A 72089-nucleotide genomic window follows, 5' to 3' on the forward strand; every position below is an offset into this window, starting at 1 on the left:
CCTGGAGGCAGAATTTAGGCTTAGGTAGGCTCTAGGCTCTTCAATGAATGCCAATTGGTCTGAAGATTTTAAATCAGTGCGGCTTCATCACCCAGAAATCGCTGGTCCACGTTGGAAAACTGCACCTGTTGGAGCTCCACTGGGTTCCACTCGTGTGGTAGAAGAGCCAATTGTTAGTCCACTCTGTCACCTGCAGACTGCATATTTCCTGGTCTCAGATTCAGTTTCCAAACTCAATCTCTCCTGCCCTGCCCTTTTGAATTCTTGGCCAAGTGCATGCATCTCTCCCATCCAGCAAGCAGCTGGATTGGAGGGGGAAAAGGAGAGCTGCGTAGGTTTCTATGACCAGTTGTCTCCTGTGTAAACCTCTCTCCATGTTTTATTTTCTCCTTGTCTCTTAGGCACACTCTATGTCATGCAGTGTGGGTTTGCCAGGCCTATATTTCAGGCCAATCTCAGGTTTGCCAGAAATTGGTTCCCTCAGCTGCCAGCCCCTGTGCGCAGCAGCATAATGGTTCCTTCCTCTGTCTTCTACATGACACCAGGAGAGGTATGGTTTCTTTCCCATACAAGGATATTGTGCAATGTGCCTTTCAGTTTAGTTGGGCAGCGTCTTTGATCTCTAAAGTCTGTGCCCAGACATGGCGTTAGTCCTCCTAAAACTATGGGTTCCTTTAATTCCCTCATCCCTCCACTTTGCTCATGGAGGGACCACTGTGGTCGGTGCCTCTGTCTGTGGCAGTAGCTGTGGTGCTGGGGATTTCTTCTTTATTATTTCCAATCTTCTAAGTCCCTTGCTTTGAGTGCCCAGGATTAAATTCTAGTAAAGCCCCCCACCATTTTTTTGTTTACCCACCTTGCTGAGAAGCCACCTGTCTGCTCTCTTGATTTCACACCATGGAGCAGCCAGGAAAGCGACCTTCTCTACTCCACTATCTTGAAACTCTCTGACAATACTTTTTTATTTTGATGAAGTTCAATTCACCTATTTCTTCTTTTCTTTCTTGTACTTTCAGTGTTACATTTAATAACCCATGATCAAGTCCAGTCATTAAGATAAACCTGTATGTTTTTTTTTTTTTTCTCCTAAGTTTATCTCACTCACTGTTTGTGGAAGAAAGTGTCCTGAGGTCATAATATAGACAGCATCTTATGCAGTGGACTGTGGAATGTTCTACTAGTAAATACGGTATCACGTTCAACATAGCCAGGGAGCTATCCCCACGACACTGGTCATTGATCAGAACATCCAGAAGTAGCAGGGCTGACTGCTGTTGGAATGGCCTGCTGAAAGCACAGTGGAAGCATCAGCACAGAGGCAAAATTCTGAGATCAAGGTGCTATGTTTCTGAGTGCCACATACACACTGAATCTGAGACATCTCTAGGGTCTTGTATCTTCAAAAGGAAGAATTTATGGGGCTGGAAAAAGGAGTGGAAATAGGAGTGGTCCCAGGTATCATCACTTCCAGTGACTCACTGCACACTTGCTGTTTCCTCTCCTTGCAACTTTGAGCTCATTCTTAGAGGGGAGCAGAGCATCATGCTACTGAGGGTTTTTGAACCTTTAGGGACCATTCAGCAAGAAGGAGTCACTCTCTCTGCAGGGGTAATTGGTCATGATCAGGAAAGGGGAGGGCTGTGTTCACACCACGGAGGCAAGGAGGAATATGTATGGAAGTCAAGCGGTCCACTTGGACACTTCTTTAGCACTTCCTTGCCCAACTGAGGCTGTGAGTGGACAAGTGCAGTGACCCCCCACATGAAAAGGGCATATTTGTGGATTCAGACCACTCAGGAATGAGGTCTTAGGTCACACACCAGGGGTCCTAAAACCAACTGTTGAGATGTGGCTATTGGTTTGACCATTAACTTACATTTTCTAGGTCATCCCTTCATGAAGAGAGGAGAACTAAGGAGTGGCTATCAAGACAGTATGGAGAAGTGAATTTATTTGGCAAAAAGCAGCAGTTGCAAAGTGTGCTGTTCAGATTTCCAAGAGTCATCCCCAGGAAATGCACTGACAACCTCTAGTTGTAGGTGCCTTCAGGATCTTCTTTTACTTTTAAGCCAGTGAACTGAGGCCACGCTGTTCCTGGGCAATCCAATCCACAGAGAACAGTTAGGCATGGAGTCAATACAGGGTTCATGAATTCTGGCTAATGTGGGACTCTGTGGGCAGGTTGTGCCTAAGCTCATTGCTCACTGGATGAGACTTTCAGAAGTATAGCACAGTCTGAGGCTCTTCCTACCTAATTACTCTTCTTCCTTTCACAAGAGCCCAATCTGCATCAGGAATAGAAAGTTTCCTTTTGTACTCATGTTCCCCATCCTTTCTATCCCCACAGTTATAACCTCCCAAACCCACATTCCACTTCTAACTTCATCTTGGCTTAGTCTTCCCAACAGGCCCACTCTTCCAGATTTGTGTGCACCACTGATAGATGAAATGACGATATAAGCTGGGATAAATCAAGGGACTTGCTTCAAGTCACGCAGCTGTTAAGAGAAATACTTTTTCCTGCTTTAATCTTATTTAAGTACATAATATATTCATGAAACCATGTGCTTTCTCTGCCAGTACTTTTCTAATTCACATTGAAAGTATAACTGTTAAAAAACAAACACAAATAATATGAAATTGGGCAATTTATTTATGTCAGATTGGGAAAGAACAAAATGTACTTATTTGTTGAGAATTTGTTGTAAACTAGTGTATTTGTCAAAGTGTTAATTTGGGAAACTGAGGCAACTTTATCACTCTAAAGAAATGGAATATCTGTCATCTTCCTGGGAAACCATAAATAGAATATTGGTAGAAGTCAACACTTATAGCTGCCAGACCTGTTAAGACACTTTCTTTTATTATCTCATTTGACACTTCCATCAAATCAGCAAAATAAATACATTTTTCTGACCCCCAAATCAATGCTTCATTTTCATGGCCTTCAAAATGGGAGTGTGTGCATTTTAAGAAATGTGTAAGATAATTTATTACAAGATGACAGAAGTTATTTTAGCTATATTTGTGATCTATAAATTAAAATGCTTTACTAGTAGTTAAAATAAGTTGACACTAGTTCATATGTTTCACATAAATAGAAAATGCATGCTCAAAAATTGAGACAATAGACCAACTATCTAAAATTATTTTTAGACACTATGTATATAAATAGGATTACTCATATTCAAAAAGATTTTGACATAAAAGTTTGGGTATATTTAGTAACGTGGTATATGTAGATGTCAACATACAAAATTTCATGAAAATGTTATCTCGGTGATGTGTCATTGCTTCAGTGAAACTACGTACTGGCTCAGGCCACCACATGCACTTAGAACACATCAAAACTGCAGATGGGAGTTCTATAATAACATGCCTGAGCGGGATGATCTTACACTTATCCAAGGGTACAGCTCAGAGTTGGGAGGCTGAAAACACTAAAATGTAATGTTACACATGCAGATATCTCCCCACTCCAGGTACCGAAGAATGCTTCTTATCATTTCCAATCTGAACCATTAGACAGAGTCCACTCCCATTACAATTATAGGAAAGGATACCTTTATCCATCAGTTCTTAGTTCTGATGATGATTTCTTGAGTCAGTTTAGGCTACAGCGACTTCTTTGGTCATTATACAAATGAGAATAAAGATCTAATAAGTTTATACAGGATGCTAAATTTTTATTTGGCTTCCTCACTCTCCCTGGGTTGCTGAATTTTTATACGCACAAGTCCTCTGATAACAGAAAATGGATTATATGGCATATTTATAATTCATATGTATTTAATTACTAGGACCCTGGAAGAATTCACCCTAAATATATTGTGGACCTAGGTTAAAAATGCCTAGCCATTATATACTAGACATTTTCAAATGCTAACAAGATCAATTTTTACAGAATATATTGGTTGAAACTCAGGAGTAAGGCATGGTGAGTCAGCATTCATTCATTCACTAAATCAATAGTATTTTCTCAGCGCATGCTAATTTCTCTGTTCTATTCCAAGCATAGGGGCTATAGCCATCAATGAAACAGGTGATTCTTCTCTACAAGCCTTACATTCTGGTGGGGAACGGGACAATCTAAATATATAAATTAAAAAAGAACAAAAATAAATATATAAATTATGCTATATACATCTCTATTTATGAGGATTAAAGTTAATATGTTTTAAAACTGTTTATGTGTCGTAAGTGCTTTGGAGGAAGATGCAGGAAAGGATAATGAACGGTGACTCAGGGAGAGTGAGGAAATCAATTTTCCAGAAGGGTCCTCCAGACACAAGAACTAGTGTTGACCTTTGGCTAGGGCACAACCTAATAAAAGTCTAAGCAACTTAGGCTGCTTTTGCAAAGATAAATTTTCAAAACATTAAAAAAATCACATGTACTAAAGATGCGCTCTTCTCTGAACATATGATGTTGTCACCTAAGACGCTGGCTTACTGAGAAACAAACTAGAAGCATGTCATTTTAAAGACAGAACTTTCATAATGACCTAGAAATCCATATTCTAGACTGTGCAGAGGTGGAAATTCATTGCCCATGTGTTAAGTCCATGTGCACCTGACTTGACACTCCTTCTGAAGTCAGTTCCAGGGATGTTTAGGAAGCCAGAGTAATGAAGCCACTGAAGACTGTGGTCCATGCAGGTGGTAAGATGACAGGAACAGGCAGCCATGCACTTAGGGGCCTTTGTAGAATAGAGCTGCCTGACATTTTCTCTGTGGTGTAGGTCTGGCTCAAGTTCTGGTAGCTGAAATCATGAGCCTTGGTCATGACAAGGATGTTCTGAAAGATGACACCTACTACAATTTTGTTAAACACCCTGCTAAAAATTTCTTTTGGGAAAAAGGGTGTCATGTTTGAATGTAAACTCTGGGAGAACTGAGGTACAAATGAAAATTATGAGCTTAGACTTTGAAGTCAGACTGCTGGGGTTTAAATCTCAGCTTTCTAAATTGGTAGGTATGTAGGTCCTGGGTCTTTCTCACAGTGTGTGTTTTAATCCCCTAATCTTTTAAACAAGATAATAGTATCTATCCCTCCTAGTTGTTATATTATGATTAAAGCTAATATTTAAACTGCTTAGAAATTGCATGGTACATATGAAGCACTGTATAAATATTCCTGAAATAAAATGAAGAATTCTCATTTGAACTTCTTTTCTACTATTACTTTCAAAGACTTGCCTCATCACCTTCACCAAAGAAAAAAGATTTACTACTTTTCTTGAGACTGATTTACAAATGTTTAAAACAGAACTCTTACATGAGTCTAGAAGTTCTATCAAGTTTATATCAAACCTTTAACTGAATTTCAAAGTGAATAGTAAAAGAAATAAATGACCAAAGAGATTATCAAATGAATACTTTATTAGAGTCATAACACTTACAAAATAAATTTCTTTTCATAGTGGAGTTACCAGATTTTAAGACCAACACTTTCTTGTTTTTATAGCTATGTAAAGAAATTCTTAAATTCCATAATTTTTGTTCAAGTGCTTTATCACTCAACTCACAAATCTAGAATGCAATTAATCTATAAATCTAAGTATTCACAGGTGTTTTAAGTTTGGTTCTTAATGATCTAGAAGCAGTCCATTTACAAAAGTGCCACCAATACATTTTAATGAAATCATTTAATTTAATGCCACTAAGCATGGCCTGTTATACCTTCAGAAAAAAATAAAAAAATCTCACAACTAAGTTCTAGCAGACTACCTTTAAACGATTCCAAGTGGAATGTACAATGTATCTTTATGGCACATGTATGACTTTGTAATATATAATTCCATAATACAGGTTTAGGTGTGTGGTATGGAGCTAGAAAAATCAAGGTCGTTAGATATTATAGAAAAGATATGATCATAAAATCATAAGACTGATTTTCTCAAGCTGTATATTGAAACATGTCTTTTATCTTCATAATTTCATCACAAACCAATCTCGAACAAGGTTCGTCTTCCTAAAGGCATATCAAATAAACAGTATTTGATCACTGGGCATTGATCACGATACGCATCGTTGTTCTGCGTTCCTTGAAATCCAGTGGCCCAATGTGTACATGGTACTCCTAGTGGGCAATTCAGCCAGAAAACAGAGAGCTGAAACAATAAAGCAATCCCACAGCCCTCTGTTCCTAAAGGTAACCTTCTTAGGGCAACAAATAATCTGCATGGAGAGCATGGTTGGGAGCCATGGTCTAAGCCCAAGTCCGATTCAAGCCATTCTGGTACCTTTCCATGACCAGGGTCTCTAAAGGTCAAATTTTTTTTCATACTACTTAAAGACAGTTTTTGTGCTATTATTTTAAAAACTGATTTTGTCTGTCATCAATGCAAAAACAACATAGATGTCTGTGCTATTAGCAAAACATGAAATCTATAGCTTTATATTTAATATTCTATTCAGATTTACCTCAGAAAGTAATGCAAAATAATTAGAAGTAAAAAGTTCAGTCTTCAGAAAGCTCTATTTGAAAAAGCTTCACATATATAAATATTTATGTATTCATGCACCTGGCAAACAACTGTATTCTGAAGCATAAATAAACTAAAGTAAGACATAAGTAGGTGAACACCAGTTCCAGCACTCACTACTGGTCTCTGGAGATCCTGTTCAAACAACACTCAGGACAGAATCTTGCTAAGCTATGAGATCATTAGTTATATTAAGCAACTAGGGTTCACTTCATAAATTACTTTTGCCTATACCCAAGACTCTGCTGGAATTAGTTTGAGAAGCTATATGCCCTTCCAAGGGTAAGAATTTGACCATTAACAAAAGGCAGTGTGATTATTGCATAATGAGACTAAATATTATGTGGCTTGTCTAACTAGGTTCACAATCAGTTCAGTAAATTATAGAACACATGACTAAGGTTTTTCACCAGAGGTTGCCTGTGTGCCAAATCTAGCCTATCCACTGTTTTTGTCAATAAAGCTTTATTAGGACACAGTCACACTCATTCACTTACACCCTGACAATGTTGCTATCATATTTCAAGGGCAGAACTAAATAGTCATGAGAGAGACAGACTGTATGATCCATGAAACCTAAATATGGACCATCTGGTTCTTTGTAGAAAAACTGTACCAATTCCTGTTTTACTTTATTTTTTTTTTTTTTTTTTTTTTTTTTTTTTTTTTTTTTTTTTTTACATTAAAATACGTATTTTATTATGAATTAAGCCGGGCGCGGTAGTGCCTGTCTCTTAGCCTACCTACTCGGGAGATTCAGGCAGGAGGATCCCAAACTCGAGCCTTGGCTGGGCAATTTTGCACAGACCTACTCTTTTTTTTTTTTTTTTTTTTTTTTTTTTCTTTTTATTGTAAACAAATGGGATACATGTTGTTTCTCTATTTGTACATGGCGTAAAGGCATACCATTTGTGTAATCATAAATTTACATAGGGTAATGTTGTTTGATTCATTCTGCCATTTTTTCCCTTCCCCCCCTCCCCTCCCACCCTTCCCCTCCATCTATACAGTCCTTCCTTCCTCCATTCCTGCCCCCCTCCCTAAACCCAACTCCAACCCCAACACTAACCCTTCCCACCCCCATTATGTGTCATCATCCACTTATTAGCGATATCATTCTTCCTTTGGTTTTTTGAGATTGGCTTATCTCACTTAGCATGATATTCTCCAGTTTCATCCATTTGCCTGCAAATGCCATAATTTTATCATTCTTTATGGCTGAGTAATATTCCATTGTATATATATACCACATTTTCTTTATCCATTCATCAATTGAAGGACATCTAGGTTGGTTCCACAATCTGGCTATTGTGAACTGAGCAGCTATGAACATTGATGTGGCTGTATCTCTGTAATATGCTGATTTTAAGTCCTTTGGGTATAGGCCAAGGAGTGGGATAGCTGGGTCAAATGGTGTTTCCATTCCAAGTTTTCTAAGGAATCTCCACACTGCTTTCCAGAGTGGCTGCACTAATTTGCAGCCCCACCAGCAATGTAAGAGTGTACCTTTCTCCCCACATCCTCGCCAACACCTGTTGTTGGTTGTATTCTTGATAATTGCCATTCTAATTGGGGTGAGATGGAATCTTAGGGTGGTTTTGATTTGCATTTCTCTTATTACTAGAGATGTTGAACATTTTTCCATATGTTTGTTGATTGCTTGTACATCTTCTTCTGTGAAGTGTCTATTCATTTCCTTAGCCCATTTGTCAATTGGATTATTTGCATTCTTGGTGTAGAGTTTTTTGAGTTCTTTATAGATTCTGGAGATTAGCGCTCTATCTGAAGTATGATTGGCAAAGATTTTCTCCCACTCTGTAGGCTCTTTCTTTGCATTGCTGATAGTTTCCTTTGCTGAGAGAAAGCTTTTTAGTTTGAATCTATCCCAGTTATTAATTCTTGCTTTTATCCTGTTTTACTTTAAAAGGTAGAATTCAGTGGGGAAGACTGTTTGAAATATGTATATTTTAGGGAGTTTTATAAATCTATTAATATTAAGGTTCAGGTGACTAAGTAACCAAACAAAAGGGATACTACTTTTTCATGAATGATATCTGTGTATTTTATGGACATTATGGAAAAATTTCTTTAAAAAAATAAAAAAGAGATAGGTATAAAATGAAAGGCTATTTCTCCACTTAACATCATAATAAAATTAAAATTCCATCCATGAACTAAACCAAAACTTGCACTTAGGATTTTCTCTATTTACTAAACAGATTATTTTTGCATTGTTGTTACATCTGGACAAAATGGCATACAAATTGATCAGACATATTACAAAATAGACAAATGAAACTAACACATGACTATTAGTTTCCAAGGAGTGCTACGGTCGCCATCTTCGTAAAGCCAGACACAAACTGCAACCATAACAAACTGTAGTCATAAAGGCAAAAACCTAAGAAGAAAGAAATGAAAACTGATATCAGATTCAAAACTGACTTTAAGAAAATGCATTCCTAAAGGGGCAAGGACATGAATGCTAATTACCTGAAGATGCTTCAGCTTTTATGCAATGGTTTACACTGATCTCTTTGGTGAATTGCCATTGTTTTAACACTTGCACCCTTATACCTTCTTTTAAACATTCTAGCCCCTAATTCTTTTCTCATGGGTAGACAGCCTTATAGTAAACATCTGGTCACTACTGGGTTCATTTTTATTCTGATTTTGTGGATTTTGTTAGCACTAACCATGCGCACCTCACTGCATTCAGGGCACACAGACACACAGAAGATTTTGTCCTCAGCTTTCAGGGCTTATGACCCCTAGAAAACTGTAAGGCAAAGCAGTTCAGTATGATAATATATTATGATTTTGTGCAGGGATTCTTAACCAGGAAACTACAGCTCTGGGAAAGAATATCAGATTCACTGAGAGAACATTTTCACAGTTCAATTACCATTCCACTGCTCTCCCACCCTCCTGCTGGTTATTTTTCTCATACATTTCTAATCTCCATATTATCCTCTGAATGAGGATAATGCTTTCAATATCTATTACTAATGAAAAAGAAGCTATCGTCTTTCTTAGATATGTATACAGACAGAAAAAGAAAAGCACCCAATATAATGCCACAGTGAATGGCTGATCCTGTTAGTGCTATAAAAACTCAGGAACTAGAGATTTACTTAGGAGCCTGAGGATGAAGTAGGACTTCATGTAGAACTTGCAGCATGCATTGGTTTACTCAGGTGGAGAGGAAGGGAAGGAAAACAGAAGCAAAGTAACAGAAAAGGCCCCACCAGAGCAGAAGGACACGGTGGCCAGCTCTGAAAACTCGGCCCGTAGGGCAAGGGTCCGCCTTCGAGAAGCACTAATGACATCAGCTCCTCGTCCCAGACTTCAGCTCCTACTATTCTCGTCAAAGTAGGAGCTTAGGGCTGCTCCCAACCAACCAAACTGGGGCTGCCTCAATGATCCCAGAGAGGTACTGAGATCCAGCGGACTCCACGGAAAAAGGTGGGATTGGAAGTTAAGACACACTTAAGGAAAATCCAGTGGGACTGATGACTAACAGAGAGGAAAAAAGTCAACACCAGGTCCCCGAATTTCGCTTTGTGAAACTGTTAAAAATGAATGTTTTCCCAACCATGAGTTTTGGATGATAGGGATGCCAAAGATTTCATCCGATCCTCAGGGATGATGAAGTGGATAGAGATGACTTCAGGAAACAGAGGAGTTGTTACAGGCCCACTTCCCCCACCTTCAAAGTTTTAAGACTTCGTTAACTAAAAATGGTTTTATTTTTATAAAAGAAAATATTTAAATTACCCATCCAATTTGTCAGCCTTTTAAATCTAGAACCATGACTTCTTCCTGTTATAATCCCACTTTCAGTCTAATTCATTGTAGGCACTCAATGAATTTTTGAAAATCCTAGTAGATTTGAAAATGTTAACAGGTTTTGAAATCATCTGTCCTCTACCCATCAAAACTGACTCTAGACCTCTGCTATTCAACGTGACAGTCACTAGCCATAGGTGGCTGTTTAAATTTGAATTTACTAAAATTAAGTAACATTAAAAATTCAGTTAGTCCTTCTAGTTAATTTAATGGTTCTACAACCACAAGTGGTTAGTGGCCACCATATTGAATAGCACATATATAAAAAGTTACTATGACTCTAGAAAGTTCTATTGTAAAATGCTATTCCAAGCAGATTTTGATGACTACATGGTGTGTATGGGGTTATTTATAGGCTACCTGGGTGAAACAGTAAAATACTAGGGTCATTAATTTGCTATCTAGTTGATTCAATATCAAGGCATTTCAGGAAATAATTTCCACATGTGACAGTCTAAAAATTTCTACAGAAACAAAAACATATCATTTCTTCAGAGTACCTCTATCAATACAAAATGACAAACTCACTCTAGGAATTAAAGAGGATAAAACAATTTAAAAGAGTTCCCTACAGAACGCATTTCACCTGGCTATCATCTGTTATAATTCGATACCTGCCTCCCCCGATCACCTACACTCTCTTCAACAGTAGGAACTGCAACTTGTTCATCCTGACCCCAACCATCTAGCAAATTACCTGCTTCATGACAGGTCCACAGTAAGTTGTTTTCAATTAAAAACAGTATAGAATACTAAAGAGCAAAACCAGGAACAAATTTCCCTTATCATGTCTGAAAATTAAAACAAGTGAACACCACTATTAATCCTTCTTAGAAGCAGACATTACTGTGCAAGGTCAAGCAGTATTACGGACTCACTATGAACGTCAGTCTCTTTGTGCTTCAGTTCAAACACCTACAACCCTGGGGTGATAGCAGTATTTTGTCTGTAGGGTTCCTGTTCAGCTAAGTAGCTATCGTAAGTTTAATGCTGATGGTTATTATTAGAGAGACTTTTGTTGCCTGAGGAGTTTCTTGGAGACCTGGGCAGTGGGGGGGCGGGCGTGGATGGTACTCATGAATGCTTACTGTGGCCGCTACGTTGATGTTATACTGGTTATCACTCAGGAGCGGCTGCACGGTCAAGGTTTGGTTGCAATGTAGATCATGAAGGGAGGTGGCTGCTGCCTCCAGCAGGAAGGCTCCGAAGTAGAAGACAAACACTGTAAAATGGTAGGCGAAATCCTGAAAGAGGAGCGGAAAGATAAGAAGGTCTTTCCTATTCCTTCTTTCAAGTGATGAAGTTTAGAGTTCAGAAAGATCAGAATACATAACCGCATAATCTTAACTATGTTTACTGTTTATTTTGGATGCTTTTGGCAATGTCAGACTATTGGACTCCAAATGAAAACTGATGGACCCATTTTATTTGACATAGTGGCAAACCTTCTGATAGAGAAGATTTTATAATAACATATATTGTTTTAATTTGGATTAAGATCTATAAAGATCAATATTAATTAACGTAAAGGAGTAACATGCTGTTCTTCAAATTCAAGTAAAATATCAGTAAATTACTTTATTATAGCTCTATATTTTCATAATTATTTCAGCAATCTTATTTTTATCATTAGGTCATAATTCCATATACTGAAAGATAGAGAAGACTTATTAAAATATAGAAATTCATATAATACATGACATGTTTTAATATATTCTAGTAAAAACAATGTATCACATACTTCAACAAAACTATAGAAACACTAGGTCGCTTTGTTGCTATAATTAATGTGTAGTGTAATTCTTAAAATTTACATTTTCTTACCTGAATACACTGTCAACAACCACTCTTTAATCGTAAGAGCACACATTTTTCATATGCATTATTACTCATCCTTATAACTATCATTTATTTATATACATTTTAGAAAAGAATTTCATCATTTTTTTTTCACCAAATGACTGTCTCAAAACTGTACAAAACTTTTGGAGGGACTGTTCAATCCCACATCTATCTGGTTCCAAAGGTTTACTTTTTTCTTTTCTTTTGTAATATAATTATTTAGTTGAAAAATAGAAGTTATATGTTTATTGTGTACAACATGCTTTAAAACATGCATACATTATGTGGGATAGCTATTTCATATCTGCATTACCTCACATGCATACCATTCTTTTTTTTGGTGAAAATATTTAAAATTGATTTAGCGTTTTCAAGAAAACACTGTCATTAACCACAGTCACCATGTTTTACGACAGACCTCTTAACACTTATCCCTCCTAATTAAACTTTTGTGTTCTATAACCAATACCTCCCAACCTCTCCTCCCCTACTGCCTCTGGTGAACCACAATTTTACTTTCTTCCTCTATAAGTTCAACAATTTTAGAGCCTACATATTAGTGAGATGGTGTGATATTTGCCTCTTGGGGTATGGCTTCTTTCACTGAACATGTTCTCCATGTTCAGCCATGTTGTTGCAAATGACAGAATTTCCTTCTTTTTAAAGGCTGAATAGTTTTCCATTGTGTACGTACACATTTTCTTTATGATTCATCCACTGACGAAGACTTAAGTTGACCCATATCTTGGCCATTATACATAATGCTGCAATGAGTGTGGGAGTGTAAATATCTCTTTAACAAGCTGATATCATTTCCTTTGGATATACATCCAGTGGTGGGAATGCTGGATCACATGGGAGTTCTATTTTTAAGTTTTTGAGCAACCTATTTACTGTTTTTTATAATGATTATACTAATAATAGCCATATTCTGAGGGTTCAAAGTTCATTTTTTTTCCTATCAAACTGTCTCTATTACTGATAATGCAATATCACAAAAGGGATTATGGCTCTGGTTCTTTAAAACATGTCCATGCAGCAAATGACATTGTTCATTGGAGTGTTCTTATATGTTGAGGACAATCAGCTTGGACAAACTAACCAGGGGTGAGAATTACAAAGATACAATGTTCAAACTACTTTCCATTAAACAACTCCCACTTATAAATTAACTCAGCAATATCTTCAAAAGATGTAAGAAAAAATGTTGAATGCTGGTCCCACATCTAATCTAAAGGAGAGATGTTCAAATTCATGTGGTTACTCAACAAACGTTCATTGATGGTCAAAATTCAAACTTAAATGTTACTACTTTAAGAGATTCAATGTAATTGAGCTAGATATTCATTAGTAATAAAAACTGGGAAAGTATGTTTGGATCGGTAGGCACTTATTTAACATAGGATCCTCATTTCTGGATCACAGAAATGGTCTGTTCCATCTTAAAAGGGAAAGATAAAATGTGGTGAGATGGCAAATTTGTGTGATCTAGTCTGTGCCTGTTTCACTGCCTCCCATCTCTTTGAACACTGGCCACCTTGGCCTGATTTGGCTCCTAGGAAACACTCCATTCCTCAAACTTCAGTGGATCTGGGATGCACCACAGGGCTTGAGCCAAGGTCACATTCTTCTTCCTGGGCAGCTCCCAGCTGATCACAGCACACTGGGGACACTGGTGCCTGGTCACTGGTACCCAGCACAAGATCTTACAGGGTGGGCTGTGCTCTGTAGCTTCTCATGTACTTGGCCAATACTAAATTTTTCAATCATAAACTGAAACTCTTGTCTGTCTGTCTGTTCCTTTCTTCCTTCTTCTGCACTATATTTTATAGGTGTTACCTCCTCCTCTCTCCCTCAAAAACAAAAATGAACAAATGAACAAAAAAAATCTCTCATGCGCTTCTAAATCCATCTGAGTCTGTGCTTCAGAGGACCTGAGATGACACGCATGCTTTTCCTTCTTAGCCCTTACATAATTTAAACTAACGTATGAATTATGTAGTCATTCCTTTACTGCCATTGTCTGATTCAGCAAACTTTTCGAGACTGCTACACCCCAGGCCTGCTACACCATTGAATTTCTAGGCCAGGTATCAGAAAATACTCCTGACCAGTGGAGGGCTGCACACACACTGATCACTGGCTATCCTGGGTCACCTTATTCCAATCCCTGTCATGTGAGGGATGTGTGCAAGAAGGTCTTCGCAAGGTTCACATACTGTTTTGGACAATCCAGGTCATGGATGCTAATCCTGAGGTTCTCAAATATCAGCAAGCATCAGAATCACCTGGAGAGCTTGTTCACACAGATGAGTAGACTCCACCCCCCAGAGTTTCTGACCCGGCAGATCTGAGTAGAACCTGAGGATGTGACTTCAGGCAAGTTGCCAGCTGAGGCTGATGCTCTAGGACCACTGTTTGTATGTCCTCGTTCGTAGATGGTCCCCATGCCTCTGGGTCTCCTTCACATGGCCTCCTCTGTAGCAATCTTCTCGGTGCTCACACACCCTAAACACAGCCCTCTTATCATCACCTTTGTCTTAGACAAGCTGAGCCTCAAACACAGCTCGGATGTTTTCAGCAACAAGTGACTCTCTGCCACATTCCTACCTTGAGCCCATGCTTTGTGTTCAGGGTCAAACCTTCACTAACTAGTTGATAAAAGAAAACCAGCAGCATTGGATGTTGGGGAATCCTGGTTACAGAAGCATGAAAACGAACAGTAGCCACCATGAACTTAAGTTTCTCATCTGTGTCTTCTCACAAATGAAGACAATATAAATATGAATTCTCTTCTTTAAAGTGAGGCAAAAATGGTATTAATTCCTCTCCACCAAACAAAAACAAAAACACAACAACCTGTTTCAAAACAAAATCTTCTTTTCCCTGGATTAGAATCGAGCAATTATTTAGCCTTTAATATATGTTATTACATATTATACTTTCATGCCACCAATTATGCGAAGGCTAGAAAGCTTGAGAAAAATACTGAACATATCTAGTACCATGAATACAAAATTTTATTGTATGATCAATAAGAAGGAATATGGTAGACAGTGTCATATAATAGGATATGATAGGAAGTAAATTATTTACCAAAATGCAAGCTACACAGGCAGAATTAAAATATTATCACGGGAGAAAATAATTATTTTTTGGGCAATTAATCTTTAACATTTCCAGAATGTAGCAATTAAAAATCGTTACCATCTGGTGATGACTGTATGATAAGCATGGCTCAAAAATTTTCCTGGCTGAGTGTGTACAAGATGTAATACAAAACCTTCCAAAAGCCAGCAGTGTGATACAAAATGAATGAGAATGAAGAAAATTGCCTAAGAAGACAAAAAAAAAAAAAAAAAAAAAAAACAAGGAGCCCTTCATTTAATTTTTGCAGTACTGGGGATGGAACTAGGGCATCACCATGTGAGGCAACTGTTCTGTATGGAGCTATGTCAACCCCTGGTTTGAATTTTATTTTGAGACAGGGTCTCACAAAGTTGTCCAGGCTGGCCTGGAACTTGTCATCCTCCTCAGTCTCCTGGGTAGCTCAGATTATAGGTGTGGTCCACTACACCTTGCCAAAGGAACCCTGACCAAATAGGGAAAGCATTTAATAAACTTCCAGAGGGCAGGAGTTAGTTCCTTGAAAAGCGTGTCCAGCATGTGATAAACCCTAAACCATGACCACCAATGCACCATGTGGTGTGTGTGGCTGTTGTAAGTTGAACATCCCTGATTTGAAAACCTGACATCTGAAATACTCCAAAATCTGAAATATTCTGAGCAGTAAATATTTCAATATACAAACACTCCAAAATTCAAAGAACTCCAAAATCTGAAACAATTTGGCCCCAAGTGTTTTTGGAGAAAAGATGCTCAGTCTGTTCTATTTTTGCTTCAGTAAGAGTGAACTATTCCAACTAAAAAAAAACAGGATAAACTTTGCAGGCATCCTATGGCACAAACTGATAGATCTTTTCAATTTCAATAGTCACTTTCATATAGTGGTATACTTAATACAAGAAAAACTCTTACATTTTATTTCCTGAAGATCAGCTATAATGCTACATACAAATGGGTGGAAAATACAAATTTAGGAAAAATAAGAAGTTACCAAAGATATTCCTGATTGTACTCAATACCAAAGATAAGACTTGATATAAGCAAAAGGAAGAAAAGACAGTATAGATAGAGATCTAATAAGACCAAGAATAATACCTAGAAAACACTTAATCATTACTAAATCACATGCATCAACCAAGTAGAAAGACAATTAAAGTGCTGGCTATTGTGGGTTCCTACAGACACTGTGTCTCTAGGTATTAACCTTTTGGTTTCTGTGTTAATAGGAGATCCAGAAAGGTCCAGAATAAGTGTCAGAGTGGTGGGTGGCACATTCTGGAAGAGGCAATAGATTGGGACAATGACTATTAATAGTACCAATAGGTAGAACAAACTGGCCTTATATCTTTGAGTCTGATCCTTAAATAACCTGGTGGCCTTTACCAAAATTGGAGATTAATTCATTCTTATACTTATTATGGAATAACCAGAAATTTACAAAGAGAAGAATAAGCATCTATCTGCAACCTAGTTGGGGACTTTTGATCTTCATTTCATCTACTAATAGAAATACTTTCTCATTAGAAATGAGAAATTAGAGCGAAAAAATGTAGAAATACACTACATTAGCAATTTAATGGAAATGGAGGGACTTCCAAAGTTCCAAACTACAAGTCTCAGTGTGTTTAAGGAATTAGAATTACTGACAACTTGCTGTAACCCAGACACACAGTGAAACACTATGTAATTCATTATTTCCATTATGCTTTAATAGCCTCTAGTCAGACAGGTATTATTATTACCACTTTACAGAAAAAGAAATTAAAATTTAGAGAGGTTAACTGTCGTGCCCACGGTTACACAACTATTAAGCAAACCAGACCTAAGCTCAAAAGCTGTGAAGGACTACAACCCTCGCACCCCACCTCCTCCTGAGCTTCGAACTAAGCCGGGCCACTTGCCCCTGGGGCTGGTTGAACAGCCAGTCACATTCACCAGGCCCCACTGTAGAAAACACACAGGGTACAACTTCTATAAATTAAACAGGAGATATTTTCCTACAACATCTGTCCTAGAGCTGCTGGGTAAAATGCTATTTTACTTGGAAGGAACATCTATAAAGCCTGACTGAAGGTCTGATTTAAGTTCTAAAACAACAAAGTGTGATCTGAACTTTCTGGGGCTCTACATGAACTTCATGAAAGCTCTGTCCACCATGAACTGGAATAAAGCTCCACTGGGTCTTCCTAAAGTAAGTCCCAGAGAATGAGTGACATAGTCATGAAAACATCTCTTATACAGAAAAGCAAAGTAAGTTGTGATTGTAAAGTTTTTTTATGCCTTACTAAGTTTTGTTAATTTAGGACAGGAACTGATTTAAGTATGGAACATTCTCTTTTTTAAGTATTTGGAGAACAGACTGTATAGTAATTGTTTTCTGAAAAGAATACACAGTCTGCTCTCTATATCTGGATTCAACCAAGTTTGCACTGAAAAAAATCAAGTAAAAACCAAAGAAGTCTTTACTAAACAGGTACAGATTTTTTTCTTGTGTTTATTTCCTTAATGATGCATTTCATCCATTTCTATAGCATTTACATTGTTTTAAGTATTATGAGTTATCGACAGATGGCAAAATACAAAAGAAAATGTGCATAGACTATATGCAACTATTGTGCCATTTTATATAAGGGACTTGAACATCCATAGATTTCAGGGTGGGCCTGGAACCAATCTCTCCAGGATTCTGAGGGACCACTGTACATACTGAAATACATGAAACAGAAATCAAAGGAAAATTTCAAGAAACATAACATTTGGTTCTCAAAGGCATCTGTTCAATTGTTCAATAGTTGTAATGAAACTCATTTGTTGTATGAAATGAAACAATGCTTCACTTATGAGTCATAAAAGAGTAATAGAATGATTTCTCAGCTCCATTACCACAGGAATTTCAAACTGGGACCCTGATGTCAAGGCAACCATCAGGCACCTTAGCAGCCCCATGGCCTGAAACCATTCTCTCCTATAGATGTCATCAAACAGAAGATGAACTCAGATGAACAGAATGAGGTGTTGATGAGTCTCTTACATTTTCTTGCAATAGATTTAAAAATAAAAATCCCTTACCAGGAAGTTCCAGTTGGCATCAATTTGAGTCACCATGCCAGAAAGGAACAGGCCCAGGAAGAGAAGAGAAAAGAAAAAAGCTGTCACGGACACAAACATGACCCATCCTTGCAGCAGAGGTAGAGGAACATTGGAGGAGGCCACCAAAATCCAGACGAGACCCCCAAGCAGCTGAAAGTAAAAAAACGAAAGAGGGTAAGAGAGTTGCTTAAAAAAATACCTTTTGCACAACAAAACTAAATCTGCTTTTATCAACATCATTATTCTTCTTCTCCAGAACCATGTATACTTTCCTACCACTCGGCTCATCATTTCTCTATGATGAAAGGTGAAAGGTGAAAGGTGAAAGGTGCCTCCTTCTCCTGGTGTGCGACTAGCCCTTCTACCTGGAGATCGGATCCAACTCCACACCTGTATCTCTATGCTGGGCTTTCTCCTTCAGCCCAGGAACATGCAAAGCATTCTCTCTATAAACATCTTCCTCAGATCCTGCTCTCTCTCTAACTAATGCCCCGTGGACAGATTTTCCTGTCCAGAAAACATTTTACAAATTGCTTGGTCTCCACTTCTTCTCCTTGCAGTTACTCTTCAAACCATGATAAACTGGCTTCTGCTTTCACCAATTCTTAGAGAGTTTATGAGAAAAGAATGATAACTTTCTAATTTGTCACATCCAATGTCACATCCAGGTCTTTCTCATGACCTGTGTCTTTGATATTATTGCCTATATAGAGAATAATAGTTGCAGCTGTTGTACATGATAATAAACAATAAAAAACAACCATTATTTATTATCTACAATGTGCTGGACATGGGAATAAGTACTTTAGATTGATCAAAGTGTCAATAAATACCTGTGGCATGTCACACACTATGCTAGAGGCCAGGAATAAAATGGCAAAGAAACCACACTTGGTTTCTGTCATCACAGAACTCTCAGTCTATTCTAGGAAAGGGATAACTGGGTAAATGATTAAAATGCTATTTAGTAAATGTCACCACTGGGCAAATACTGGGTACTATAGGCTCATATAACAAGGGCTCTAGATTCAGATTTGGAAACCAGAAAGCAATTTCTAGAAGCACCAATCCCAAGGACAGGGCTGAGGGTGAAGCAGAAAGAATGCAGGGTATTCTGGCAGGTCTTGAGATGCTGGGGCGGGAACCGCCAGAGTGGGCACAGGTGAAGAACAGAGCTCAGCATGGCGGCAACACCCTCTGCCACACTCTGTGTGGGATCATGAGAGCCCTAGGTGAAGACTGAGCGAAGAGGCCTGAAGGTCAGGCCAAGGAGCTGAACTTACCCAAGGGAAGGCCAAAAGCAAGCAGGAAAGAGTATGTTTGAGATTTTGATTTAGAATTTTCTCTGGCTGGAGCATGAGAACAGGTTGGAGAGGAAAGGATGCAGAGCTGGAGGACCAGGCAGGAGACTGCTGTGACGAGTGTGCAAACCAGAATCAGGGCATCATGACCAAGAGAGGTGAGTGGACTGGAGAGAGAGGCAGAAGTGGCATGATGATAGTGGCACATCGATTCTGGGGCATGACAGGAAAAAAACAGATAAGGAAAATACCTAGATTTCTGGCTTGTCCAAGTGGGACTGAGTGAGAGAACACAGGAGGAGAAACAGTGGGAGCGATGAACTTTAAGACCATCAGGCTCCACACCACCACTAAAACAAGAAAGGGCACTTCATGTCCTGTGTACAGCATCCCAGGCTTTTGTGACCTGGCTTCTTCATCCTTGTCTAATGCCACCAAGCCCTTCACATTTTGTATTACAGGAAAAAGAAAAAAATCCATTGCTCAAAGACAAAGTTTTTTCACATCCAAGTAGCCTGCCCTCTGATGGTGCAGAATGCCATTTCCTCCAGTGTGTGTCTGAGAAACTGCCAGGCACAGCTCACCTTGAGCCCACCATCTGAAGTCTCTCCTGAGTCCAGCTCTTGCTTGGTTGCCCCTCTCTCCCTCTGGGCGATTTGTTACATCACTGAGATGCTGTAACTGAGTTCCCCTGGCTCACACTCCACCTGCACTAACAGACCTTATTGGCAGCATACTGCTTTACATCTCTCCTCTCCCCAAGCCAGTTATTAATCTACATAACAGGCCTTCCCTATTAGTCATGTACCATCCTATATTTGGCAACACAAAAACTTAAGCCATACAACTGACCTGAGGTTGCCTCGGGCAGGTGGGAATCTCTCCTTCCTCTGCCATACAGGATGCTCTCAAATATTTACTTAGTGAACAAACATACTAATGTCTATATGAGAACAGTGTGAGCTCCAAATATTAAAAAACAATAACCATCTGTATCTTAAGCATACAGATAATATCCAAACTGCACAAGTATTGAAATTTAAAAACATAAATTTTAATTTAAGTTTTAAAAAAGGTCCATTCAGTAATTTGTTATTGCTTGAAGAAACATTTTTGGAAACTATTAAAAATAAATTATAAATAAAGCATCAGCTTAATACATTTATACTTAAAGTAATAGTATACCTCAAGTCCTACTTTCAATTGAAAAATTATCAACCCAGAAAATTTTATAAAATAAATCTAAATAATAGACAACAGTGCATATTAAAATTTTAGCTATCATTTTCTCATTGATTATGAAAGGAATAAACTTGTTCCTGGTGAAAGATTGCTTACTCTTTTATACAATTTAATACATATTTAAAGGCAATAAGAAAGTCTTTAATGGGTCAATATTTCCTTTTCTTCCAGACTTTCTTTTCTGGTAGCCTTTTCTTATGCTCCCACTACAAATAACCTACATTATTTTAAACAGAATTTGAGAAATGCACATAATTATTAAATATCTATTAGTTCAAGAATCATTTTCTAAGAACCTATGTGCTAGTCTGATGGGTAATAAAGAACAACTGGTTACTGCAGACTAACTACATACGCACAGTCACGTGACTCAGGGATTGTGATAAATTCACACCTATAAAAAGTCCATTGCAATTAAGCACAGCATTTAATAAATGTGAACGAGACCTCAAATAGGCTAATCCCAAATCTACTGATAGGCACTGCAGAACAACATTCAAGGGGGAAAAAAAATAGGCAAAGCTCTTGCTCCAGAAGCCCTAAATAAGGGAGAAATAGACATCATTTAATCTGATGCAGAAGCAGATTGTGGCGAGTGCTATAAAAAGAGCTCAGTACAGTGTGGTCTGAAAGACAGGGAGGAGGCTGGGAGGAAATGCAACGGGAGGAATTGGGAAAGAGAGGCGGGACAGCAGGAGTCAGCCTTCAAGACAGACCTGGGCTTGGACAGGGAGGCCATGATGTACAACAGTCTGGATTAACTGTCCTGTTGTACTCAAAATCACAGCCCTTCCAACACCTCAAAGGCTTGGAAAGGAAACTGCTTACATGGAAAGTGACCCAATCTGCTCCTCATCTGTGGTGGGTGTGCTGCATGGCAAGTGGAGGGGAGAAGGGAAGCATGAACTCCCCCCTCTCTCTCATGCACTTACATGCACCACCCCTAAGCCAGGGAGTCTACGAAATCCAGGTGCAAGTTCTGCTCACAGGTTAGCATCAAACAACAGAGGACAGGCAAAGAACATAGTTAAGTGCACCATGGAGAGCCACCTTCTTCATTTTAGGAGCCTCGAGCTGCTTGTATGGGTCACTATGGCTTTGACACACTTATTTCTTCCCTATTTCATAATTTCCTTTTGACGAAAGTGACCTTTCCTCCCAAGCTTCCGAACCTGGCCCCAACGCTGCAAAGTGAGCTTTCAATAATACTGCTGATTCTCAGTACATTCACCAGACAGAGGGTACTCATCAGTGTCCCCACTGAGGAGAGATGATTTTGAAGGGAGGAGCCTTGTTTCTAAAGGTAAAATGCAGAGCACCAAATGGTTAAAATCTGAAGGAGAAGAGTTGATAAAGTATCATAGCAACTGCAGAGTGTGCACAGCATGAAGAAAGGTATTTGGAATGCCATGATTCACCCATGTTGTTCTCATCTTGGATCCGAAACCACATTCTCACCTTTTGTCTACACTGCCTTCCACTGCTCTATAGTGTCCTAAAAAGCAAAGACAGTCATGCACAAAGCTGCCAAATGCTTTAAGGAACTGAATCAGCCTCATGACTCTGGACCTCAGGTATTGGTCTTCCCCTGTTACCTGGTTACTCTTATTTTCTTAGTTCAACTTTTGGTGCGGTGCACCTGGTTCACACAAGTACTCAAATATAGTCTGAGTTGCAATCACTACACTGCTACCCATTCCTAAAGCAACAGATCCTCTTTGTAGTTTAACATATATTTGTCACGTTAGTTTGGCCTCGGCAGACCAGAAGGGTGTGACTTGGCTTAATCCCTCCCATAAGAAAACCACTGAAGCCTTCATCTACTAACACACTATGCTGAACCCTCTGAGTTGGAGCTAGAAACTGTGAACTGTTAAAAATGCACAGTCCCCGGGAACACATGGTACTGGGCAGGAAGCAACTCTTACGATCCTGGCTGCCTGGATTACTGACTTCTCAACTTGTCTCCTACTTGGAAGGCCTGCTTATGCTCCCAAAGGATTCCTTTTTCTTTTCAAATGTCACTTATTTCTTAATAACCTGCTTTTAAACACACATGCTGACATCTTAGCTAATAATTTTCAAACTAATTTGTAACCTCTTAGTATACCCTTTATTATTATACTAAATAAACAGGCTAATTTCTACTCTGACCTATTTTCAGTTAATGTTTGGAATGACAATAGAGAAAGGTAAGTGAATCTGAAGGTATAAAAGACTAGTTAGAACACCTCTAAAGAAAAATGCTTCATTGTTTAGAATTTTCTGTATATAACATAACCCCCTCTAATTCTCTTATTAGCTACACATTAGACATTTTATCATTCTATTGTAGGGAGAATGAACAGTCAGAAAACTTAGAGGAAGAAAAGAAAAAGAAGCCCCCAGACTGCCTCCCAGACGGGCTTATGGAGTTAGTCTGTGCACGAGGGTGAAGCTAATGATAACAGAAATATTAGCTAACATTTACTGAGCTCTTACATTCCAAGCACCATTCTCAGGTTTTTATTTGTACCAATGTAATTCTCACAAACCCTGAGATACCATATTATTATTCCCACTTTACAGATAAGGTAATTGAGGTTCAGAGCTATTAATAACTTCCCCTAAATTATACAACTCATAATGTCAGACCTGGGATTTGAATCTGGTAACTGGCTTTTAGAGCTTCAGCTTTGGACATTACGAATTTGGCCTCTCCCTTGGCTCAGCAGGGTTTCTATTCATTCTCCCAATGACTCTGTGACCATATAAAACTAAGTAGGGAAGTGCATTTGCATTTTTTCCTAAGAACACAGTCCACAACTTCCATCAGAATCACAAAGGGGGTCAGGTGGCCCCCTAAAACCTCAGAACACTTCACCTACCTGTTCAACCCTTCTGTTTTAGTGGATGCTCACTTACTGGGTACCTACTCATGAAACATGGTTATAACAGAAGTTTTTAATATAGTCAGAAACTTATCATCTAGAAAAAAGGTTGCCTACAATTAGCTCCATTTTACTCACAATTTGTAGTGTGAATTTTTTTTTTTTTTTTTTTTTTTTTTAAAGCTGGAAACACACTTCAGCCAACAGATAAAAAATAATAATTGGTAGACACGTTCACAAGGCAGGCCACAAAAGTGTAAACTTATTCACAATGTAGCTGCAGTCCAGGGAACTAGACAGGAGAATAATTCTGCCTCGCTCTCCACACTCGCCTTCTCCCCAGCAATGCTCCTTTCCCTGCCACCTTTACTTGGCACTTCAGCCTCTGCCCTTCATCCCACTCTCTGTACACAGAACTGGTCTTGCTTGGCCAAGCTTCTGCCTAGCCTGTATCCACCAAGAGTTTTGCTGTATAACTAAACTGCACCACCATGTCATCCAGAAAGACTTCCCTGGCTGGACGCCATCCTTTGGTGCTTCTGTGGCTACTGATGCATGTCTCCTCCTCAGCCCTCACAACAACTAGATAGAAATCATGGCCCCACATGCCTTTTGTCCACTGGGTTGTGAGATTAGGGTTGGTGATGTTGCCTTAAACAGCCCTGAAAGCTCAGAACCCAGGACAGTGCTTTCTACCTATGGTGTTCAGTTGCATCCTCCTTGAAATGAACAGAAACCATTCAGTGTGTTTAAGAAATAGGGCCACAGGAAAATGCTCCAGAAGTGCAGCCTGGAATGCCGGGAACTCACAGCTGCCTGGAGCCCAGCCCACGCCTTGGTATACAGGGGTTCAAAAACAGGTAGGAAGACTAGTAAAGCAGGTACATGCACATCTCAACTTTCAAGGGTTATTGGCAACTACCACCACCTACTATAAGATCTTAGGAGGCCGTGGTGAAAAGTTCCCAGAAAGGCAACACCTCTTGCAAGTCTACTTTGTGATACTCATTTTCAATCTTCCTTGAGCCCCCAAATCTTCCTAGTTAACCCACTGTTATTGCAATTGCCATGCAGTAATAATAGGGAATTTTGATGCAGATAGGTCTCACGTTCTGCCCCTGCCCGCCCGAGGCCCTCCTCTAACCATGCTGACTTTATTCAGACTGGTTTCGGATTAACCTTAGGACAGGTCCAAATTAGAGGCAGCAGTCAGAAAGGTTTGCTTTGTTTTGTTTTAATTAAGAAAAGGAAAGATGAATTCTGGGAAGCAATTAACAACAACAAAAAGAACAGGCCTATGAACAAAATATACTAATTGAAAACTAACTTTTGCTTTTTAGGCTTACATTTGAAATGTGTTTGAAAGTGCTATTGTTTTACCTTCTTCTTCCCCATCTGACCCAAACTTCCATTTCAGTTATTTAAACGGTACTGCTAACCCTAAAATTAACTCATATTACAGAGGAGAAATATGTTCTGCTCCCTTTATATTCTTGTTTATAAATTTCCTTTGATTTTAAAAATCCTCTTTTTGTATTTGTAACTAGTTATTATGTAGGTTAACAGCGTTGCTGCGTCCAATGCCTTGATGTTGGCAAGAACTGGACAAATAACTGCCTCTCTTTTTTTTTTAAACTTCTTCCTGCTGCAAATTATTATAACAAAGTTACAAGTGTCATACAGGGTGACTATGAAAGGCCTTCTCCCTCTTATATACAACAGAACATGTAAGAAATTCAGGTCAAACTGTAGTTACCTGAGGAGAACTACTACATTTTGAGTTGGGTAAGTCTTAAGGAGCATAACCAGGCTGCAGCTGCATTTCTGAACTCTGGCCAGTTCTTCCAGAATCCTCTCATACATGATTCCCTGTGTACCACAGAATAATCACATAGCATTTATTACTGCACATAAATGACACTGTGCACACCAACCTGTTCCTGTCCTGTGTCATTATATGGTCCTTTCTATTCAGCTATATTAATGTAGACATATCAAGTCCACGGCTGTTGTATCAGGTACATTACTACTGGGCTATACAAATCTCCTTTCCTTGACCTTATCCTACGTAGCTCAAGGTCAATCATTTCAGGAACTTGGTTTAAAGTTTTCCAAATTTCAACTCTTCAGATTTTCGATGGGGCTATGAGTCAGGGTGAACAATTGCTGTGACAAGCTGTGGATGGAGCACTTGCTTATTTTCTCTTATGAAGATGTAAAGGCTGTCTTCATGTAGATGGAGATTTTTAACATGTAAGCAAAGGAAGAATTTTACTTATAGGATTAAAACCCATCTAAAAGGGCAGACATGAACACAAGACAGTCCCTCTTGCCCACAGTAAACATGCGACATCCCTTTCCAATTAAACTGTATTATCTGGCCAAGAAAAGGAAACTCTATACATCAAAATATTTATGTGTTAGGCGAGAGTCAAAGATTTTGGCTGAAAATAATCAAAATAGATTTATCTGAATGATGGAACCTGCCTCTTACACAGTCCCTCCTTTCCACCATCATCCTTTAGGATTCACTTGTTTTATGGCATTATTCCTCTCAGGGACATCTTATATTTAAATCTGATCTAGCATCATTTAGGAGCATGTCAAACATTACATACTTGGTTGGCTTCCTACACCTCAGATCTCTCTCTTCTTCTCCATCCTTCTTTCTTTGGACCTTTCTCAGGTTCACAGCATCACTTATCCAAACTATAATAATAAGCCCCCTAATGATTTTCCTGCCTTCAATCTCTGTATTTTACAACCAAACTTCACTAAAGATGGCTATGACACAAGTCTGATTAAGTTCATCCTGGTCCTTCAGCAGCTCCTCATCACAAAATAAGTTCAAGGCCTTGGCCTCCTACCACTCAGCAAAAACTGCCTGCAGCTTTTCCTCACGCTTCTGCCACCTTCAGAACAGTCACGTTAAACTAACAACTGCTAGAACCCCATGCCGTTGTCTTTCTTGTGTCTAAGGTTTGCATGTGCCCTTCTTGTGTCCTGCTGTTCTCTTTCCCACTTTCTCTATTAAGGTTCTGATCATCATTTAAGGCTAAACTCCAATTCACCATCCCATTGAAGTTGTCTGTCCCTGTCTCTCCAGTAGCCACATGTTCTCTACCCTGCTTTTCTGTAATATTTTCATAAGCTTATTGTTGTTATTATTTTATTTTTGCTATTGGGGATTGACCTTAGGGGTCCTTAACCACTGACACACATCCTCAGTCCTTTTTTTATATTTTATTTAGACACAGGTTCTCACTGAGTTGCTCAGGGTCTTACTAAGTTGCTGAGGCTGGTTTTGAACTCTCGACCCTCCTGCCTCAGCCTCCTGAGCTGTAGGGATTACAGGTGTGTGCCACCATGTCCAGCTTCATAACCTATTTTAACACTTCATACATACCAATATAAATCTTTCTTGTCTTTATATTTAACCACATAACAATCTTTCTTTCTTTCTTTCTTTTTTTTTTTTTTTTTTGTACCAGGGATTGAACTCAGGGAAGCTTAACCACTGAGACACATCCCCAATCCCCGCCTTTTTTTTTTTTTTTTTTTTTAATTTTGAGACAGGGTCTTGCTAAATTGCTTAGGGCTTCACTAAGTTGCTGAGGCTGGCTTTGCAATTGCAATCCTTCTGACTCAGTCTCTTGAGCCACTGGGATTACAGGTGTGGGCCACCGTGCCAGGCTGATAACAATTTTTTTTTTTTTTTTTTTGGGTATCGGGGACTGAACTCAGGGGTACTCAAGCAGTAAGCCACATGCCCAGACCTATGTTGTATTTTATTTAGAGATGGTGTCTCACTGAGTTTCTTAGTGCCTCACTTTTGCTGAGGCTGGCTTTGATCCTCTTGCCTCAGCCTCCTGAGCCGCTGGGATTACATTCCTGTGCCATGGCACCTGGCAGACAACAATCTTTTTATGGGCAAGAATTATGTATTCTATCCCCAGGGCATAAAGGAAGGCCTGAAGGTCTGTTCTTAATTATGTTATTATGTTAAATAAATAAAAGTCACTGGTACCAAACACTACTGTTAAGCATGTGAAAAAGAATCCTATAATATATCTCTCCAAGAGAGATGTGAATGAATAACTTGGGGAATGTAGATAGTTTCCTAAACAATGAAACTACAAAACACACTGAATAGTGACTTCTATTCTTTTTCATGATTAATACTCTTATGTTCAATCTTTCTAGTGCATTTTTGCAAGATAATCTCATTGAGAACAGGAGTTCTAAATATTTTATTCAGTGTAATAGTAAAGCTGCTCCAATGTAATTTTCTAACAGACCTGTCTGGGAATGCTTTAGGGTAGTTCACATCCAACATGGAACTCTTTCTTCCCCAAGTGGAAGCTATTTTCATGCATATCCTTTCAACTAGGTTACCAGGGCTTGCAGATCCTAACATTTTTATTCCCAGAAGAATGTCTTACATACAGTAGGCATTCAGTAAGCACTTGATGAATGATTTAGAAAACATTCCTTCAAGAAACACTGAGACTTTGAAAATGATAACTTTTGAAGGTTATGTTTTCCATCCTAAGCTAAAAGGCTTCTCTTTGCAATACTAACTTGGTATTAAACTCTGTGACAAGTATACATTGGTTAAGTATAGCTGAAGCCAAAAATCAAATGGTGATTTACTTATCCAGAAGTGGAACATACCTGTTTCAAAAAACCATACTATGTATATGAGAGTAAAATATTCTTCACCTATAAAGCCAGCATTACAAATTGCTTTACCTGGTTCTGGCACTTTTTATCTTTTGTATTATCTTTCCAACGAATGGCTTATACCTGAAAGATCTGAATGAAGTGTAATAAAAGGGATTGGGATTGAACACTTTGAGTAAAGTTAACTGATGAGTTTGAAAATCGAACTCCAAGATCATGGTATCATTACTGATAGTCCAGTTCATCTTTGCAGGATACAGTTTTCACATGTTAAGGCTCACAGGGCAAACAGACATAAACGAAGAAAAATGGACCTGAGTGGAAGGTCAAAACTAATAAGGAGTTTGGATATATCTAGAAACACTGGCAGATATAAAAATAATTGGTCCCCCAATGGAGATCACCTAATATTAGTAGAATACCTGAGGAATTCAGATTTTTAATTTCCAGTGAGAGGAATGTTTAAAGAGGAGCCAAGGGAGACTGACTAGGGAGTCAGAAAGGAATTAGGAAAGCAGAAAGAACTGAGAAAGTTGGGAATAAAGGTGCTTCGAAATTAGCTACTTAGTTCCCATCTGTACATCCCCAAAGGTGGGCATGCTACACAGAGGGGTTCAATGTAGCCTTGACCTCTGTGTCCTTGAAGCATATAATCCAACAATTTAAGCACTCCAGAAGGATGAGAGCCAAGAAGGAGCAACAAGTTTGGCTCCAACATGGTCTCCCGTTTCTCTAATGTCACGAGTTTATTGGAACATTTTGATCCTTTTTTATTGGGGGAGGGTTGAAGGAGGTAAAATGCAAGTAAAACAGGTACTAGGGACCCAAGATTTAAACTTATAAAGATGTTTGGCCATGAAATGTGAAAAGCAAATTAAAACTGCTTTTGGAAGTGATGCTGTTCTATCTAGGTAAGAATCCAAAACATGTTTCAAAAGAAAGGAGCCAGAGGAAATGGATAAGGGCAATAGACCAGATACTGGGATCCTTCTTAGGAGGTGGGGTGGGCAGTGGAAGTTCAAGCAAATGAAGAATTTGCATTTGCAAGAAAAGAGTTGTCTTCTCTATAGAGCCTAGATGAAGAACTCCATCAGTGGTTCCCAGTCATGACTGGGTATTAGAATCTCCAGGGAAACTTAAAAAAAACCAACAAAACAAAAAAAACAAAAAACAAAACAAAACAAAACAAAAAAACGAACTGATTCTGGGTGCTCCCCCAGAGATTCTGATTTAATTAGTCTGGGCTGGTAACAGTATTCTTAAAAGTTGCCAAGTTATTAAGTACAGTAAGAGTTGAAAACTAACCACTGGGCTAGATAAAAAGGGAGATATAGGGTAGGAGGAAGGGAAAATTGAGTAAGTCACCTTCCCTTCCACCCCCCCCTCAGAATTAGACAGTGTCACATGAACACAGGTGGGTTTTAGGATGATATTTGCTTTGGTATCACATGGATAAGCCTTTTTCCCCTCTATACACACATTTACATATACACATATACCTCTCTATGTACATATGCAACTGTATAAATCTATTAAATATCAAAAACATATAACCAGAATATCAAATTTGAGATTCCATTCATAGTATTGCTTAGGATGAGGTTAACTTCTAACCAAAATTTAGAAAGTGAGCATATTTACATGAACATTCTGTAAATTCCAGAACCGGGCAGAATGTGGATATGGCTGAAACTTCTAAAAGAGGTAGATAAACACCTGGAGTTTGAGGAACATGGAACTTAAGTAGCCTAGAGTCTATGAAATCTTTCTTTCCAGATCTTGCTGTTCTAAAGTGTCTCCCTCCCACAGCTGTGCAGCTGATCCAATGCCAAACTTTTCCTGTTCTTCTCACATGGATGCCTGTACCTCATCCCAAGCATTTGGATGCTCCTGAACTCCATACAAACTCAAATTCACACTAGCCTCTTCTAGCGTAACAGTCACTATCTGCTTATCGATGGCATTACCTGTAACCTACTGGTGTCCCTTCTTTCAGATTCACATCTGAGCTAAATTTAACTTAGAGTGGCTTGGCCATCTTAGCATAATAGGGCAGAAAACCAATGCTCACAAGGTGTTCCAGCCCCACAGGCACAAAAGTGAAACCGAAGTGACCCAAATCCAGGTTATGCAAACTCAAAGGAGAGGATAGGGAGAGATATTAAAACCCCAAACCGAGCAAACAAAACCAGCGTTCAGGAAAGGCACTGCCTTGCTAACATTTCACTATTTATTTGCCATTCTCAGGGCATGATGCAACCTCAGTTGCCCAATTCATATTTGCACACTTCCCCCTTGTCCACAACGAGCTTTAAAAGCTTCCAACTCCATAAAATTCCTTTTAAGAAGTTCAAGTGTTGGACTCAAGAAGGTTGATGGCACTAGGCCAGATGATCCCGCCTTTACTTGGGCCCAATGAAGTGTGCTGACAAGGTTTGGACGTTTGTAGGTAGTCGAGGAAGAGAGAAGGTGCAAAGGCAGGCAGAGAAGTACATGCCAGCCACACTTCCACCATTCCTCCTCCATTCTCACGCCCACTTGATTAGCAACTGCCAACGGCACTGTACACACCTCACCTTTCTCCCTGCCCTGCCTCCTGCGCCCTGTTCCTTTCCCCAATCCAAAGGGCACTAACAATGGCAAGGGTGAGAGGGGTAAAAACATGCCCAGTTCCGCAGCCTTCCTCTTCCTGGTGCCTCCCGCCCCCGCTTTCCACATCCTGGCAGCCTCCAGGTCACCCAGTCTTCGGTACACCTTTGCACCACCCAACAAAATGGCAGGTTAGCAACAGGCGAGGCCGAGTGCGCGCCCCCTGGCCAAACCCTGGGTCTCTGAAGGCGCCTCCAAGCCCAAACATCTCTCTCCCCTCAAACTCCCTAATCCTCTGCCCCGCCAGGCAGCCTGCTCACTCTCTAGGCCATTTCCGTCGCCGGCGGGCGAGCAGGTGCCAGTGTAACAGGTGCCAGGCAGGAGGGCTCAGGCTGCTCCGCCCAGTATCCAGAGGTCCCCAAGAGGGGCGCAGGGAAAGGCCACATCCAAGGGAAGGAGGCCGAGGGCGGGCGCAGAGGGAGACAAGGCGGGTGGGGGACAAGGATGCAGCTCGTGGTCCTAGCTCTGCGGGCACCACCTTCGCCGAGGCTGCCCCACTTACAATCTCCAGGCAGACGAAGGCGCCCGAGTAGGTCCGCAGGATGTCGGGGCCGGCTGGCAGGGTGACCCGGGGCGCTGGGAAAGACACGGCAGGGTTCGGGGGCGGCGGGACTGGCGCTCCCCCGGCCGACATGCTGCCGCTGCCGCCGCCGCTGCTACGTCTCCGCGCGCCGCCGCCGCCGCCTCCCTCCTCCGCCTGCCGGGCTCCCGCCGCCGCCGCCGCCGCAGCTCAGGTCGGCGGGGTCCGGGCGTGCAGCGCGGGAGGGGCGTGGCTGCGTGGCCCTCGGGTCGGCGAGACCCCGCCCCGTCACGTGGGCTCAGGTGAGCGCGCCCCCGCCCTGGTGCCCAAGCGGGTCACATGCACAGGTGCGGCCGCCGCCGCCTGGCGCGCCTCGCTGCCCAGCTCTCCTGTCCCCTCCCTCTAGGACCAGCGCCTAGTGCTCCCTGGAGCCTCTCAAGGGCGGGCCCTACAGCCCTGTCCTGCTCTTTATTTTACCTGCTATCCTTCCTCTTAGTTTCCACCTGTTTTCTCCACCTGTCACCCCACCTCCCCGCCGGTCCTTTCCCACTCTCCACTTTTTTCAGTTTGTCATATAAAGACAGGTTTCGTGGCTGTGATTCAGAAGGTAAATTCTAGGTCTCCAGTCACACCTAAAAGGTGGGGTGTATTTTAAATGGGACTGTAGATGGATCTAGAAAACGCCACTAGGGCAACATCGCGTTGGAGTCAAATGACTCAGCTCTAACATCTACTGGCTGGCAGTGGATTCCCAGCAGGGGCTGCTTGGAGCCCCGCGAGGTGCTCTTTTGTGAAATGGGGATGAGGGTATTTACCTCGTATCGTGCGGATTAGATGATAGAGCAAGAAAAGAGTAGCGCATAATCGCTCTTTAAGTGGTAGCTGATATCACCACAGCCATTTTTCTGATTTTTAGACACACATCACTACTGTATAGACACGATGTTGCATAAGTTATATTTTGCACACAGAATTTTAATTATTGATTTCACCTGTCAGAAACTTTATGCCTTTGCGTTTTCCAAACATCAAAGGTTTCCTTTTTTTAAGGATTATGTTTGAATCCTCTGCTTCCGATTATCTCGGTGCATCCCCATTTTATCCTTGGTTTCAATGTCGACATTTTTGTAGGTAAAACGGGAAGAAAGAGATTAACTTGCTCAAAGATCAACTGAAGATAAGCAGAACTACACACACCAACACACACGTGTAGACGAAACTGGAAAAAATATTAGCTAATATCAGAAATTGTCCAAATTGCATCAGATATTGTCTATCAAGTTTAGCCTTTGAGGGACTGTGCTGAGCTCTTTGCGTTGGTCAGCAGGTTTTAGTTTACCTCTATTATTTAAATAAATGAAACTCATAGGTGTGGTGATGGTAAAAGCTCAGGGTGTGGGTGAAACCTTTTGTGCATACTTTCTGTCTTCTCCACCTGTTAGTCATCACTTTCTGATATATAATGTGTACTGTCTACTTAATTTTGAGTTTTCTGTATTAATTTGTTCAGTGAGCCCTTTTGTGTTCAGACCTTGATTGGCAGGGAATTATCTTTCTTTTTATTTTCTACCCAAGAATTCTCAATAAGTACTTAAAGAATGTGAAAGAGGAGACCGCTTCAGATAATTTCATTGTGGAGATGCTCAGTAATTACGATGTGTCCAAAATATTCTCATGGATGAATTTGAAATGATGCTGAGGTTTCCAGAAGTGCTAATGGCTCAGAAGAACCTCAAATGAGCTTATTTTAAAATCGTCACCAAAGGAGAAAATTTTCCATTGTGTTTTGTCCAGCATCCTCATTGCTATTAGCTATTAGCCTTGACCATGCTGCTTTGTCCTCCTGTGTCCATCATGAGCTGCAGAATGAAAAAGATTATCATTGAGTACTCTTCTGTTGTGTCATATCTGCTTGAAAATGAACCTTTTTCTAGAATGCTTTCCCCTCTTATGATCACTAAAAACAACTATTTTTTTCTCTTGATAATACCAGTTTCCTTCGAATAAAGGCAATAGGTCTGGATGAAAAGAAGAATAGCACTCATCCTGAACCTCCTTCCGTCTCTGTTTCTTCCCCCACAATTGACTATGTGCTCCTAACAATTTCACCTTCCTGCTCTTTCTCATTTATTCCTCTAGCATGACTTTCCTTGTTCATAAACCTCCTTTGGTTCCCCATTTATTGGAATGACAATTTCATGCTTGTGGCACCTGCAGCAATCTTGCTTCACAACCACTTGCTACATCCAATGAAGTGAGGTCATATTCACATCCACTTTATTGCTGGGAATTTTGCTACTGCCTTTCTCTGCGGGGACTACTTCATATTCATATTTCTCTTTCATTGTTTATTCCCTTCTTAATCTCTCACTGAGCCAATCCTGACTTCCCGGGCCAGTCTGTGCTTATACGAAGGCACTTTAATGATGCTGGTATGAGTCCCACATATTGGTTTCCATCTTACACATTACTGTTAACTTCCCTTTGCTGCTTCGTATTCTTCATCTATATCTTCCCTTGGATTGTATTGTTATACTGTCCAGAGTTGCTAAGAGAACATCAGAACCAAGATTCTTGGTTCCACTACTAATCATGTTATCTCACCTTGGTTGGACCTCAGGGTTACCATTTGTCATTTTCCTCTGCCTCCTACCATTTCTCTTAGTTAACATTCCACAGCTTCTTTCACTTTCCCCCCGCTTTATTGCCTGGCGCAAGTAGACAATATGTTGAATAGATGTACCAACCTACTCTACTGCCTCTTATTTTACAAAACATTTTAGGACACCTAACCATTAATACTTATTTCATTGAAAACACTGCCACCAACTCAGTTATCCTAGACAAACACCTGGGTGTTTTCCTTGGTACTTTCTTCTTGTACCACCTATTAAATTAGTTTCCACATTCTGAGAGTTCTATCATTTTGTACTCTGGGGTATATCCCAGAGTACTTAATGAAGTACTGGATAGAATATTCAGAAAGGTTTTGCCTCAGTGCTAGGGCAAAGTCAGTAGGGCTGTTCTAGCCCTACCTTATGAAGTTTTATTGAAAGTGTTGGGAGGCTCAAACAATTCAAATACTCAGAAATATTATAGGAATAAAAAAATATCTGGCAGTCAACAAGATAAACTTCACAATGTCTGGCATCCAATTAAAAATTACCTGCATAAAAAGAAGCAGGAACTATGAAACATAATGAGGCTATAGTTAATCACTATAAACAGACTCAGAAATCACCCAGATGGTTTATCAGTAGGTAGAAATTAAGATAGTTATTAAATTATGTATTTCATATGTTAAATAAAACTTAAAACATGTCATAATGGAAACAGGAACATATGGGAAGGTATGCAGTGTTGCATGCCTATAATCCCAGTGACTTAAGAGACCAACACAGGAGGATCACAAATTTGTCTCAAAAAATAAATAAATAAATAAAATAAAAATAGAAAAGGCCTGAATATCCCCAGTACCAAAGGAAAGAAAAAAAGACCCATATTGAACTTCTGGATGTGGAGACAGCATAGTATGAGAAGAAAAATACTCTGTAGCAATGAATGGCAGATTAGATACTGCAGAACACAAGATTAGTTAAATAGAAATAGAAACTGATATGAAATACACAGAGGGAGAAGGACTAAGGAAAAATGAACCAAGTATTAGTGAAAAGTGGGGTAACATCAAACATTTTGACAGATTTGAAATTAGAACCTCAGAAGATGAAAGAGAAGAAGAGATGAATAAGTGTTTAAAGAAATAAATAATTTGAAAGATATCCAAATATTTTGTAAAATATAACCACAGATCCAACAAACTCAAGGAACCCTAGGAATTAGAAATGTGAGGATTCCTAAGTCAAGACACATCATAATCAAACTGTTTAAAAACAATGCTAAGGAGAAAATCTTTTTTTTTAAAAAGATATAAACCATCAACCTAAGATTCTACATGCAGCAAAAATACTTATTAACAATGAAGGTGAAATATAGACTATTTCAGATATGGAAAGAGCTGGAAATTTTTGATTGCTTCAGGACATGGTGAAGAGAAGCTTTGGGGCAGAAAAAGAAAATACCAGTTTTGAATTCACATCAACACAAAGAAATAAAATGGCAGAAAGGAAAAAATTTGTGGTAAATACCAAATATTTGACATTTTAAAAAGAATAATTTAAATTTTAACTGTTTAAAGCAAAAATTGTAGCAGTATATTATTAAGATTTATAATATATGTAAAAATAAAATGTATGACTACAATATCACATAGGTTTTATGATGAAAAAGCCACATATATGTTCTAAAGTCCTTGTAATTTGCTTGGAGTGGTATCATAGTACATGAAATTAGATCGTGAAAAATAAAAGGTGTATACGATAAGCTCTAAAGAAATCATGAAGATAGAGTTACAGCTAATAAGCCACAAGGGAGATATATAGAAATCATAGATATATGCAATTAATCCAAAACAAGAAAAAGGTAACAAAGAACACATGAAGCAAAAGATGATAGACTGAAAGCCAATAATCACATTAAATGTAAATTCCCTAAAATCCTCAGTTGATTTAAAAAAGCAGGACCCAGATATACGCTAGCTTCAAAAACTTACTTTAGCTGCAAAGACACAGATATATTAAAAGTGAAAAGATTTAACTAGCTATATTACAACAAGAATAATCAAAATAAAAATCAAAAAAATAATCAAAGGAAAGCCCGAGGGACTGTATTAATATTAGATCATGTAGATTTCAACGCCAAGAAAGTTATCAAGAATAAAGACAATCATTGCCTAATGATTAAAGGGTCAATTTAGAGGGTTTCAAACTCCCACCTTATAACAGTTTTAAACATAAAGGATGCAAAACCAACAGGATGCAAAAAGAAATACAGAAAGCTACTATGGTAATCAGAGATCTCATGACTCCTCTTTCAATAAATGACAAAAATAAATAGAAAGAAGGTCAGTGAGAATATAGAAGACTTGGTCAGCAGCACTGAACAACACCCTGTTTTCAGTTCGCTTCCCCAGAGGCAGACCCTGAGATACAGATTCATGTGCAAATGATTCATAAAGAGCCTGGAAAAGGACTGAGTAAAGGAAAACTGGGAAGTAGAGGGAGCCAGTCAAGGAAGGGTGACATCTCAGGCAATGTCTGTCTGATCCTGAAGAAAAACTGAATTGCACGTTTTTGCTCAGCACTGGCCAATGTGTGACAAGGCTTTCTTACTTCTTCACTTGACTGTGGGGGAGAGGAAGAGGGGAGGGAGGTCCTGTGTAAACTCTGAGTCCTTCGGCTCTCTGCACTTGTAGGTGATGCACCTTCAGAAGTTCAAGGTTGTTTTCCAAGTATGAGCTGCAGGTACTGATGATAGAACCTAAACCAAAGTGGGAAGAAGGGTGCATGGAAATGGCGTAAAGGGATTCAAGGGACCTGGAAGGTGATGATGTCATTGGTTGCGGTCCCTAATCTACACCCTGAACTCTGCTCTCTCTCAGACTTCAGACCTCTGCTCCCAGTTGTGTGTTGGCGGGCACTGTACTTTAATCTCAGCAGGTCCTGCAAGAAACCATGTTTCTCTATAAAACTTCACCTTTCCCCGTGGGTCCCTTCAAAATAAAAATCAAAAAGAATAATCAAAGGAAAGCCCGAGGGACTGTATTAATATCAGATCATATAGATCTCAACGCCAAGAAAGTTAACAAGAATAAAGACAATCATTGCTTAATGATTAAAGGGTCAATTTATTGAGGGTTTCAAACTCCCACCTTATAACAGTTTTAAACATAAAGGATGCAAAACCAACAGGATGCAAAAAGAAATACAGAAAGCTACTATAGTTGCTGATAGCATATTGCCAGTTCTTCAGTCTTTAATTTCACTAAAAATAATTTAAAAAACCCCTTTGTTCTATTGTATTTTCTTTATCCAGTTTACAAATCTTTGCTATCTCACCTCTTTGGTATCTCATATATCTTTTTTGCATTCATTCATTTCCACTATTTAAAACAATGCCCTGTTACATTTCTTTGGAATTATACTAAATTTAAAATGCTGCTTTTTATGTGTCTAGTCTTTCTATTCTCTGTTAAACTTTAAAGAGTCTGCCACATTGATTTTATCAAAGCAAACCCGATGTGTCATTTTCCCACCTAACCGTTTTGATGGCTGCCCATTACCTCCTTAGTTAATTGCAAACTAAACAAATCGCTGTACCTCACACTTGCACGTTCTAACCTTTTGGCTTTTGCTCATCTCTCCATTTATCCTGACTCCCTTGAAAAATCCCTCCTTTATACAAAAATCCCTCCTTGAATATACAAATTGAATCTGTTCTTCAAGATCCTGTCTGAGAGCCCCCTCTTTCACAATGCCCTGCATTCTTGCTATGGTTTGGATGTGAGTTGTCCTCCCAAAGCTCACTTGTAAAATGATGCAAGAAGGTTCAAAGGAAAAATGACTGGGTTGTGAGAGTCTTCATCCAATCAGTGGATTAATCCCCTGAGGAATTAATTGAGTGGTAACTGAAGTGGTAGGGTGTGGCTGGAGAAGGTGGTTGGGGACATGGTTTTGGAGTACATATTTGTATCTGGCAAGTGGAGACCTCTCTCATGGCTTTCTGATCATCATGTGAGCTGCTTCCCTCTGCTGCACTCTTCCTCAGTGATGTTCACTCTCACCTTGAGTCCTGAGGAATGGAGTCTGCTATCTATGGATTGAGACCTCTGAAACTGCGAGCCCCTAAATAAACTTTTCCTCCTCTACAGTTGTTCTGGTTGGGTTCTTTAATCACAGCAGTGAAAAAGCTGACTAAAACAGTTCTCCATTTTGGTTTTTCTATCTTTCCAACATTTCTCACATTCTATCTTGCACAATGTCCATTCATTAGTTCATATATCTATATTTATGTGTAAACATATAAAAACATGCAGACCCACCACATGTATCTCACTGTGTGTAAATACATCAATTCATTATAAGTATCTCTTTTCTCTTGAGGATGATGTGATTTTTCCTTTGTGCGCACTGTTGCCCCCTATTCTCTGCATCATTTAGGCACTGTGCTTTATACAAATTATTTCATTCTTTCATTCAGCAGATTTTTTTTTATTTCTTATATGACCAGTATGTTTCAGGCATGGAGATACACTGGCACATAAAGTAGATGACTGTTCTTCATCAAACCATCAAACTTATAGTTGGGTGGGAGAAGTCATCAATGAAATAAAATTTATTTAAAATATGGCACATGTTGTAAAGAACAGGACTGCTTTAAATCAGTCAGGATTCAAAACTGTGAACATCAGAAACTGAATGTAAATGATTTAAGCAGAAATACATATTATGTAGAGGATATGCCGTATGGTAGTCAGCTTTGCATCACTGTGACAAAATGCCTGAGAAAAACAACTTGAGGAAAGATTTATTTTGGTTCATGTCTTCAGAAGTTTAAGTCCATGGTTGTGGTGAGGCCTAGTATTATGGTTGAGAGGTTGTGGTGGAGCAGAGTGGCTCACCTCATGGAAGCTGGGAAGGAGTGTGGGAAGAGAGGGAAAGAAAGAAAGAAAGAAAGAAAGAAAGAAAGAAAGAAAGAAAGAAAGAAAGGGAGAGAGAAAGGGAGAGAGAAAGAAAGGGAGAGAGAAAGGGAGAGAGAAAGAAGGAAAGAAAGAGAAAAAGGAATCCAGAAAGAAGAGAAAAAAAAGAGAAAAAAAGAAAGAAGGGAGGGAGAGAGGGAGAGAGAGAGAAGAAAAGAAAAAGAAGAAAAGAAAAGAAAAGAAGAGAGTAAGAGAGAGGTCTGGGACAAGATATGCCCTTCCAGGGTATACCTTTAGTGAGCTACCCATTCCAACTAGGTCTCACCTCCTAAATTTTCCAGTACCTCCCAATGAGTCTGTCAGCTTGAATTCATGCATTGATGAGTTAATCCACTGATGAGATCAGAATCCTCATGATCCAATCACTTCCCAAGAACCCCACCTCTGAACATTGCTGCATGGGGAACCAAGCCTTCCACGTAGGAGCCAGATTCAAACCATAACACAGTCGTGTATAGACTTGTCAGAAAGGCTGAGAAGACAAACTCGGAAAGTGGAATAAGGGCAGATGCACAGCCAAAAGTCATACCCAAAGTTAAACTACAGTACTTCTACGAGGACACTACTTTTAACTCCACTAATCACTAACGTCCGTGATTTGCACGCCTTGCATTGCCAGACATGGATTGAGGATTCCACCATCAGCATCTATGCCGTTGCTGCCTCTGTGGTTCCTCAAAACTGGATGTTAGCACAGCCCATTTAATCACCTTGAGAATAAATCTGATTCCAGCCATTCTTCTTTTAGTTACTAGTTTTTGTTTCAAAGCTGGGAGCAGATTCATCTAACTATCGAAACATAGTTCGTGCATCTGTAATCTAGCTGAAAGGAAAGCAGGGAACATGGGTTTACTTTTAGAGTTCCAAATGAAAGGTGGGGCTCTATTTCTCACCACAACTTAGACTTTGGAAAATTGACCAAAGAAAGACTTGGTCTGTATGCAGGGTAGCCAAAAAGACCTTGATAAAAGTAAGAGTGTAAGAGTGAAAAACAAAGCTTTTTCACCCAGAGTGGGAAGTTGCAGAAAACTTTGATGAGTATATGACTTTATGGTAGATCCCAAGGATTAGTCTATAGAGTGGAGGAGGAAGGGCACATTACAAACGAGATAAGAGCAGATGCAAAGGCCCTTACTCCAGAAGGAGCCTCGTGGTGAGATACTGGGTCAATCAAGTCCCTGACCTTTGAAATAAAGCCGGGGAGTCAAGTGAAGGCTCCTCCAGAGTCTTACAGTTCATGCTTAAGATCCTGAACTTTATGGAAAGAGCTCTGTGAGAACAGAGCAAGTGTGAGTAAGGGAATGTACTTACCAAGCCCACAACATAAAGAGGTAGCTCAGGGCATCCCATGAAAAATTAATGGGCCTCAAATTTTGAAAATGTCCAACAACAAATGGGAAAGTAGTATGGGGAAATGGTAAATTTGCAAACGTTGGAAGGAACTTGCTTATTTAGGTTGAACAAATCATTTAATCTCCCTGATGCTCATTCCTCATCTATACAATGGGAATTATTTTTCCTGTTCTTATCCACCATTGAGGTTATTGTAAAGCAAAATGAAATACATGATTTTAATTATGAAATGATCACAAATATGGTATTTTAATGAATATTTAGTGAGTGCAACTATTTTTCTAACCACAGTGGAGGTTAAAAAAATCATTACACTATGATTATTTTCAAGTGTTCTTATATTTCTGACCATATTCCTATAGGGAGGCAATGCTATTCTGCTTGACTTACACAGTGTATGCAGAGGACTTATCACAGTACCAAACACAGAGGAAGCACCTATTCAGTACTAAGCATCATTAGTAATAACACAAGCATCCTAGAAATTATTCCTGAAAAAGAAAAACAAAAAAAAAATGCAAGGTTGGATTTTCATTTTGGTAGTTGTTTAAGTTTAACCCACAGAAAATGGCTTTAGAATCCACATAATAAAGAAATGAGTTGGTGTTTTCAAAGGCAAAAGAGAACGGGTGTTGCCATCACTTTTACCAAAAAACACACGTTTCAAACATCCTGTGCTTTGTCACTCTAAAAGAGAGAGGGAAATATTTCCCCAGGGAATTTATACTATTGATGTACTTCAAACTTTAGACATAACCATATTTGACCTTACTAGAAAATTATCCAAGGTAGAGAGAGACTCCATTAAGCTAATTTTTATTTGACTTATATTACATATGAAGCCATAGCTCTTGGAAAGATCATAGCAGAGGTCAGTAGCTTGTGGGCTATTTTTTAAGACATATATGTTAGGGCAATTTAACATTGAAATGAAACTGAGTGGAGGGTACCAAGGTGCGTGATACAACTGCAGTCTCTACATGTGCATAGACTTTTCCATTCTCAGCATCCCTCACCAGAGTGACGCATTTGTTGCAAATGAGGAACCAACATTCACACTTTACCATTCAAAGTCTGAGATTTGCATTGGGATTGCTGTTGGTATGCTGCATTCTATGGGTGTGGACAAATTGCATGGTGACACATGTCCTCCATGACAGTTCTACCTGGAGTAGATTCACTGTGCAGAAGGAGCCTTGTGCTCCACCTAGTTATCCATTCTTCCCTCCAGCTCCTGGCAACCACTCATCTTTTTCTGTCTCCAGAGTTTTCCATTCCTCATAATTTTATACAGTTGGAATCATAGACGATGGAGCCTTTTCCGATTGACTCCTTTAATGAAGTTGTAAGTATTTAAGTTTCAAATCTTCATGTCTTTCCGTGGTTTAAGGGTTCATTTCTTTGTAGTGCTGAATAATATTTCATCGTCTAGCTTGTGGTGTTTAAGGAGAAAAGCAGATGTCCAAAAAAAGACAGTTTTGAAGTGGGGAGAATAATTTACTGAAAAGCTAGATAAAATGACAAACATATGGCACATGTCACACTGTCTTTTGTCCCCATACCTATAACAAACGTTGGTGATTAATCATAGCAGTCTTCCTTGGAGCAGATGGCATTTGGGAAAAAAAGACTGTCATCCTTGCCTCCGGTCTTCATGCAGGGAGTGTTAAGCTGCTTTGGCAGAGGAATGAGATATTCCAAAAGACAGGGAGAGAGGCAGCAGAAGACCTATTTGATTAAAAAAGAAAACTCCTTAAACTGTCCATCTAATGGAGTCTAATTAGTCTGTGTTGGTTAACTCATCTATTACATTCCAGGAATCTCTTGAAGAATCCAGGCCAGATGTCAATGAGAAATAACGAGAATAAGAGAAAAAGAAAAAAAAATAAAACTGTCTGAGAGTGATCTGCTGCAGACTAGCCTCCCAGAAAAGCAGCTGTCCTTGTATAAACTCCATGGGAGTTGGCTGTGCTTAGGTTCCTAGGATGAATCAATCCTAGTCAAATGCAATCCATAATCACACCAGAGAAAGGACTGATGTGTCCCTGACCAGAAACCCTGATGTTGCAACTCCAACTGCTGGTTTGACATGTAGTGAAAACAGGAGGTATAGACTCCAGTGCCCTCGGCACACGCTGTCATTTCCCACCTCCAACGGATACGAAATTGGCAGGGTAGAATCGGAGCCAAAATTCTGCCATACCACAGCAAGAATCACGCCAGGAGGGGCAAGTGCTTCTCTAATATTCTGCAGCTTTAAACTTCACAGCTCAGGGTTTAGGATTCTCTGAACCTTATACCTTAATGCACTTTTTATTAATGCATTATATTATATGTAAGAATGGGGTTCATTTTGAAATAATCATACCTACGTGGAATATAATTTACTCCATTTCAGTTCTCAGTGCTTTTTCTTTCTCTTGCCTCCTCCCTTCTGCTGTTCCCCTTTCTCTACTCTACTGGTTTTCCTTCTATTTATTTATAGTTTTTTTTAATTTGGTGCTCTATATTCATATATGTACATAGCATAATTTAGTCAATTTCATTTCGTATGAAATGAAATTTCCCATCCCTTTTCCCATCCCTCCTCCCTCCCCTCAACCTTCTTCTTTGACTCCACTTATGCCTGGTTTTGCAGTGAATGGGCTGGGAACCTTCAGGTCTTCTCCCAATTCCATCTCCAAAACTGTTTCCTAATGAAACAGTTCCTAATGCTATTCCAGCCAACACATGTGTGTGCATAGGTGTATGTGTGTACGAATATTAGTATTCAGTAATGTTCATTATTCTTCAGAGTAAATTGCTCCAATCTGGTTGCTTTCCTTTTTAATATGAGAGCAGACATTAGAGAATGAATCATTTTGAACAGAGAGAGAAGTCATTTCAGAAAATTAAGATTTTGTTTGAAGAGATGTAAGTTAAACATGGAAATCAGTATTTCTCTGTTTTAATGTTTCTTCCCTTTCATGCCTGCTATCCACCCTACAAAATCTACTGAGTACAGTTGAATAATTTATCTATTTCAACACCTGTTTACCAATTATGTTTTTCTGCTTTGTGGGCTTTTTAAAATTCTCATCTCAAGTTCCTAGCCAGAACCTCAATTTCTCTCTGCCTAGCTTCCTCAGAATGGCTGAGATCCATCTGTTTGGTTGCTTCTGCAGACCTTTCTCTTACCACTTTCCTTTGCTTCAACAGTAGCCAGAGCTCAAATGCCACCCTTCGATCACAGGATTAGTACACCATGACTCAGTTCCCTGCAATGACCTCTATATCGTGCTAGTAATTGTTGCACCACCAACCAGGATGGAGGTGAACTCTAATTTGTAACACAGGCTTATTCCAGCATGGTCCATTTCAAGCCAGCAATTCAAAGTCATTGAAGGTGGAGTTCTGAAGAAGTGTGTGGTAGTACATGGTTTGCCCACTCTACAGATATTGTAGATGCAAATGCCTTCTAGAGCAAAGAAAACAAATGCTATAAAACAATTAGGAATTACTGTTTGAGTATTTTGTTGCCTTTTTAAAAAATTTATCTTTTAATTTTTTACAGACTGCATTTTGATTCATTGTACACAATATTGCCCTTTTTAAAAAATACGATTTATCTACTCATAAATCTATATAATTTGGAGACTTTTCTTTTGTGGTGCTGGGGATTGAACCCAGGACCTTGTGCATGAGTCTATATAATTTGAATTTTAATAATAACTGTGCTTTTTAAGCAGCCTGCAAGTTACTTTAGAATTTTGAGAGTAAACTCATGAGCTGGTACAGGCTGGCCCAAGAACTCCACTGCTTTCTCCCCATGGCCACACCACATTTGTTTGGAAGGAGGCAAACAAAGGATAGATCCGGAAAGTGAATCATTATGAATTTTTCCTCAGGTTGAAATTTTCTTCAAAATATGTCTGAAAATACCAGCTGTACCCACCAACACACAAACGTGCACATTTATGCACATAGTGATCAGAGGCAGGAGGAGTCAGGTTTCGAGTCTTGACTCCACTCTCCTTCCATTGCTGCAAGTGTTCCCTATGCCCTGAGACACCAGTGGGGACTGGAGTGGAGCAGAATGTGAAAATAATCAACCATTCTCAGGTCCCACCACAAACTGCAGTGTATGGGCTTGGGTGATATATTGATTCCATAAATGGATTATAATACCAATTACCTGAATGAAACTTGTTATCATTTTCCTTTCCTTTTTTTAAAATAAATTTGTATTAAAATGTTTTTCTTCCAAATTTATATTAAAATATATTAAAATGGTTCTCCTATGACTTTATTTTGTTTCCAAGTACTTTTTTTCATGCCTGTTCATCTGGGCATTGCTTTAAGAAATCAGGGAATCTTCCAGGCATGATTGCACACAACTGTGATCCTAGCAGTTGGGAGGCTGAGGGAGGAGGATTGCAAGTTTGTGTACAGTAACTTAGTGAGACCCTGTTTCAAAATAAAAAAAAAAAAATAAGAAGGACTGTGGATATTTGACCCAGCTATCCCACTCCTCAGTTTATACCCAAAGGACTTAAAATCAGCATATCACAGTGATGCAGCCACATCAATGTTCATAGTTGCTCAATTCACAATAGCTAGATTGTGGAACCAACCTAAATGCTCTTCAATTGATGAATGGATAAAGGAAATGTGGTATATATATACACAATGGAATATTACTTAGTCATAAAGAAGAATAAAATTATGGCATTTGCTGGTAATTGGAGTTGTAGAATATAATGCTAAGTGAAATAATCAAAGTCCACAAAACCAAAGGCTGAATGTTTTCTCTGATAAATGGAGGATGATACATAATGGGGGGAGCAGGGGGGTAAGACAAGAATGAAGAAACTTTGGATTGTGTATAGGGAAATGGGTAGGGATGGGTGGGGAAGGAAAGATAGTGGACTGAGACAGACATCATTACCCTATGTACATATACGATTACATTAATAGTGTGAATCTACTTTGTGTACAACCATAGAAATGAAAAGTTGTACTCCATTAGTGTACAATGAATCAAAATGCAGTCTGTAAAAAATTAAAATTAAAAAAAGAAAGGCTGTGGATATAGCTCAGTGGTAAAAGCACCCCTAGGTTCAATCCCCAAAAACACACACACACACACACTCACACACACACACACACGGTAAAGAAAGGAAACAAAACCTGGAAATCTTATATTAAACAGACTATTCAACATTTCTAGCAATTAGAGAAATGCAAATCAAAACTAAGATTTCATCTCACTCCAATCAGAATGGCAATTACCAAGAATACAAGCAACAATAAATTTTGGTGAGGATGTGGGGGAAAAGGTACACTCCTACATTTCTGGTGGAGTTGCAAATTGGTGCAATCATTATGGAAAGCAGTATTGAGATTCCTCAGAAAACTTGAAATGGAACCACCATTTGACTCAGCTATCCCACTCCTCAGTTTATACCCAAAGGACTTAAAATCAGCATATTACAGTGAAGCTGCCACATCAATGTTCATAGAAGCTCAATTCACAATAGCTAGATTGTGGAACCAACCTAGGTGTCCTTCAATGGATGAATGGATAAAGAAAATGTGTATATATATATATAGTGTATATAGATATATTTATATATATATTTATTATATATATATTTATATATATACACACAATGGAATATTACTCAGTTTTAAAGAAGAATGAAATTATGGCATTTGCTGGTAAATGGATGAAGTTGGAGAATATCATGCTAAGTGAAATAAGCCAACCCCCCCAAAGCAAAGGCCAAATATTTTCTCTGTTATGCAGATGCTAATTCATAGTAAGGGGGTGTGGCACTAGGGAAGAATGGAGTTACTTTGTATTAGGTATAGGGGAGAGAAGGGAGGGGAAGGGGTATGGGAGAAGGAAGGATAGTAGAGTGAAATAGACATTATTACCCCATGTACATGTATGACTGCATGACCAATGTGATCCTGCAATATGTATAATCAGAAAAATGAGAAATTATGCTCCATTTATGTATGATTTATCAAAATGCATAAATTCATTCTACTGTCATGTATAACTAATTAGAACAAATTAAAATAATTTAAAATATAAAAAAAACAGAATGGATTTCCTGGAATGCTAACTTTAACCATAATAATAAATAAATCTATTTATCCTCCTGTAAACTTTCCATGCACTCTTTACATATACTGTGGTTAGCTATCTTTGGGATTTTACAAGTTGATTTACAGTCTGTATTATCATTAGAAAACAGACTTCTTTTTAATTAAACATATTTCATTACAATAATTAGTCTACTATGTACTCATTAAGTGGGACTATCTATCATTTTCTTCTAAACATTGCATTTGTTTGTAGCCTTAAACTGTCTCAGGGCTCCTCCCACGCTGAGTACTCATTAACCTTCTGTCTTCACGTTCATCTTCATTTGAACATTAATGAACTGCCTTTTTTTTTTTTTAGTAACCAATGTTATCCAGAGAAGCAGTTCCACCTATTATTTTTGTTTCTATGACAATTTAGCTTTAGAAGTATTTTAGAGAAACAGGTTTTTCTACTGTTATCACTAATGAATATCAAAATACCGATCATGTGTAATTGAGAATACAAATACATATTCACATTTGGTATTTTGATATCTACCAGGAGAAACAGATTGCAAATAAGTTTCTAAGATTCTCATATAGGGTGAATATTTTTATCTACATCTATACCTAGTAAGCTATATAGTTTTTATATATGACATATATTACTTACAAACTGCATACTCTATGTGATGTGTATACATGTCTCTATGAATACTGTTGTGGGAGTTATATTATGCATTACTAAATACACACATGTGTGCTGTTATGGCCACATACTGTGGTAGTTCAGCTAGCTGTTAGACTGCCTGAGTTTGAATACCATCTCCAGTGCTTATCAAAAGTGTGACTTGGGGCAGGTAACTTGACCCTGCCTTGCTGCACCTTCCTGTTAAAGTCATAATGAGGATTAGTCAGCATTTAATCAGGAAAGTAGAAACCTCATGAACATTATAGAATAAAGAATGTATTTTAGGCATTCAAATTTATACAACCGTGGGAGGAATATGGGGAAGTAAAGTTTTGGAAAAGATCAGAAAAGTTGTTAACCAGCCCTCGCATGGGTGAATGAGCAGGCACCTTCCAGAGGCTTAGTACTTCCAGCTGCTGTGGGAGCCTGTGGTAGGTGATTGGTACTTGTGGCTGCTGCCTCTGTGAATTCTCATCAAAGCACCTTCCTTGAGCTGTGCCTGTGTTAGGTGACCAGATAAACTGTGGATGCCTGGTTAAATCTGTACTTTAGAAAAAATAAATAATCTCTTGGTTTAAGTATGCACTAAATATTGTATGGGACATACTTATACTTAAAAAAAAAAAACTGCTGCTTATCTGAAATTCAAATTCAGCTGAGCATCCCTCTATTCTTATTTGCTAAATCTGCAACCAGAACCTGTGGTCACTTTGGGTCAATAGGACCAGCACTTGCCCAGTTGGGACAGTTAACTGGGCAAGGAGCAGGGAAATTCAAGAATAGACGAGAACCCAAGAGAAAATGCATCTGTCATCAGTGTTGGCCTGGTGCTCATCTCGTTTCTGATTTCTCAGGTTCCTGTGTCTCACTGCCTTAGTGTAGGCTCTGCAGTATGCATCAGAGTGAGGTTCCCTGGCGTCTTGACAGGAGTTACCAGGAATGCTCACCAGAGTGGTGTTTCGGTTTTCTGTTTCTCTCTCAGCCCTTATTCACTCCCCTTCATGCTCTCACGTCCACCCTCACGCTCCATTTACCCCAACTCATTCTCTAAAGTGCACGGCAATCTCCACTTTCAATTGCACCTGAGCAGGATGTGAGCTGGTGACAACTTCTGGGTCATTCTCTGAAGTGAACACCAGTGATTTGCCACTTAGCATCTCTATTCCTTTTCTGGTAACTGGACTTTGCCTTTCCTTTAATGAACCACCAATTCCCCAATCTCAGTCCAGGTAGCCGGGGTGGGGAAAAGACCTTTCTGGCCTGCAAGGTAAGAATGTGGAGGAGGCCTGGCCAATCTTCTTGCTCCATTCATAATTCACATCAGTTCTGTGAGATTAAATCCTATGGTTCCTGCTGGAATATTTGGGAAAGATAAACTATGTTTTCACTGGACTGTTGCTCTAGGGTTTCTTGAACTTGAATATTTCAGGAATTATTTTGTGGAGCTAGCCATGCTGGAAAGCAAATCAAAGTATAGAGGTAAACAGAGCCTGAGGAGGGAGACTGTATCCTAAATCCACTTGAGAGCCTGGATCCAAGTTTCAGTTCAATGAATTTCCTCTTGTCTGAGCTGTTTTGAGTTTAGACACACGTGTAGAATAAGGCAAGGCCAAAACCAAAGCCTAATGTGTTTGATTGGTATACATACAATGGCCCACTGTTACATTTAGACAGGGAATTACTTAGAAAAATGAAGAGTAATTCAGAGGTGCTGGCTCCCCCGTCTTTGTCTGACACACTGAAAAACGAACAAATACACAAATAAAAAACCTACATAGGTTTATGGCATGGATTGTGGTAGTGGTTTCATGGGTATAAGTTTATCTCTAGACTTATCAGGTTGTATACCATTAATTGTACACAGCTTTTCATGTGTCAAAAATTAATAAGAGAATGCAACAGTATTTATGATTTAAAAAATCTAAAAGCATAAAAAGTCAGATGAAACACATACCCCCCAAAGTCGGGTGAATGAAACAGATCCTCTGTTGCTGAGACACTGATTGCAGATGTAAGTGAAGACATTTTATATTCTGTGCCTCTCTTCTGGAGAAGGTGGGGCAAAATCCCTGCACTTTGTCAGAGGCCCGAGGAGGCTAGGAGGGAAGTGGACAGGCAGGTGGGAGATGGTCTCACAGTGACTCTTAGGGAATCAACTGGAGAACCACATGTTCTGTCAACACTTGGAAAATTTGTGGTCTAAGCCTTTGTCCACAAGGATACACACAGGGTCTCTAGGACAATATAGTAGAGCTATTCCTGTGTAAGTCCTGAGAGACACATCTTAAATAGTGGACATTTGTCCTTTTTACCAGTCGTACAGGAATTTCCTCAGTTTGGAAAATTCCCCCAACTTGAGACAGATAGGACAGAAGCTGAAAGTATTAGACACTCACTTTCTGTTCACTTTCTAATCCCCCTTGCTACCTGGGATGTGAATGCTGCACAGGATCTGCTTATCAAATGTGCCTGCTTCAGACTTTGATGCAGGAGCCAACATTGAAATGAAGCTGAGACTACACAGAACCCATCCTCATTAGGGTAGCCATCTGGGCCCTGCAACACAAATACCCAGCTTCCAGTGGCTAGAGTGGCAGCTTGATTAGCTATGAAGCAAAATGCAGGGGCTCAGACTGCAGGTCGCCAGGGATTAAGCATGATGGGCAGTGTGTGTTGGTGCCTATTTAGGTTCTCCGGCAGATTCCAGGAGCTACTTGATATGTTTTAGCAAAGTCATATTGTGTTTAAAATAGTCAACACATTTTTCTCATTTGCAAATAGGAACCCTAATGGACACATCCTTTAAAACAAAATTTCCAATCCTTGTCTACTACCTACCACTTCCATCTTAGCATCTATATTATGCAGGCATCCACCTGTCCATCATTAAGCCATCTTTATGCAGTTCTTAATCATCAAGTTACTCAAGATCTGAAGAAATGCATTTCTAATGGCAATATTTCAGGTTTCATGTTAGACAATGAGTGCATTTTAAGAATGACATACATTCATTGTCATAAATATGGAAAACACATTAGAGTGGAAAATGATCGTCCACAATCCTATCAGCTGATTCTTTCATTTTTTTCCGTTCTAGTCATTTTGTACATATTTTCACAGTGATAAGAACAGTTCCTCAAAAACTTCTTTCGTTCTACTTCTATGAAATATTATAAACATTTAATGCTATTTTAAGAAACTCAGATCATTTTGCTTATTGTGGGTTTATAGGCTATTTAAATTTTGCACTGCTATGAACAAATCTTATGTTGAATATCTTTGTTCATAAAATGTTTTTCTATGTTTTAAGTGAATCTCTTAGCATATAGCTGTAAAAGTGGTGTTTGTTATCAAGTGAAAGATGTGTCTTGACACACATCAAATTTCTTTCCACAGGATCTGTCCTGGATGAGAGGGTCAGTTTCACTGCATGCTAACTAGTACCATGATGCCATTTATAAAAGATGTTAACTTAAGAGTCAAAAATTCTGCTTTCAATGGATAGTGGGCAAGGGATAGGAGGAGTCCTTCAGTTTGCAAAATAAAGACAAAAATGTTTAAGAAGCATATGGAAACATCCAACCTCACTGGTAAATGAAAATTAAAATTATACTGATTTTTTTAAACTGTCTTGAGGTAAGGATTTCTTGAACTATGTACAATTCCTGGTTGCGTCTTCCTGGGACAGAAGTGGATACAGGTTTTCAGTGATGACTTAATTGTAGGAGGGGATATACGCAGGCTCACACCCTGTGTTCTTTCTTCTTCCAGTAACCTTGTGAGGTATGGATTTGTCCTTTATTTGTTCATGTCTCACCAAATACAGTATGTCTGATGTAAGTGGAACAGGATTTTTATAGCAAGAGATTTATTTTTCCAGGTCACATTTATCTTTGTTGAAGAATGATATCTCAACCCAATTACCCTTGTCAATGACAGTAGCCTGGCATTTCTCTTATTGTTTATTATTCTGAAATGTCTTTTCTCTTCTCTTTGCATTGGGCTGGTACCATCAAGTTCCTTCTTAATTTGTGTTTTTTTTTGATAGCTTGTTTCCTAAGATACCTCACGTCTTTATACTGTACATTTAAATTGCCATTTTTACAAATACCAAATTTCTAAAATGATCCAACTTCTTTTTTTTTTTTTTTTTTTCTTTGTGATGGTTCTGGGGTTTGAAATCACAGTTTCATGTCACCTGAGCAAGCACTCTATCACTGAACCCCACCCAGCCCTTCAAACTTCATGTTTAGAATGTCTAACCCTCTTTATTTTGGACACACAATGGCATCCTAAAGGTCTCTTGAAGAAGAGGTCACATATTGCTTGTAGATGTGTCTGCCAGATGATATTTAAATTGTCTAAAATAAATTGCTAATGTTTAAAAATTGTGAAATTTTTATTTATAGGTTTAGATTTCAGCTTTGCTCTTCAAGAAAAATATGCATAATCTGGAAACACTGGGCCCACATTCTTCCAGGTCTGAAAATAAGCAGCGACTGCCCACTTACAGTACAGTCATATGATCTTCTGTTCACCATAGACCATGCCAGGCCCATTTCATTACTTACGTCCCTTTACAGAAAAGCAATATATCCTCATTCTTAGGAGTACAGACTGCCTGGCTGCAAATCCTGGCTCTACCTCCTTGCTAGATCTATGTCCTTGGTGCGGTGTTATTCCTTCCTATGCCTCAATGTTCTATCTGCAAAGTAGGGTTAAGAATGCCTATCTTGAGCGCTAATCTCCAGAATCTATAAAGAACTCAAAAAACTCTACACCAAGAATGTAAATAATCCAATCGACAAATGGGCTAAGGAAATGAATAGACACTTCACAGAAGAAGATATACAAGCAATCAACAAACATATGGAAAAATGTTCAACATCTCTAGTAATAAGAGAAATGCAAATCAAAACCACCCTAAGATTCCATCTCACCCCAATTAGAATGGCAATTATCAAGAATACAACCAACAACAGGTGTTGGCGAGGATGTGGGGAGAAAGGTACACTCTTACATTGCTGGTGGGGCTGCAAATTAGTGCAGCCACTCTGGAAAGCAGTGTGGAGATTCCTTAGAAAACTTGGAATGGAAACACCATTTGACCCAGCTATCCCACTCCTTGGCCTATACCCAAAGGACTTAAAATCAGCATATTACAGAGATACAGCCACATCAATATTCATAGCTGCTCAGTTCACAATAGCCAGATTGTGGAACCAACCTAGATGTCCTTCAATTGATGAATGGATAAAGAAAATGTGGTATATATGTACAATGGAATATTACTCAGCCATAAAGAACGATAAAATTATGGCATTTGCAGGCAAATGGATGAAACTGGAGAATATCATGCTAAGTGAGATAAGCCAATCTCAAAAAACCAAAGGAAGAATGATATCGCTAATAAGTGGATGATGACACATAATGGGGGGTGGGAAGGGTTAGTGTTAGGGTTGGAGTTGGGTTTAGGGAGGGGGGCAGGAATGGAGGAAGGAAGGACTGTATAGATGGAGGGGAAGGGTGGGAGGGGAGGGGGGAAGGGAAAAAATGGCAGAATGAATCAAACAACATTACCCTATGTAGATTTATGATTACACAAATGGTATGCCTTTACGCCATGTACAGACAGAGAAACAACATGTATCCCATTTGTTTACAATTTTATAATAAAAAAAAAAAAGAATGCCTATCTTAAAAGGATGTCACTAGGGTTAAACTTATAAATGTAAATAAAGTGTGTAGACTGGTGCCTGCAGGTAATCTGTGTTCAATAAACATTGGGTGTTATTGTTAACCATCTGGATCTTGTAGACAGTTGTTCGCAGCCTTTGTTTTAAGATCTGCCAGAGTGACTTGAGAATCCCCCATAGATTCTGTCCTCTCAAAACTATTAGGTTTGCTTGGGAGAACTGTCACTTTATTCTTAGTGAGAAACTCATGGCGAAGGATGGTCTCCTCCACCCACCTCCCCCACCCGCAGGTGTCAGGATGGATGGTACTAGAATGCCAGGGAGGTTTGGGGATCTTGGAGTAATGTCTCCCCAGCCAGAGTCCAGCTGCTGCCCCCAGACTGTGAGCAAAGGGGAAAACATTTGTTCTGTATTTCTTCCTTCCCATGTCAGTTGGAGAGGGATGAAATCAAGATGGAAAGTTCATCCCTTTTAATTCTCCAGATTCCTTTTCTGCTCACTTCCTCCATACCTGCTTCTCTTACTCACTGTCACGGTTCTGAATCTTCGCCTTTCACCTCCTATCAGCTCATTACTTTCAGGAAAATCCCCTCCAAATGGTACTGTGTTTTCTTCCTTTTACAGCAGAACTTTCTGAATGAGTAGTTTGCATGTACTGTCTTCAACAGCATTGTTTGCTTTTTTAAGAAAACGCACACAACGTAATTTGACTTCTACTGCCCCTCACACAACTCAAAGAGAAATTGCTCATGTCAAAGTCCCTAATGACCCCCCCAGCTGTGACTCTAATGTTAATTATTTTCGTATTATTTTTAATATAGTAAACTTCTTGAGATGTAATTTATTTATCACACATTTTACCACCTAACTGTACAATGGATTGGTGTTTATTATGTTCAGGGCATGAGAATACCACTACAGTCACCTTTAAAATATTCCCATCACTGAAAAGAAATTCTATATTCAGCAGCAAACTCTCCTTGTTTCTCCCCTGCCCTACTCCCCAAAATGACTGATCTGTTTTCTGTCTCTCTAGATTTACTTATTCTGAACATTTTATGTAAATGAAACCATACATTGCCTTTGTGAATGACTTCCTTCATTTAGCATAATGTTTTCAATATCCATTCCTGTGGTAGCATGTTCTATCACTGTTTCTTCTGTGTGTGTGTGACTGAATGTTATTCCCTTAAGTAGACATTTTGTTTATCCATCCATCAGTTGTTTAACATTTGAGTTGTTTTCATTTTTTGTCTATTATGAAAAATATTCCTGTGAACATTTTTAGACAAATTTTTGTGTGGATATGTATTGCTGGGCTTATTGTTTGGGGCACATTGTGTCTTCATTTTCATTCATCATAAGTATTTTCTAATTACATTTGTTTTGGACCCATTCATTACTAAGTCATGTGTTCTGCAATCCCAGCTACTTGGGAGGCTGAGGAAAGAGAATCTCAATTTTTTAAAAATTTATTTTTATTGTAAACAAATGGGATACATGTGCATGAAGTAGAGGCATATCAACAGACATATGAAAAAATGTTCAACTTCTCTAGTAATAAGAGAAATGCAAATCAAAACTACTCTAAGACTCCATCTCACCCCAATTAGAATGGCGATTATCAAGAACACAAGCAACAATAGGTGTTGGTGAGGATGTGGAGAAAAAGGTACACTCATACATTGCTGGTGGGGTTGCAAATTAGTGCAACCAATCTGGAAAGCAGTGTGGAGATTCCTCAGAAATCTTGGAATGGAACCACCATTTGACCCAGCTATCCCACTCCTCGGCCTATACCCAAAGGACTTAAAAGCAGAATACTACAAAGATGCAGCCACATCAATGTTCATAGCTGCTCAATTCACAATAGCCAGATTGTGGAACCAACCTAGATGCCCTTCAATTGATGAATGGATAAAGAAATTGTGGTATATTTATATAATGGAGTGTTACTCAGCCATAAAGAAAAATAAAATTATGGCATTTGCAGGCAAATGGATGAAATTGGAGAATATCATGCTAAGTGAAATAAGTCAATCTCAAAAACCAAAGGAAGAATGATCTCGCTGATAAGCAATGATGACACATAATGTGGGGTGAGGGGGCAAGAATGGAGGAAGGAGGGACTGTATAGAGGGAAAAGAAGGGTGGGAGGGGTGGGGAGGAAGGGAAAAAAACAGAATGAATCCAACATTACCCTATGTAAATGTATGAGAATCTCAAATTTGACACCAGCTATTTGAGACCTTGGCTCAAAATAAAAACTAAAAAGGGCTGGGAATGTGGCTTAGTGTAAAGTGTCCTCAGGTTCAATCCCCAGCAACCCCCTCACCATTTAATGTCCAAACTTCGTGTTACTGATTTCTAAGTTTATTGCATTCTTGTTGAAGAGCATACTTTCAATTATTCAATCATTCGAACTTATTATAGCTTGCCTGTGGTCTAGGAAGTGGTTTTTTTTGCTGCATGTGAAGAATGTGCATTTTGTATTTTGTTGTTGAGTGGCATGTTCTTATAGAAAATGATTAAATCTCATTGTTTTTTAGTGTTGTTCAAGTTTTCCATTTTTTGGTTGATATTTTCCCTAGTTTTTCTATCCATTATTGAAGTCAATGTATTGAACTCTCTGGTTACTATTGTTGAATCATCTTTTTCTGCCTTCAATTTGTCAGCTTTTGTTTCATTGATTTTAGTCATCGCTAATTTCATAAACATATAATTCTTAATGGTTCTCAATGGATTAATACATATGCCACTATAGAATATCTCTTTCTCTAGTAACATTTAAAACAATTCTCTTTTGTCTGCTATTAATCAATCATGCCAATATTTTTTATGGTTCCTTTATGCATGATATATTCTTTTCCATTTTTTACTTTTTACTTATTTGTATATTTGAATCAAAAATATATCATCTACACTTTTGAATATAGTTGAATCTTGTATTTTCTATTCATACTAAGAACCTCTGATTTCTATTGTATCTACTGGCCATTTGTATATAATTTTTTTGTGAAGTGTCTGTTCAATATTTTGTCTGTTTTCTAAAAAATGTATCATTTTATTATAGAATTGGAAATAAGTCCTTTGTTAGATATGTTGGAAATTCAACTTTTTGCTAGCTTTTAAATTTTTAAAATACTGTCCTTCAAAGGACAGAAACTGAATTTTGATGAGTTTTAACTTAATTATTCCTTTCTTAGATGGTTAGCTTTTTGGTGCTTTGTGTATGAAATCTTTGCTATTTTGGCATGACTAGTAATCTTTTCATTTGATGGTATACATTCTATGAATGTTATGTTGATGACTGGATTATATTATTTTCCTTCAAAGAGTATTGAGGTGTGTGTGTGTGTGTGTGTGTGTGTGTGTGTGTGTATGTGAGAGAGAGAGAGAGAGAGGGGGAGAAAGAGAGAGAGAGAGAGACTGGGCAGGGAGAGAATGGCAGGAAGTTTTGTTACTTGAGAATCAATGTGATACTTTTGAGACTTGTTCTTAAAGTTTGTAAAAGCAGGGCCAATGTAACCTTTATTCTAGGTCTAGGTCAGTCTTACTACTATAGATTCCTTCTGGAATCTATACTGCACGTCCTAAGTACTTCAAAATGTGGTTGCTAGACCAGCAGCATTAAAATCTCTTCGCTAGTGAAGTGTAAAGTCTTAGACCTACTCCAGACCTACTGATTGGAAACTATGGGCTTTGGGCTTAGCTATCTGTTTTTTAACAAGTTCTCCAGCAACTTCTGGTACCTATATGTCTATATGGTGTGTACCAGCCCTCAGCACATATCAGGATCACCATATTAGAACAATACTTTTAAAATATTCATGTGAATATGAATTACCTAGGGATTCTACTAAAATGTGTTCTCTGATTCAGTAGTCTGAATAATGCCTGAAGTTATGAAGTTTTGACAAGCTCCTAGGTGCTGCTACTGCTGCTATTTCCTTGACCACATTTTGAATAACAAAGACTTACAGGCCTTACTTTCAGCCATGAGGTCCAATTTCAATGGGATAAACACATTTTTATATATTTTTAAGTAGCTGCATGAGAATGAGCAGTCTAATTCTGGAGTTTCTGCATTGAGGACTCTATACTGTATATATTACATATACTGGAAACAATATAGGAATTTCTCTATATTTCTAAATCCAAGTTTCAAGAATGAGAAACTTTTAATCGGTAATAAAAATATAATGTCATTTGCTGAAAATTTTGATTATGTGCTGGATACTCTGCTTTGTCTCTTTCCATCTTTATAATGTCTCTAGGAGACCAGTATCATTATTTTACCTGTTTTATATTTCTTATTTTAACCTCTCCAACTGAAACTCAGATTAAATTAACTTGCCTGATGCTATCTAGACAGTAATTGGCAAAACCTTTACCTAAATCCAGGTCTATCAAATTCAAACCCTCATGATCCAGTTTTTGTACTTATTCTTCTTTTGATATTTTCAACTGAATGCAACTATAAACACACACAAATTAACTCACCACTGGGTTACCATGCTGGCATAACAAATCTGTGTTAAGCATGGGCTATGAGTCAATGTCACTTGGCTTAATGTCTGCACTCTGCCAATTCATTTCAATCAATTTTAAAAACAGCTTCTGTACCAGGCTTCTGTTGCTTACAAAGTTGTGCACTAACATAGGCATTATACTATTTTCTTTATATTAACTTAGCAAAACCATACCTTTATTTTAATTAGAAGGAGGGAGTGTATCTGATTGGCAAATAATACAGCATTTTTCATACTAGGAAGAGACACCATTTCTGCTTCAAAATCTAAGCATCTTGATTGGGAAAATGGAGTGGCCCAGTGAGGGATCCAGGGAGGGAAGGTGGGTATGCAGTGTGCAACATGGTCTCTCTCTCTCTCTCTCCCCCCACCTCCCCCACAGGCAAGAGAACTCTGTTCTCTGCAGTAATTACTTTGTAGCTTGAAGCATGAGATTTGATCATTCATATCTTATCTTGAACCAGGAAATACATTATTATTAGTTAAAAAGTTATCCATATTAAAAATTAGCAAACCAGCACTACAGTCTGCAGTTTGGGCCATTACATGCTGAAGTTTGTAAACTGGGTAACTGCCACTGGTAAGACTCCTTCTCTTTATAAAAATTATTCAAACCCTGTTTTCAATGGGGCTAAGACAATTTCTTTTCTTAAATTTGACAATCTGTAGCATGAATGGCCCTAGGTAAAGAAGCCTAAATAGATTATTTTCTGAAGCTATAAAAACTATGAATTCTTTCTCTGTTTCTCTGTCTCTGTCTCTCTCTCTTTCTCTCTCTGAATAAACTTCAGCTATGTTCCTGCCTGAAAGGAACAGGTAAGCATAAAAAGCCTTTCAGAAACATAGCCTTGTGTTTTTCTGACCATACTCTTGGACCAAATTTAGCAATAAGATGGATGGATTTTCCTGTCTGCATTCAATCTGTAAAAAATAACTGGGCTTAATTGGATCCCATGTCTTTAATAAAAACACAAAGTATTAGTACATAATTATGAAGCTTTTTATGATTTAATTTGGAAAAATAAACCAATTTTAAAAAAGCGCTCAATGGTAGAGCTGAAGAAATAGAGAACACTTTAAGATCTCCTTCATTTGTGACTGACAGATCTTAGATGGGCGGGCACTGAAGGTGCTTGGAAACCAGGAAGACTCTGGGTCCTACCTGTTCAGTGTTTGGCAGAGAGAGGTTTTACAGATAGAGTGGAACTAAGACATTACAGCTGGGTGAGTGTTCAGAGCTGCCCACAAACCAAAGAGGAAATGTACCCAGGTGGGCATTCAGGAATCATGAGGCTCTAGAAACTCAAGGGAAAAGTCATACAAGGGCTCCAAAGTCTGACTGGGCAGGCTCCCATAAACTAAGAAAACCACAAGGAGGGAAAGGCAGGACAGCCAGGGAGCCAGAAACTCTGCAAGCAGCATAAGCACCAGTTCCAGTGACAAAAGGCCTTGATAACAGAGACCCAACCCTGTTTATGATGTAGTTGGAAAGGCATGAGCCAAAGAATCTGACCTCAGACTACTCCCTAGGTTTCTATGGCTTAGCTTCTGCCTAGTGCCTGGCACAGAGAAGGAGAAATGGATTGCCATGGATCCATTAATGACTCACCTATAGAAAAGGTATTTTACTGGCTTTATGTTGTAAGGATCATGACTGTAGTAAAGGTACAGGAAATACTTAACATGCTTTATAAACAGGTAAAGATAGTTCCCTTTCCTCCTTTTCAACACCCATCTTCCATGTTTACTTTTGGCTGGGGCAGGAGGCAGGGAATGATGAAAGTAGTTGAAAGGTTATGCTTCTCGCAACTTGAAAGTAAAGTGATAAGCAGGACAGAAAGACGTGCACTAGCACAGGAACTGGGCATTTGCCAGGAAGGGTTGGATGTTTAAATTGTAGGCATTTTATGGAAGCAGCTTCCAACTGGAAATTCCGGTTGAGATCAGCATGGTGCATATTTTCTATTTTGAACTAAAATAACTTTGAACTAAAAACTCCTTGCCAGTTTGTTTCTAAGATCCCTTGACCTTATTTCCTTGTCAATGAGGTTCTGCCGGGAGGAGATGCATCTGGTGGCAAGTGTGCATGCATATGTAATGGCAAGTGCCAGAGAGGAGAATGGTCCTGAAGCTGTGTTTGCAAAGCAAGTGTACTGTACTCTTTTTACTTAACTAATACATATTACTTGGTATGGTGCTTGATGAGGATAACTTTCCACTACAAAAGTTGACTTGAAATTAATTTCTGACCATGCCATTCCCTTGGGTATTACCTTCACTGAGCCCACACCCACCTTCCCAGGACAGTGCCCTAAGGATGAAATGCAAACCCCTTAATACACCAGATGAACCTATGTGACCTTACTGGTCACCTCTCCTCCACCTCTCATGCACTGCTACTCTCATGCAAACTCTACAATTTGAGGTTCCAATAATGTCCCTTGTTCTCTCTGGATCTTTGTAAGTGGCATGAACTCAATCTGCAATGTTTTCATCCTTCCGCTCCAATTACTTTCAAACTCCTATTCATACTTTACCTCCTTGTTTGGAAATTACTTCTTCGCTAGGAAGCCTCCCTGAATCGCCTGTGGCTGATCCAATCACCCTCCTCACCCTGTGCTTCTGTAGAACCCAGTGCTTATATCTAGATATGAGGAAAAAAACACAGGGTAGTAATTGCCTATATATTAATCTTTATTTCCCACAAAACTGGATGTTTAAGAGACAAGAACTACCTAGTCGACTCTGCATCCCAAACACTTAATAGATATTAGCTATTCAATAATTATTCATTAAATAAGTGAAAGAGTAAACTGGTGTTGAATGCTACAAAAATTTCCCAACAACCACAAAAATAACCCAAAGCAGTTTTGGTAATCATGAGACAAGAAAGCACATACTGTAGTATCAGTAATCTCTGAACAAAAATAATTTAAAGTTTTGCAGAATGCCCAAGAAACTTTTATAGGTAATGGTATATCATTAGAGGGTCTGACTTCTACATACATGTACCTAGGCATGTGAATGCTTCCATATACATCTGTCAAAATTGTTGTTGTTCAACAATTGTTTTCAACAATTATTGAAGTTACTCAGAATAATAGACTTTCACAAAATGGAAATGAGATCATGTAATGAAACAACAGTGCTGCTGGACATGATAAGATGCCAATAAGTGGCAGCTAATCACATCTTGATTTACACCAGTGAAATGCTTGGGTTCCTGGGTTCTGCACTGCCCATTCTTTTCACTTGTATTTTGGTGTTACATGTGTAAAGTGACTGACAATACTGCCCAAGAAAAGGGTTGAGCTTTTCTGTCCAAGTTCATCTCCATTCATTCAACATTCTTTCTAAAGCCAGGATTGTGATATTCTGGTGCCATATTGAAAATCTGTTCCCCATTGTTAACAGAAGAAGCTGCATTCCTGAGAGTGAGTTTCTTTGAGGGTGCAAAAGAAGAGACCTCCGCCACATGGACCACCCAGCACATTGCATTTCAAACCTTCCCGACTTTTCTCAAGGTCCTTCACCACTGCTTTCTCATTTTTCAGTCTCTGCACCCATCCTCCCTCCCTTCCCACTCTTCGGGATGTTCCTGCTGAAGACTCTTTATTTCATGGAAGACCTGCATCCTGCTGCAACCCAACTCTGTAGACTACAAGCTTAGCAGTAAATCTCCTCTCTGCATCCTGGATTTCACCCTCTCTTATCAGTTTTCCCATTAGACTAGAAATTGATTCAAGTCTCTTCCACCTTCACAAACAAAAAAAAGAAACTGCAACAGACTCTTTCCCTTGCCACGATGTCCCTCCTCAGCTACTGTGTTTTTCTCCTTTCTGTGGCTACCATCTCTATAAAAAGAAGCTTGCATTTCCATCTGTGACTTCCTTGCTTCTTCTTGGCCCAGTTCAGTCTGCCTTCCGACCCCACCCTTCCACTTCTCTGCTCTTCTTAAGGTTTTCAATCCCTCAATCCAACCATTTAGATTTTTTTCTTTTGCTTGTTCTACCTTTGTCGCCTTTAACTTATTTCCAGTAGCTACTTTCCTTCTGCTATTTGATTTCTTTTCAGTGCTTTTTGAAGTGTGGTTTTCCATGGTTTTGTTTTGGGGACTCAAATTTTTTCAGTCTATACTCTGCAGGAGAGTTCATCCATTTGCACAGTTTCAATTGCCTCTACCCCACATGCAGATTAATGTCCCAATTTGTATTTCCAGTTGGGCCCATTTTCTGAACTCCTATATATCTAGTGGCCTACTAGATGTATTCATTTGAGTGCTCTATGGGCATCTCAAACCCAAAATGTCCAAAACCAAATTCAAGTTTCCCCATAATTTTACTCCTGTCGTATTACATAATCTGGTGGATGATAACTACCTTCAGCTCACTGATCAATTCAGAAGTATTATTCTTTTAATAAAATATATATGTACTAAAAACCTACTTTATGCAGGGGTGGTAGAGCTTGTCCTCCAGGAAAGATAATCTGCTTTTTACCCCGTTTTATTTATATTGGAATCTCCCTGGATTTGCCTCTTCACAATCTCTTAGTCTGTGACCTCCTTTCTAATCCCATTCGCTGACTTGTTTAGATAAAATATTTGCCATTGCTGTCCTGTAGAAAAACATAGTAATGAGGTTCCCAATCCTTCCACGTCTTTGCTTCCAATTTGATCTAGTAGAGAAAAGTTTATTTACTCCTTTTCCTGCTCTCAGAGGGGTGTTTTCCTCAATACTCTTTACCCTTCATTTATCTCCTTATTCTTCCTCAATCTTGATGATTTCTGAATCTCCTATGCAGATACTTTACCCTTCAATGATAGAGTCTCACCCAAAAAGAATTCCAGTTTTCATAATCCCTTTAACTTTGATTGGTATTACTGACACTGTCTTTTCCCTAGACCCTATCAGTCTGTTTTTACCATCTAGGATGAATCTCTTCCTTTTTTTCCTCTAGATGTGATGTGTTTTGTGATTTGGACAATGGAATTTATTGTTATGAACTCTATTCTCAGGCATCCACATTATCATTTGTTAACATATCAACATTTCTGGATCAGATTTTTAGGGACAAATCATTCTATGAGAGTTAAATCCAGAAATAAAGTGTTATAAAATGATGGTGAAGTTTATATACCTGCAGAAACTTAGCTAATGATTCCAGAATGGATTCCTCACTGTCCCAGGTGCCTTTGATACCCACATATAGGACTTCAGTTACTTGAGTGCCAGCTCAGACTCCCTAGCTCTTCTGTATTCCCTTGACATTCTGCCCTGGGGCCTTCTCCTAATCCTCAGGAGGATGCTCAGTTCACATCAATAGTCCCCACAAGTATGAGAGAGTTAACCCCATGGAGTCAATACTGAGTGATGATAATCCTCCAGCCTTTTATCTTGCAGGATCCTAAGGAATCCTAGCAGAATCTAGCCTGGTCATCCACAGCAGTGATCTTGAAAGCATGCTCATGCTGATTTTCCTTCTTCACTATTTTATTTTTCCCACTTCCTCCTGAACTTGTCGCTAAATAAGCCACTGCTTCTAAGTCTGTTGCAGGCTCCGATTTAGTGGGAAATTCAGGTGAAGACGCATACATTTGAAAACGTTATGGATCCACATGACTAATGACCGTATACTTGAGCAGCATTTTCTCCAGTAATCTGTTCTTGGGTTGAAAAATCCCCCGGCCTTCTCCTCCCTTTCCCCCCTTGAGTTTGGCTCGTGGGTAGATGCCATTTTCTGTCATAAAATACTTCCCTTCCTTTATCCTTGAGCACATTGTTGAATTGTCTGCCTTACCCTCTGGATTAGCAGCTTTGTGAGGACATGGTTCAACTTTATTTTATTCATTTCAATATTCTTAGTCTTTTGCCTAGGACAAAATCACATGAACTTAATCATATGAAACCATTGTCCATTTCATATGGTTCAATCCAATAGGTTCTCAATAAAGGTGTGCTGAATAGACAAATCTAAGGAAAATAATATTGAAAACGTCAGGAATTGGTCCTGAACTCTGTTCCTACCTCCCTAATCTGGGAAACAGGGCAGATTAAATGTGCCAAGGAATCTCACTGCAGTAAGCCTGTAACTTCTTGTCTTGTGAATGCAATAGCCACACCTAGAATGTAAGCACAGCCAGATGTATTTAAAACAAAACAAAACAAAACAAAAAAAACCATGAATATAGATCTCATCCTATAAAATGCTTTGCTAGAATCAACTCATTAATCCTGTCAACAACCCCACAAGTAGATGCTGTTTTTATTCTCATTTTACAGAGGAGGAAATCAAGATAAAGAGTTCAAGTGACTTGCCCAGACTCAGGTTTCCTGCTGCTGGCAGTGCCCAGATTCAAGCTCAGTGTAACTCCAAACCTCACCCTCCACTGCCCTTCAGAAACAGCAGTCCTGTTAGAGGTATTGGCAGTACCACAAAACTTGAAAGAAACATTTGTGTGTCTGCTTGTCCTGGTTGGGAAGGAAGTCTCTGAGATGTGGCATGCTAGGCAATTAATATCTTGAAATCCATTCAAGGATTTCCTAGTGCAACTGAGCCCGGTGAGCTTGCACATTTTATGATAAGGACATAGTTCTACTGATAATTATTTTTCCCACAAAGAAATAAGTCACTTTTTTTGCAAGTATAAGGTGAAACTTATTGTCAGAACACTGACATTTTACATCTGTAAATTTAAATAGTTCATGAAGGTCATGGGAAACAAGTGGCAAAGAGAATGGGTCTGCTTGAAAATAAAAGGATCACATAAAAGCTACGTTGGAATGCTAACATTCTATTAAAGCATAACTAACCTAGTTAAATCATTATAGTGCCATTGTAAATATGCTTTTAGATTTTTATATTGCAGACAACTTCCTGAACTCTATTATTTTGCAAAGCAAATATTTTAGTGAACATATGATAGGTAGCTTTTGAATAATAAAATTGGTAGATGTATTACTGTCTTTCTTGCAACTTGAATGCACTCATTGAGTACCCAGGGTTTTTATTATAATGAAGAGTGTCAATCTCGTCTTTTGAGACAATCTGTATAATGCTGTTACATTTTCATTGAATACATACATTTCTAAGATATTTTATTCTGGTGAATTCAGCTAAACTTCTAAACATCAAGAGACCAAGTTTTCATGGCAAATGAAAGATGTCATTGGTAAGGGAATCTGCCTTGCACATCACTCAGCATGTTTTACCACAGAGTAATATCCTTTTTATTATAGAGCAAGCCAGTGATGTCCAAGCTCAACATAAAGCCCACTGGCAGTTTCCTTTCCTATCACTCCAAAAATGAGACAGATGGTGCAGCGTACTCAGGATCTACGTTTCCTAAAAGTGTAACATTGTACAAGCTAAATGGAACTTCGGATTCAATTTAGTCAAATGTGGTACTTGTTAAAAACCAGCTATTTACAAGACACATTGATGGTCACTGCAAATAAATAAAGTTGATGATTGATTGCTATTATTCAAAATACTCTTTAGAATGCATCAAAAGTAGAAAGAGTACCTGGGAACATACCAGGAAAGAGGGATTGTACACAAAACTTAGTTAGAGGAGACTATGCTCTTGGGTTCACTGAAATGAGTGAATTTGATAGTTATTGTGCAGCTATTCTGTGCCTATGTCCAAGTACAGGCTCCAGATAATTCAGTGGTCATTCAACATATTGCTGTCAAAGAGTTGCTATCACACACCAGGCATTGTACTGAGTGCAGGGGAGTCAATGTATAGCAGTACAGACTCCGACTTTGCCTCAAGAAGGTACATTTAGCGGGGAGACTACAAACATAAACACAGCAGAGCCTCAGGTCAACAGTTTCCAGGGCTGGATATCTTCTCTTCCAGACTCTTCCTCTTTTCTCCATCCTGCTGTGTGCCCAGGTCTGTAAGCACAACATAATGGGCTCCTTTTCCCTTTGGCTGTGTGTCGTGCTTGTCCAGCACCAGCAGAAGACAGAAGGTTGGGAATGTGGTGAGATCAGTTTCTTCCCCACAAGGTAGCTACAGGCTGGCTGAGCCTTGTCTTAGGAAAACTTTACAGCTTCTTTCAAGTAGCCCTTTCTGCACTGTTTCCAGTTTCTAGTACACACTTTCTCTTTTAGTCCTTTTAGAACTTCAGGTTGACCTCCTGTTATGAGCCACAAGATACTGCCATGTTCATGTGGTTCCCCTCATCTTGCCCATATACCTTAAAAAAATGGCACCTTTATTAACCTGTCTTTAAGTGTCTTCATGTGTGTGTGACATCTGTATCCTGCTGACACTCAGACTGTACAATTCCTAAACTAGCCACTGAACTGGAGCCTTCTGCTGACCTACAATAAATCTTTGTAGGGAGAAGTCTGCAGTTTTGAGGTTTATTTACAGCACAACTATGCTTACATAGTACAATAACTAAACCTATCGCAGCAGTGTGTGAAGATTTTAAATACCATTGGAACCTACAGGATCAGAAGAGAGCATTCCAAGTAGTATAAATTTCTCTAAAGCAAAAGAAAAAGCTTTGGAAAAGAATGAAGTATGTAAGTAGGCTACATACTTCAAAGATGCTCAGAATTTGGCATGCATGGCTGCTAAAAATAAAAACCTGCAATCAAGATGGTCCTTGGCAATAAGTCATAGATGAATTAGGTTAAGTTAGACACTTATAGGACATGTTTCCTATTCTGACCCCCTAGGGATCCTCTGTTACATATACTGAGGGACCATGGAACTTTCCCTAGTATGCATAGATAAATATCCAGAAATCATTTTTTCCCTCACTTTCTATTGTTTTCCTTTAAGGAGAGAGTTGAAGCTTATTGGGATATAAAGCAGAGTCTGCGCAGAAGTTAGACTCTTGCCAGAAATTTGGTTTAAGTTACTTATTTCAGATGACTACATAAATTCACGAATGATTTAAAGCAAAAACATCAGATATTGGTAACCTTAGACAATGGGTTATTATTATTAATTATTATTATTCTTTGTCCTGAACTTATAGTTCAGACACTCACATAAACTGAAGGTACAATAAGCATTTATTGAATGAATGAGCAAAGAAATGACTAAAGGAATATGAATAAAGATCAAAATAAATTCTAGTGGATTTTCTTTGAATTATTCAATTGCAAATTTAATTTTTAGATAAATGTACCAGAATTTATCCAGGTATATGAATGTCATTCTTTGAAGGAATCACCATGGGGTAGTGTAGGCAGTAAACAAGACTGTCTCAACAATGCTATTTTTATTCAAGGTATTTTACATGTACTGTTTTCAGAGGCAGTCATACATTCTCTTAAAGAGTATCAAATCAGAGCCCTTTGGGAAATGATTCATTTTTTATTACTGCTAAAGTTATGCAGAGTCAACTTTTGAATGTAGGATGAGTGACCAAGCTAGGTTTTTAAGCAAGTCATGATTATAAAGTAATGATAAATTTCAAAAAATGGTTAGACTCAAATATACTTGGAGGTAGTTGAATTTCAATGTATGGCAATTCCAGATATATTCTTTGCAATATCACAGACTGTTGAAAATACTGTACAAGAGTTGTCGCAGAGTATGAAGAAGAAGCAGACTCCAGAACTTGGCAGATGGACTTAAGTCCTGCCTTGGCCAGTTATTCACTGCACGGATCTTGAGGCTCATGTCTCCATCTACAACAGAGAGTGATGTTGGTCACCTTAGGATGCTGTCAGAGCTGGTCTGTCATCTGAGCCAGGTCCTCACCACTCTTGGTACTTACACCATACCATGATCTTGAAAATAACTTGAAGTTCTCAACTCAGGAATGCACTGAAGTACATCCACTGTACTTGAGTTTGAAGAAAAGAATGCTATTGTGAATTGAGCAGCTATGAACATTGATGTGGCTGTATCTCTGTAGTATGCTGATTTTAAGTCCTTTGGGTATAGGCCGAGGAGTGGGATAGCTGGGTCAAATGGTGTTTCCATTCCAAGCTTTCTGAGGAATCTCCACACTGCTTTCCAGAGTGGCTGCAATAATTTGCAACCCCACCAGCAATGTATGAGTGTACCATTTTCTCCACATCCTCGCCAACACCTATTGTTGCTTGTATTCTTGATAATCGCCATTCTAATTGGGGTGAGATGGAGTCTTAGGGCAGTTTTGATTTGCATTTCTCTTATTACTAGAGATGTTGAACATTTTTTTGTATGTCTATTGAAGGAAGGACTGTATAGAGGGACAAGAGGGGTGGGAGGGGTGGGGGGAAGGGAAAAATAACAGAATGAATCAAACAACATTACCCTATGTAAATTTATGATTACACAAATGGTATGCCTTTACTCCATGTACAAACAGAGAAACAACATGTATCCCATTTGTTTACAACAACAACAACAAAAAAAAAAAAAAAAAAAAAAAAGAAAAGGATGCAAGTTGAATGGCTGGAGCCAAGCACAAAACTACACATAGTGGGTAACTGTTAAATGTAAGAAGGTAGAAGACGGCTTCAACTGTATCCTAAGGCTGCAGACAACATCTTGTCATCATTCATGCTTTGTCTGTGACCCTCTCTTGGAAGTTCTTATTTAGAATATGATGGCATTTGGCAAGGAACTAAGATTTGGGGATCTTCCAATAGTTGGCTAATACCCTCCTGGATTCAAGAAGGCATTATGCCAAAGGATATTCTTGGAAAAATCATTCTGTTTATTTCTAAAAGATTTTCCACTGAATCTCAATAGAATCTTCATGCCATATAATTCTGTGAGAAAGCCTTTAGCATGGACTCTCCTCATCAAGACAGCTGATCTCCTTGGTCCCATTTCTCTAGGTCTACACCCTAATCTTAGCTTTCCATTTTAATGCTGTGATGGTGGGTGAAATAGGTCCCAAAGAAAAGAAAGGAGAACATTTGTTTATTTACATGTCTTGTACTAATAATTCAGTAATGTGGCCTGAATTGTTCTTGGATGCCATCCCTGAAAAATAATAGATCTCTTGTGGAATAGAAAGTTAAGATGAGCCCTGGCCACCAAACACAATTGTCCCTATGAATCCTGTTTCTGCCAGCTCCACTGCAAAGTCCCCTTTCCAATATAATATATTCAGATTTTCAGTTCCATCTCAGCCTTTGTTATCTTTATCATTTTGATGCCCTTCTTTATTATCACTGAGTACTAATTCTTCCTTCTGGACATGAAGATCATTATTTGGGGAAAGCAAATAAAATAATTCTAGAAAAAACTTCTGAAAGTTGACTAGCTCTCATAAAGTGTTAATTCTCTCACAAAACTTCTTTCAGAGTCATTTGCTACCTCCCATTAGTCACTTTGATCTTAAGGATCTTAAGACAATTTTGATATACACAAAGGCAAGGGAACTAATGGGAGAGAACAGAAAAGTCAAAAGGCCAAAAGAGAATCAACCAAATAGACATATTCTCAGATAGAAGCAATTACCTTGAATGTTCAGCAATTCTCATTTCCTTCTTTTGGCCAGTGGTTCTGCATCCTCAGTGTCTTTTGCACACTTAATGGTCTAAAGGTAAGCAAAGAAATTCAGAGTGATATACTTTACTGCCTGACTTTAATTTCTTGGTCTGGAAAGAGCTTTTCATTTTAATTGGCCAAATAAGAAATCTCATTGATGGTTTAATTTCAGGAGGAAAGAAAAATGGCAGGTGTCAGTCATATTCTGGCTAGGACTCTGAATGATTGAACAGCTTCCTGTTGGTGGGAAAATCTTTTCTAAGAAAATGAAGCAATGTGTGAAGAGAAGACATGTACCCACATTCTGGAGACAATGCAGTTTCTATTCCTAGTTGTGTTCTAGGCTACATTTGCTCTTTCTGTGCTATAAATTGTCCAATAATTTTTTTTTTTGCTCAACTAGTTTCTTCTTGAGAAATAAACTTGACTTAGGAAATCATTTAAAAAAATAAACACTCCATAAACCATCACTTTAAGGCATAGAATTGCCCAGACAGGAGTTCTAGAAGTTGAAACTGATTCCAGAGTAGATATTGCCCTTGCCTGACTCTACTCAGAGCTAAATTAGAAAGGATTGAGGTCTGGGGATAAGGAGAAATTGGAAAAGAGAAGGCCTTCCTAAACAAGCTGTTGATCCTTATGAGTCAGTAACAGAGTGAACAAAGATAACAGACCTAGTCAAAATCCAGAGTCTTCAACTGTTCATAATCAAACAGAGCAAATAGGCCAGAAGTGGTTGTTGAGAGACAGGATTGGGCTGGGGAAATAGCTCGGTTGGTAGAGTGCTTGCCTCTCAAACACAAAGCTCTGGGTTCAATCCCCAGCACCAGGGGGTGGGGGGGATGAGACAGGATCAATCTTATAGATGCTGATATTCAGTTACTGATAAGAGGCTAGTACCCCAGGGAGAGGGTGACTGTGACTTCGCTTGCAGAAAGGAAGGGTGCTATGAAATGGGTGGTATAAATACAGATACAACGCTTTGCCACCCAAGGCAACGAGATGAATAAGAGCTTACTCAAATGATAGTGTCTTAATTCTTCATTTGTATCATCTCTTGGTCCAATGTAGATACTTCTGGTTCCTGGGTGAGGTTTCCACATTAACAATAGCACAAGGCCTAGGGAGATTAAATCCTTATTTTTAGAACACAAAGCATGAACAAAACCAAATTTATAAGACCATTATGTTTCAACACTGAAAGATTCTTCACTTTACAAAAGATGTATCACAGAATTTCTCTAATCCAAACAGTAACCTCCTTCCAATATAGCTAAGTATAAGTCAGTTTGTGTGTAGCCATCCAGGAAATGTCACTTACATGAAGAAAGACAAACCAATAAGAACCAATAAATCGTCCGATGTGTTTAGCTTGCTGAACATAAGAGTTCAAAGATTGTACACATGCTCACTTCACTCCAGGTGCATCCTATTTACTACTTTAATAGTTCTGAGTTGTTCTCTCTCTGTTTATTTATCCACACCTACAATTAAGATGGAAAAGTTGTAGACTCTTGAGGTGGGTCTTTAGAACTCAACATTCTAAGTCAGGAGTTCACTAACACAGTAGCAAGGACTACTGTACGGAACAATAACCATAATCTCTTAGATGAGGATGAGTCCTTTAGCACAGAAAGCCCTTTCCCTGAAGTATTTTACATGAGCCTTATTGCACACATTTAAGACTGGTATTCTCTTTTTTTTCTTTCTTTAGGATGATGAAATTGAGACAGGGACACTGAATGACTTGCCCAAGGTTGTCTATGGAAGTAGTGCATGGGGAGTCAGGATCTGTAACCTGTTCTTGTGACTACTTTGCTTTCCAGGACAATACAGCTACTTCACACCAAAACACCTTATCTGTCCTTGAATGAGCTGTCTGCGATAGCTTGTAAATGACAGTAACAAATTCCTCTTAAGGCAGTTTCCTGTTTTCCAAGCATGATACTGCATAATTGGCCCTGGATTGAAAATTGTTCAGAAATCAAAGCCCAGAATGCATTCAGGCAGTTTCTCTATTGCCTGATACCAAATTGCCTGATCCTGCTGTCAGATAAGTGACAGACATGCCCCAATTCTTAACTGATAAATTAACCACTTTTATTTATCTGGTTTTAATTGAGTTAGCAAAATATGTTTGTTCTACAAGTAGCTAAAGTATATACTAGAGTAGAATTTTTGGGTTTTGCTTTGCAGGAATAAGTCAGAGAAGAATTTTTAAAAACCAAGTCTGTAGTTGCAGATACAGATATTTTATTTTTTTTGGAGTTTTTCATCACAACTACACATTTTTGTGAGTCTTTAAAATATGTAGTCATTATTTTTATAATGGTGTTTGATTTATTGAGAAAATCCCCAAAATAATACAGTTTTTTCCAGATTATCAAAAATTTTAGATAAAGTTAGAATGTATGATTTCATACAGGAAAAAAAATGGGAAGCAAAAGAATAGTTGATTAGCTTAATAACTATCTAGAAAAGAAAGAATGTTCTCCAGTTATCAGTTTCATCACATCATTCTTCTTTCCCAACAGGGAAGTTTTAATTATGTATTAAAGCACTCTGTATGAAGGAACAAAATTTATTAGACCTAACACTTTCTCTGAACAGTTTTACGTACATATTTATCATTCCAGGATAATAATAATAAAAGGAAGCACTTGGTCACTTCACATTGAAGAATTTTGAGGGAGAGGAGCATCTAGCAGCCATTATGCATCTTTAAAATCTATGCTACCCTGAATCACAGCGACTTTGGTCATATTTGGAGAGTCCCTTATTTGCTATGTTCTATCTCCAGCTAACTCAAATCTGTGGAAAAATCAAGGCTTTCTGAATAACTTTGTGGCAATAGTGGTTTCCAACTTAAAGTCATTATCTATACAATTATTTGCCAAGGCCTTTTTCTTCAGTCAAAGCATATATATGCACAAGACATATGACTTCTCACTTAATTTTAGATCTATTTATGGGGCCTATCTTACAGCAAGAACTTCCTGCTTTGAAAGTCCTCTTGAAATGACTTCTC

The 72089-nt window shown here is 38.7% G+C and overlaps 1 protein-coding gene across 1 annotated transcript; it reads right to left on the reverse strand.

Moving 5' to 3' along the window:
• Positions 1-8401: 8401 nt before the first annotated feature.
• Positions 8402-31919, reverse strand: Mal2 (mal, T cell differentiation protein 2). The gene is made up of 4 exons (XM_047519718.1): positions 31642-31919; positions 18374-18544; positions 11425-11580; positions 8402-8888 (listed from the first exon to the last, which is right to left on the reverse strand). Exons 1-4 carry the CDS (start codon positions 31771-31773, stop codon positions 8817-8819), a joined length of 531 nt encoding a protein of 176 aa, XP_047375674.1. The 5' UTR covers positions 31774-31919; the 3' UTR covers positions 8402-8816.
• Positions 31920-72089: the final 40170 nt, after the last annotated feature.

Source organism: Sciurus carolinensis, chromosome 1 (assembly GCF_902686445.1).
Source record: "Sciurus carolinensis chromosome 1, mSciCar1.2, whole genome shotgun sequence".
In the NCBI taxonomy this organism is placed as follows: Eukaryota; Metazoa; Chordata; class Mammalia; order Rodentia; family Sciuridae; genus Sciurus; species Sciurus carolinensis.

Coding starts and splice junctions, on each gene's coding strand:
- Mal2 (XM_047519718.1), bottom strand. CDS start 31,773: ATGTCGGCCGGGGGAGCGCCAGTCCCGCCGCCCCCGAACCCTGCCGTG. Junction 11,581..18,373: donor ATGCCAACTGGAACTTCCTG/GTAAGGGATTTT, acceptor CTCCTCTTTCAG/GATTTCGCCTACCATTTTAC. Junction 8,889..11,424: donor ACATCAACGTAGCGGCCACA/GTAAGCATTCAT, acceptor CTTTCTTCTTAG/GTTTTTGCCTTTATGACTAC.